Raw genomic sequence first — 60,277 nt, forward strand, 5'->3', positions numbered from 1 at the left:
GAGGTGGCATCGTGTTTGGCATGGACTTTGCGGGCACATGGGCCTGTTCCTGTGCTGGACTGCCCAATATTCCAAGTGCAACAGGCGCTTGATAATGTCAGCTAATTTGCTGACACAGCATTAAATGTGAATGGAGTCAATGGGGTTTGGGGAGGGGAGGGGAGGCATGATTTGCGTGATGGACTGGGCTGCACTTATGACTTTCTATAATCTCCTGCAACGTGGTCAGAGCTGTTGCCATACCTCCATGTGCACTATGTATGTGGGTGTATGTGTTCACATATGGAGTCATATAGGCCTGCAGCAGGGAAACAGGCACTTCAACCCAGTTCATTCATGCCAAATAAGATGTCCCATCTCAGCTTGTACTATTTGTCTGTGTTCGGCCTATATCTCTCTAATCCTTTCCAGTCCATGTACTTGTCCAAGTGTCTTTAATGTTGTCATAGTACCTGCCTCAGTTACTTCCTCAGGCAGTTCTTCTGAAGAGGTGCCCTCTGCTGGTGACTATTATAGTCTTGCCCATCTCACCTTAAACCTAAGGTAGACACAAAATGCTGGAGAAACTCAGTGTGTGAGGCAGCATCTATGTAGAGAAGGAATGGGTCACGTTTCGGGTTGAGATCATTCTTCAGACTGATGTCGGGGGGGGGGGGGGGGGGGGGGGGGGGGGGGGGGGGGGGGGGGGGGGGGGGGGGGGGATAAGGGCTAAGGGCTACCTGAAATTAGAGGTCAATGTTCATTAGGGGTAGTTTACACCCCAGCGGTATGAACATTGACTTCTATTAATTTCAGATCGCCCTTGCTTTCTCCCTCCTTCCCCTCCCCCTTCCCAGTTCTCCTTCAAGTCCTAATGTCTCTGCAAAATGACCCAGTCCCACGTGTAACCACGGGGACTCTCGGTAGGGTGGTTGTTTGCTGTTAGTTTCCATCAGGAGTGCAGCAGTGGGATATTCTCAAGCACTATTTGTTAGTAAATCTAAGATTTGACGTTTGATGACAAATACATAGTAGTCCTAGACTTGCTGGTATCGCAACACAAACTGGGACTTTATTTATGATTTTTATACTAATTTAACAATTACAAATTACTCATTGTCGTACCATAATTTCATCTAATATAAGCCTCACGATAGTGTAGATTTTTTAAATGCGTAAAAGCACAACTGAAGTAACCTCTAAAGTAATAGCAAACTTTCACATTTAAATAAAAGGTGGACAAAAAAGCTGGAGTAACTCAGCAGGTAAGGCAGCATCAATGGAGAGAAGGAGACGTTTCGGGTCGAGACCCTTCTTCAGACCCTGAAGGTCTACCTTCGATCTACCTTGACTACCTTGATGTCCCAGAGCCTGAAGGTCTATCTTGTCTACCTTAGATTTTTCCAGCATCTGCAGTTCTTTCTTAAACATTTAAATAAACATAATTTTACCCTTCATTTTTTTCCTTGGCTGTTTATTTGATTCTTGCTGACTGTTCTATTCGATCTATCAGCGCCGGAGTCCCGGGTTCGATACTGACTATGGGCGGTATAAGTATGGAGTTTGTACATTCTCCATGTGATTTGCGTGGGTTTTCTCTGGGATCTCCGGTTTCCTCCCACACTCCAGAGACATACAAATTGATAGGTTAATTGGCTTTGGTAAATATGGTAAATTGTCCCTCGTGTTAGTATGTGATAGTGTTATGGGGCTGTCCCACTGTACGAGCTAATTCTAGAGTTCTACCGAGTTTCCCCTGATTCGAACTCGGAGAATTACAGCAATAGCTGCTCGTAGGTACTCAGGGCTCTCGTGGACATTTTTCAACATGTTGAAAAATCTTCACGAGCCTTCACGAGATCACCGCGTTTCCTGAGTACCTGATGTTAGCGTTACGAGCCGCTAAGAGACGTCCCGCGCTCCGATGTACTGCAACGTACATTCTACGTGCTTACCACGAGTTTGATTTTTTTAAAACTCGGGAGAGCTCTTGAATTAGTTCGTACAGTGGGACAGGCCCTTTAGTGAGCGGGGATCGCTGGTCGGCAAGGACTCGGTGGGCTGAAGAGCCTGTTTCCGCGCTGTATCTCTAAACTAAACAAAAACTCAACACTTACTCACTCCTCAAATTTGCATTCTCTATGTGTCACTCTATATTGTAAAGACAAACTGTTTAGCCATTGGTATATCCTCCCCCTCCCTCTGTCAGTGTGCAAGGCAGTGTGGTACTGCTGTGATGTTTTTCAAGTAGACTCGATGACCTTTATGGTGCCTTCGCTGTCACAAAATATAACATGAGAAATTCCAACTGTGATCTTCTGTAATACGTGGTATTCGGAAGTGGCGGCGCTGTTAACAGCTGCGGCTCGCCTGCAGTCCGTCCGTCTTTACTTTTTTCTGTTGTTTTTTTTGTCTTGTTTTGGTTAAGTTTTAGTTTGTTGGGTTGTGTTTGAGGGGGGGTGAAACATGTTCTCTGTCTCTTCCTTCGGGGGAATGCGACTTTTTCGTGTCGTATCCCCCTTCTCTGCCTCCGTCTGTGCTGAGACCTAATGGCGGAGCTGGCGGCCTCCAGCCTGCGACTGACCCCGAGGCTCCGGAGGCAGAGCCAGCCAGGACTTACCAATGAGAGGCTGGCCGTCTTCGGGGCTGAGGCAGCGGTGGCCAAACTTGCTGGTGCGGCTTTCTGGCTTTCGGCGGTGGAGCAGCGGGTCTCGGATCTGAGACTGCGGGACCTGGAGCAGCAGCTTGGAGCTGGGGCGGCTGCCCGGAGCTGGGGCAGCGGCCCAGAGTGGAGACTGCGGGACCCGGAGCTGGGGCGGCGGCCTGGAGCGGAGACTGCGGGACCCGGAGCTGGGGCAGCGGCCCAGAGCGGAGACTGCGGGACCCGGAGCTGGGGCGGCGGCCTGGAGCTGGGGCAGCGTCCTGGGGCTGGGGCGGCTGCCCGGAGCTGATGCTGGGGCGGCTGCCCGGAGCTAATGCTGTGGCGGGCCATCTCAGAGTGGAGACGGCGTTCCGGCTTTCGGCGGCGGCGACATCACCACGGAGGTCTGCTGGACTGGGGAGCGGCATCTCCGGCCTGGATCGATCGCCTCAGCGCAGAGGGAGAACAAGGAGGGAAGAGATGGAGACTAAGACTTTGCCTCCATCACAGTGAGGATGTGCTTGGTGAACTCACTGTGGTGGATGTTTAATTTGTGTTTATTGTATGTTTTGTTTTTATTGGTTCTGTGTATGACTGCAGGCAACATAATTTCGTTCAGACGGAAAGGCCTGAATGACAATAAAGGAATCTAATCTAATCTAATCTAATCTAATATAGATTCAAGCATGCAGCTTTTTGCTTGGTCAATGGAAAAATAAAACAGAAGTGACATAGGAAGGGCTGTGGCTTCACGATCGTATGTTTCACGTTCGAGTACACGGTCAAAATGAAACCTCAGGAGTGGAAAATCTAAGCATTGGTACATTTCACTCCTAGTCGGAAATATCAAGACTAAATGCAGATTCATGTCCGTTTCTTGGCCACGGTGGCGCAGTGGTTGAGTTGCTGCCTTACAGCGCCAGAGATCCGGGTTCGATCCCGACTACGGGTGCTGTCTGTATGGCGTTTGTACATCCTCCCCGTGACCCCATGGGTTTTCTCCGAGATCTTCGGTTTCCTCCCACACTCCAAAGACGTTAAGGTATATGTAGGTTAATTGGCTTGCTGTATGTGTAAATTGTCCCTAGAGTGTTTAGGATGGCGTTAATGCGCGAGGATCGCTGGTCAGCGCGGCCTCAGACTCTAAACTAAGAAAAAACTAAACTTAACTACATATGAATAGAATTTCTGACATTAGCCATTCTGTTAGAGTCATCACGAGAGTCATAGAGTGTGGAAACTTGCCCACGGCGACCAACATGCCTCATCTACACTAGTCCAACCTGCCTGTGTTTGCCCCATATCCCTCCAAACCTGCCCTATTCATGTATCTGTCCCAATATTTTTTAAATGTTGTGACAGTACCTGTGTAAAAAGGTACCCCTCGAGTTCCTATTATATCCTCCCTCCCTTACCTAAAACCTATGTCCACTGGTTCTCGGTTCTTCTTTTACTCCATCAATTCCTCTCCTGATCTTAGCCATTCTGTTGAATCTACAAATGAAACCAAAGCACCCTTTGTTGTGGATTCTTGCTCATCAGAAACTGGGTGCATTCAGAAAGCGGAGTCCAAGTGAGGGTTCTTAAATTGTTCAGTTTTAGTTCACTGTCACGTGTAGCAAGGGACAGTGTAAAGCTTTTGTTGCCTGCTAGCCAGTCAGCGGAAAGACAATACATGATTACAATTGATCCATTTACAGTGTACGATATGGGAATAACGTTTGGTGCAAGATAGAGTTAGTGAAGTCCGATCAAAGATAGTACAATGATTATACTGGAGCATGTAATATCATCAAACTGAATACTTAATGTTGGATCAGGTTATGTGGGTTATGTGGGTAACCAGCCTTTACATTTGGTTACACCACAACATCCCAATGTAACTGGTCCTTACTCCAACTTTTCATGCACAGGAGTTGAATAAATCTAATTTGAGCCGATGATCTTCTTTCCTCCTGTTATGCTCAGAAAGAGAATCAAGATATAGCGCAGCAATAGGCCCTTTGGCCAGCTATCTCATTGCACTTTGTGATGCCAAATGAACCTCATCCCATCTGCCTGCACATGGCCTGTATACCTTATTCCCTACCTGTTTAAGTGCCTACCTAAATGTCTCTTAGATGTTGCTGCAATCTGCTTCGGCCACGTACCACCAACCACCTACCACCTCCAGAAAGATACTTATCCCAACTTCAGACATGGAGGCGTTAGGCAAAGATCATTCTTAGCTTCAGAATCAGAATCATAGTCAGAATCGCACTTTATTCATCAAGTATGTTTTGCAACATACGATGAATTTCATTGGCCAGGTCAGTCATACAATTAAAAGTAACAGATCACTCAAAAACACATTTTAACATGAACATCCACCACAGTGACTCCTACACATTCCTCACTGTGATGGAAGGCGAAATAAAGTTCAAGTCCTTCCCTTAGCTCTTCCTCGGTTGGTGGCCTCGAGCCCTCCGTTGACGGGACGGTCTTGACTCCCGCAGCCGGCGGCGTTGGGCCCTCCGTGTCGAGGCGATCTGTTCCTGCATCGGGCGGATGTCAGCTCCTCCATGCCGGGCGATCGAACCTCACGTTGGGGCTGGTTGAACCTGCCGTGACGTTGGAGCTCCCGACTCGGCCTCTCCCGAGACTGCGAGCCCTTGATGTTAAAGTCTGCGGTGGTCGTGGTGGGAGCGATCCCAGGCAAGGGATCAGCTCCGATGTTAAGTCCGCGCCCTGCAGTGGGGCTCACGACAGTCCGAGGAGGCTTCCAGCTCCAGCGATGGTCGGCTGCAGAGCCCGGAGAATGTGATCAGAAAATTGATCACATCTCCCGGAAGGTAAGAACCTGAAAAAAAGTTTCCCCCGATCCCCTCCACCCTCCCCCCACATAAAACAAACCGAAGAATATTGTAGATGACATATGCATGTGACCCTTAATATAGTTACCTCATCACTACTAACCACTCCCCATATCACAAGTATAATTACAACCTCCCCACCCACATATCGCTCTCTAGTTTCCGTGACAGACCACGTACAGCCAGTGCTCTCTGTAATGCCACAGTATGAATGTAATGAAGAAGTAAAGTCACAGTGTGTCGATAACTTTACATGGTGTCAAAACTCTTGCCCCTTGCGCCTCATGTTTATCGTTTTTTTTAAATTTAATTTTGCTCCAGTTTTCTGTTACCCGCTCCTTGTAACCAGGAAGCCACCTGCTGCTCCAAGGCGTATGTTAAACAACTTGGAGCAAACTGATAGCAAGCTCGGTTCCCAGTACCATCTCGACGATTTCCCTGTATCTGAATCTGGGTCCTCTCAGGGGGAGACCAGCATTTTTTCTGTGTTGGATGCACCTGCAGTGATATCAGACCCTTCAGTTCATGTAACTGTGAATAACTCGACCTTCACCGCTAAGTTAGACTCCGGAGCTGTTGCGAATGTTATGTCAACAATCCTCTTCAAAAAGATTAGGACTAATGAGCAAGTTACTTCTGATCGCTCCATTTTGCATGCGTATGGGGGAGGGGTGCTTGTTCCTGTGGGAAAGGCAACTCTGCGCTGCAAGATACTGGACACCTCTCGGCCCCTCACTTTCTATCTTCTCGATTCCAACTGCATTACCCTGTTGGGCAACCAAGCATGCCAGGACCTGGGCCTGGTCTCTTTCCACCGTGACATCCACAAGGTGCAAGCCCTAATGGACCCGTTGGCTGAATATCCTGACCGCTTTGATGACGAGCTGGGCAAGCTGCCCTACAACTACAAGATTGTCGTCGACCGCAAGGTCGAGCCAGTGGTCCGTGCGCCACACCGTGTCTCCTTCGCCATGAGGGACAAAGTAGAATCGACGCTGCACAGCATGGTAAAAATGGGCATCCTAAAGGCGGTCAGCGAACCCACCAAGTGGGTCTCCACCATGGTTGTTGCCGCGAAAAAGGACAAAAGCGAAATACGCATTTGCATCAACCCCAAAGACCTAAACCTTGCCATCAAACGCCCGCACTACCCCATGAGAACAGTAGAGGACGTCGCTGCACAGGTTGGTCCGGCCACAATCTTTTCTGTCCTCGATGCCAAGAGCTCCTTCTGGCAGATACCGCTTGACGAGCATTCCTCCAGCCTGACAACTTTCAGCACCCCCTTCGGCAGATTTAAGTTCCTCCGAATGCCATTCGGAATCAACTCTGCCAGCGAGGTGTTCCAACGGACAATGGAGCAACTGTTTGCCGGTCTACCGTGTGCCATCATCGTTGACGACATCCTGGTCTACGGTAAGGATGCCGCTGAGCACGATTTCAACCTCCGCCAAGTCCTAGACCGGGCCCGGAAGATCAACTTGAAACTCAACCCCAAGAAGTGCCGATTCCGCGTCCCCGAGGTCACATATGTTGGACACGTATTCACAGCCTCGGGGCTGAAACCCAACCCACAGAAAACGACTGCCATCTCCGAGATGTCATCACCCACTGATGTGCCCAGCCTGCAACGTTTCCTGGGCATGGTAAACTACCTGGGGAAGTTCATCCCCGACCTCAGCGAGCTGAGTGCACCCCTGAGGGATTTGATACAGAAGGACACGGCCTGGGCTTGGTTCCCTCAACACCAAAAAGCTTTCGACATCCTTAAGTCCAAGCTGATCAGTACCCCCACACTTAATTTTTTGACCTGCAACGTCCCATTATTATCACCTGCGACGCCTCTCAGTTCGGGCTCGGTGCCGCTTGCCTGCAGCTCCATGACGGCCTGCAACTGCCAGTCTCCTACGCGTCCCGTACCATGACCCCTGCCGAACAGCACTACGCACAGATCGAGAAGGAGCTACTGGCCGTGGTGTTTGCCTGCTCCAAATTCGAGGACTATATACTATGCAACACTTTTGCCATTGAAACAGATCACCAGCCGCTTGTCACCATCCTCAACAAGTCGATCCACGTTGTCTCATCCCGCCTGCAACGCATGATGCTGCAGCTCCAGCGTTTCACTTTCAACGTCGTTTTCCGAAAAGGCAAAGACACGCTATCCCGCGCCCTGCTAACATCCACCGATCGCCACCCCTATGAAATGTCTGACCTGATGGTGCTCAATGTCAATATTGTCCCTTCACAGCAGATGAAGTCCCTGGTCAAGCAGACTGCCGATGATCCTGCCCTGCAACAGCTTGCTGCCATCATCCGTCGTTCCGCTCTGCCGGCTGGCGCCGTCCCTACTTCCTGGTCCGTGATGAGCTTGTACTCCATGACGGTGTGATTGTGAAAGGACACAAGGTAGTAGTGCCTGCTGCTCTGCACGACCACTATTTTCAGGCCGCTCATAACGGTCATCCTGGGGCCGAAGCCACCTTGTCTCACGCCCAGAGCCAGTTCTAGCCCTCCTCAACCTTCGCAACATATCCCGTGACCCTGCCATGGGTTCCCCTGCTCAGCGGCTCATGTCTCGCACTACCAGACCTCCGATCCCGGTGGCCCAGCGCTCACTCGTCCCCTCTGTCCTCAAGCCCGCTGCTGTTCAGGAGCGCATCGCCTTTAAGCGCGATGTTCTGAAACGCTCCCATGACAAGTCCTGCCGCCTCCTGCCGCGCCTTTTCCCCGGTCAAGTTGTCCGCATGCAGACCCCCACCGGTCACTCCCGGCTCGCTACCGTAGTCGCCACTGCTGGGTCGCCTCGGTCCTATCTCATCGACCATGCAGGAACCATCTACCGCCGGTCCCACCAACATCTGCGGCTTGTCAACGAGCCGCGACCACCACCAGCAGATCCTTTTGCTCCCCCGCTGAAATTTCAGCCTCCAGGCGATGCCCGGCCCATCGCTCCTCGCATGCCACGGTCTCTACCCTCACAGCTCTATCCGTCCGCTCCTCCTCCGGTTCACCCTCCCTCACCTGCCCGCGCGCAGTCCTCTGCGGGTCCCGCATCCCCTCATGCCCTTCTGCCCTTGTCTTCTCCGTCCCCGCCCGGCTCACCTGTTCCAGTGCAGCCGTCTGCACCTGCCGCCGTACTGCCTCCACTTATTCCTGCAGGGAGGGGAGATGGCGAGATGCGAATCCGGTCGGGACGTGTTGTCAAGCCGCATGTCCGCTATGGCGATTTTGCTTAACCATTTCTACTCATTTGATTGTCAGTGCATGAGACGTGGTCGCCCTGTCACTACTTTGTTTGTCTTTCGTTTACAAGGGGAAGGATGTAGATGACATATGCATGTGACCTTTAATATAGTTACCTCATCAGTACTAACCACTCCCCATATCACAAGTATAATTACAACCTCCCCACCCACATATCGCTCTCTAGTTTCCGTGACAGACCACGTACAGCCAGTGCTCTCTGTAATGCCACAGTATGAATGTAATAAAGAAGTAAAGTCACAGTGTGTCGATAACATTTCTTTACAAATATTAAAACAAACTTTTAACAAACTAAAAAAGAACAAAAAGATGAAAAAAACGAACAGACTGCCGGCAGGGCAGCCATTGCCCCGGCGCCCCTGGTGGAGCTTTAAATCATTATTGATTCTACTCCTGCACGAAATGAGATATTGAATTTTAAATTACTACTAAAACAAAGATCTTTTATTGACAAACACCCAAAATACAGCCTTGAACCCCGATAATTATGGACCGAAGATGAGACCTTCAAAAATACTCGCCACTTCTTATATCTCAATCTACCTTGCAGCGAAGACAGACATGAATAGTCACGTTCACCATTTTGTTTTGTGGTCCTGCACGGTTGACCTCTTGTCAATAGTTGGAAAGGGAATTTGAGGATCAAAGTCTCATACTTAGCTCCTGAGATAGGGGCTAAAGCAGACACCACAAGACACCGAAAAGAAACCAAACATACTGTCTCTGTAAAATCCTCCAAGTTCACCAGGCAACTTGCTTCCGATCCAGCTCCAACGATTAAAATCTGTAGGAAGGAACTGCAGATGCTGGTTTACAACGAAGATAGACACAAAAGACCCGAAACGTCACCCATTCCTTCTCTCCAGAGATGCTGCCTGTCCCCGCTGAGTTGCTCCAGCATTTTGTGTCTATCCAAGGAACAAATGTTGCCTGTGCGTGAATTTTTTAAGATGGAATGACTATTGCACAACTATCAGTCAGATAAGAGGCCAAGGTCCAACGACGAGGTCCAATGTGCAGGTTTTGCCCTGGCATAAAAATATTAAGGAGAATCCAAAGAGATTCTCTGTACATTAAGGTAGCGAGAAAGAGAATAGGCCCCCCTCAGAAACCAAGTCAGGAGATGAGCAAGTTCTGGAAAGAGTATTTCTGTTTTTCTGGAGGTGAGGGAATTTGGGATAGTTAATGGAGATGTCTTCTGGTCTGTCTGTTGGCAAATCAAATTCCTTGTATGTTTACATACTTGGCTAATAAATTAATTACAGGATGAATGAAGGTAAATAATTCTCCCAGGCCCGATCTGATATATCCAAGGACACTGTGGGAAGGTAATCATTGTCAGACACTAACGAAGTGCCAGGTGACTGGAATGTGGCTAACGTGTGTCTCTATTGAAGAGACCGGTGGGCGGCACGGTGGCGCAGCGGTAGAGTTGCTGCCTTACAGCGCCAGAGAACCCCGTTTCGATCCTGACTACGGATGCTTGTCTGTACGGACTTTGTACCTCCTATGACCACATGGGTTTTCTCCAGGTGCTCCGGCTCCCTCCCACAATTCAAAGACGTACAGGTTTGCAGGTTAAATGGCTTCATGAAATTTTTAATTGTCCCTAGTGTGTGTAGGATAGTGTTAGTGTGCAGGGATCGCTGGTCAGCATGGACGTTGTGGGCCGATGGGGCCTGTTTCTGTGCTGTATCTCTAAACTTTAAACTAAACTAAAGGGCTGCCATAAAAGCCTGAGAACAATTGACCTGCGAGTCTAATATTTGTGGTAGGTAAGTAGGTAAAGGAGGTGCATCTGTCATAGATACGTAGACAATAGGTGCAGGAGTTGGCCATTCGACCCTTCGACCCGCCAGCACCGCCATTCAACGTGATCATGGCTGATCATCCACAATCAGTACCCCGTTCCTGCCTTCTCCCCATATCCCTTGATTCTGCTCGCCCTAAGGGCTCTATCTAACTCTCTTTTGAATGCATCCAGAGAACTGGCCTCCACCACCCTCTGAGGCAGTGAATTCCACGCTCACAACTCACGGTGTGAAAATGTTTTCCTGATCTCAGTTCTAAATGGCTTACCCCTTATTCTTAAACTGTGCCCCCTGGTTCTGGACTCCCCCAACATCAGGTACATGTTTCCTGCATCTAGCCTATCCAATCCCTTTATAATTTTATATGTTTCTATAAGATATCCTCTCATCCTTCCAAATTCCAGTAAATATAAGCCCAGTCGCTCCATTCATAATCATAATCATACCTTATTAGCCAAGTATGCTTTGCAACATATTGGGAATTTGAGTTGCCACACAGTCATACCAAAAAAGCAACAAGACACACAACTACATAAAAATATACCATAAACATCCACCACGACGGCTCCTTCACGTTCCTCACTGTGATGGAAGGCAATAAAGTCTTATCTTCTTTGCTCCTTTTCTCCCACGGTCGGGGCAGTCGAAGCTCCTGCGGCTTCGGTCTCTAACCAGGGACCCCGAGCTCCACGTTGTTAAAGTCCGCAGGCCCCACAGTTGGAGCTTCTGAGGTCGATCCCTGCAAAGAGATCTCCAGCTCACAATGTTAAGTCCGCAGGCGCCCGCTGGTGGAGCTCCTGAGGTCCCAGCAAATAGCCGCCAGCACCTCAATTTTAGGCCGCAGTGCAGACAGAGATACGACACGGAAAAAGTTGCATCTCCGTTGAGGAAAGATACAAAATGTTTTTCCCCACCCCCTCACACCACCTCCTACATAACATAAAATCAAAGATAAACTAAAACATCTTTTACAACAAACTGTAAAGACACAAATAAAGAAAAAGACGAGACAGATCGTTGGCAAGGCTGCCATCGTTCGGCACCCCCTGGTGGCTTTCATCAGTCTCAGTCTACCCTGGCCAGACCCCTGTTCTTCTTCAGATAAGGTGTTGCGTTTTGAGAAGCCAAACAAGGGCAGTGTTAGGAGTGTTGTTGAACAGGGTGATCTATAGTGAGTACAGATAAAAGTGGCATCCCAGGTAGACAGGATGGTCAAGTGGGCTTTTAGTACATTAGTCAGTTTATTGAGTATAGAAGTTGGGATGTTAAGTTGTCAGGATGTTGGTGAGAGTAAACCTAGAGCGCTGTTTTCAGTTTTGGACACCCTGCTACTGGAAACATAGAAAGTAGGTGCAGGAATAGGCCATTCGGCCCTTCGAGCCAACACTGCCATTCAATATGATCATGGCTGATCATCCAAAATCAGTACCCCGTTCCTGATTTTTCCCCATATCGGGTACGGGTACTGTCTGTATGGAATTTGTATGTTCTCCCTGTAACTGTCTGGGTTTTCTCCGGGTGCTCCAGTATTCTCCCACACTCCAAAGACGTACAGGTTTGAAGGATAATTGGCTTTGGGAAGTTGTAAAATAGTCCCTAGTGTGTGTAAAGAGTCTAGAGTGTTTTATTGTCACATGTCCCAGATCGAACAATGAGATTCTTACTTGCAATAGCACAACAGAATATGTAAGAGTGCACTTCTTCTTCTTATTTTCGTGTCCATCTTGTTACAAATATTGACCTCGCTGTCATCGTTCGTCCTGAAAAGGATGCGGGCTTCCGGCGACAATCAGTGGGAGCCATCACTTGTCGCAACAGATGATGGTGGTAGCAGAGCTAGCTCGGGATACTTCCAGTTTCCAGCCCCGCGACGTGGACGTTTCTGCTATGCGGCCACTCTTGTAGTCAAGAAAGAATGGCAGAAAATGCTAGAGTAACTATCGAGGGTCAGGCAGCATCTCTGGAGAGCATGGATAGGTGATGTTTCGGGTCTGGACCCTTCTTCTGACGGATTACAGGGAGAAGCGGGAAAGAAAGCTGGAAGAGAGATGGGACCGGACGAAACACGGCCGGCAACAGATAACCTATAGTGAGGAAGGTTCCCTGATAGGCAGATTTTTGGACAAAGGCTAGAGATAGAAACAGATGCGAGTCCAAAAGGGATGGGTGGTTGCAAACTAATCCTCAGAACAAAGAAGGGAGTAAGATCGTCCCGTCAACGGAAGGCTCGAGGCCCCCGACCGCAGGAGGACAAAAAGGGGAGAGATTGAACTTTTTTTCCCCTTCCATCATAGTGAGGAATGTGGAGGAGTCACTGTGGTGGATGTTATGTTAAAATGTATTTTGTGTGTTCTGTTGCTTTTTATTGGTATGCCTGTATGGCAAATGAAATTCCTTCTATGTTGCAAATCATACTTGGCTAATAAAGTATTATTATGATTATGGTTAGTTTCCTTCTTGTTTTTGGTGATGGATTAGAACATAGAACATAGTCAGTACTATACAGCAATGTTTGTGCCGAACATGATGCATAGCTGAACTGATCTCATTTGCCTACACATGATCCATATCCCTCTATTCCATGCACATCCATGTGCCTATCTTAATAGTATCTTAAATGCCACTATCGTATCTGCCTCCACCATAATCCCTGGCAATGCGATCAAGGTCCCCCCACCAATCTCTGTGTAAAAAACCTGTCCCGCACATCTCCATTAATCTTCCCCCCTCTCACCTTGCAGCTATGCCTTCCAGTGTTAGATATTTCAACCAGGGAACCTCTCTACCTTTCCACTATCTATCTGTCTACCCTATCTATGCCTCTCATAATGTTATATAAAGTCTGGTTAACCTCCTCTGCATCCTCTCCAAAGCTTCCACATCTTTCCTGTAAACTGGAACTGCACGCAATATTCCAAATGTGGCCGAAACAAGGTTGTATAGAGCAGCATTACGACTTACTGACTCTTGTACACAATGACCCTCGCAATGAAGGCAAGCATTCCATATGCTTCTTTCACCACCCTATCTACTTGTGTTGGGAACTTGGGACTCCAAGATCCCACTGCACATCAACGCTGATCTCCCGGTTGCCAAATACTTTAACTCCCCCTCCCATTCCCCCACTGACCTTTCTGTCCTGGGCCTCCTACATTGTCAGAGTGAGGCCCAGCGCAAAATGGAGGAACATCATCTCATATTTCGCTTGGGCAGCTTACACCCCAGCGGTATGAACATTGATTTCACTAACTTCAAGTAACCCTTGCTATCCCTCTCTCTCCTTCCCTCCCTCACCCTCGTTCTCTGACTAGTTTCACTGTCCCCCTGATTAATTTTACTGTTTGTATGCCTCGTTGTCAGCTTTGATCTGTCCTTTTCACACCTTACCCTTCCATATTAGGCTCCCTGTCATCTGACTAAGTCTGAAGAGGGTCTCGACCCGGAACGTCACCCATTCCTTCTCTCCAGAGATGCTGCCTGTCCCGCTGAGTTACGCCAGCTTTTTGTGTCTATCTTCAATGTTCTAGGCTGCTGAGCCAGTGATGGCCAGCGTCCAGTGACTGGATTTGCTGCACGTGGCTGGTGTTTCAGTTCAGTTCAGTTAATCACGTGTACGGAGTGAAAAGCTTTTGTTGCATGCTAACCAGTCAGCAGAAAGACAAGTTCGGCATGGTGTCGCAGCGGTAGAGCCGTTACATTGCTGGAGACCCAGGTTCGATCCTGACTACGGGTGCTTGTCTGTACGGAGTTTGTACGTTCTCCCCGTAACCTGCGTGGGTTTTCTCCGTGATCTTCAGTTTCCTCCCACACTCCAAAGATGTACAGGTTTATAGGGCTCGGTAAAATTGTTCCTAGTGTGTGCAGGGTGGTGTTAAGGTGCGAGGATCGCTGGTTGGTGCGGACTCGCTGGGCCAAACGGCCTGTTTCCACGCTGTATCTCTAAAACAATACATGATTGCAATCGAGCCATTTGGTGTATAGATACATAAGAAGGGAATAACGTTTAGTGCAAGGTAAAGCCAGCAAAGTCCGATCAAAGATAGTCCAAGGGTCACCAATGAGCTAGAAGTCAACTACTCTCTGGTTGTGGGAGGATGATTCAGTTGCCTGGCAACAGCTGAGCAACTCCAGGGTCCTCTGACTGGGCTACACTGCGCATGTGCCGGGCGTGTGCACTGCGCATGTGCAGTGACTACGGTGTCGGGCGTGTGCACTGCGCATGTGCATTGACTGCGGTGCCGGGCGTGTGCACTGCGCATGTGCGGTGACTGCGGTGTCGGGCGTGTGCATTGCGCATGTGCAGTGACTACGGTGCCGGGCGTATGCACTGCGCATGTGCGGTGACTACGGTGCCGGGCGTGTGCACTGCGCATGTGAAGGTGACCCGGAGCCCGGGGCCAAGTTACGCGCGTGCGCGGTCGGACCGGCCGGCCAAGATGGCGGCCTCCGTGTGGCGCCGAGTCCAGGCGGCAGCGGGCCGGCAGTTGCGGTTACCCCGCCCCCACAGCAGGAGTGCCGGCGGCTCGGTCGGGGCGGCACCGGTTGCGGATGGCAGCGAGGAGCCAGGTGACGGTTAAACCCCGCGGCGGGGGGGGGGAGTTGCTGGGACAGCGTCGGTCCGGGCCGCCTGCGGCCTCTAGATGGACCGGGAGGCGGTTGCTGGGAAACGGCCCGCGCTTGCCCGCCCGCCCGCTCTGCACAGCACAAAGGACACAAAGGAGTCTAACTCAGACCATTGGTGAACAATAAGACGGAAAGGCAGGCCGGGCGGCCGGGCATCGGTTTGGGAAAGGTCAAGTAATGCAGTCGCACTCACAATGCTCCAGTCCAATGAGTAAAGTCCCACCTGCCCAATATCAGTTCCTTGAGTTTAAGAAGGAACGGCAGATGCTGGAGAATCGAAGGTTACACAAAAAAGCTGGAGAAACTCAGCGGGTGCAGCAGCATCTATGGAGCGAAGGAAATAGGCAACGTTTCGGGCCGAAACGTTGCCTATTTCCTTCGCTCCATAGATGCTGCTGCACCCGCTGAGTTTCTCCAGCTTTTTTGTGTAACCTTCAGTTCCTTGAGATCTGGCAACATCCTTGTAAACGTTTCCTGAACTCTTCCCAGTTTCAAGTCGTCAAGTTAAGTTTATTTGTCACATACACATACGATATGTGCAGTGAAATGAAAGTGGCAATGCTCGCGGACTTTTGTGCAAAAGACAAACAACAAAACAACCAAACAAATTATAAACACAATCATAACACACATATTCTTTTACATAATAAATAATGGAAGGAAAAACGTTCAGTAGAGTTAGTCCCCGGTGGGATAGGCGTTTACAGTCCGAATTGCCTCTGGGAAGAAACTCCTTCTCAACCTCTCCGTTCTCACAGCATGGCAACGGAGGCGTTTGCCTGACCGTAGCAGCTGGAACAGTCCGTTGCAGGGGTGGAAGGGGTCTACCATGATTTTATTTGCTCTGGAGTTGCACCTCCTGTTGTATAGTTCCTGCAGGGGGGCGAGTGAAGTTCCCATAGTGTGTTCGGCCGAACGCACTACTCTCTGCAGAGCCTTCTTGTCCTTGGCAGAGCAATTCCCAAACCAGATGGTAATGTTCCCGGACAAGATGCTTTTCACCGCTGCTGCGTAGAAGCACTGGAGGATCCTCGGAGACACTCTGAATTTCCTCAATTGCCTGAGGTGGTAAAGGCGCTGCCTTGCCTTACTCACGAGTGCTGAGGCGTGTGATGCCCATGTCATATCCTCGGAGATGTGGACTCCCAGATATTTAAAACAGTTCACCCTATCCACAGGATCCCCATTTATTGTGTTCAGTTCTGAGCAGCATCTTATCGGAAAATTGTTGTCAAGTTGGAAAGGGTACAGAGAAGATTCACAAGGATGTTGCCAGGACTCGAGGATCTGGGGTATAAGGAGTGGTTGAACAGGCTGCTCTATTCCGCGGAGCGCAGGAAAATAAGGGGTGATCTTATAGAGGTGTATAAAATCATGAGAGGGATAGACCCGGTTGACACACTCTTGCCCAGAGTAGAGGAATCGAAAACCAGAGGACAAAGGTATAAGGCGAAGGGGAAAAGATTTACCAGGAATCAGAGGGGTAACCTTTTTTATACAAAGGGTGGTCGGTGTATGGAACGAACTACCAGGGGAGGTAATTGAGGCAGGGACTATCGCAATGTTTACGAAACAATTGGAGAGGCAAATGGATAGGACAGGTTTAGAGGGATATGGGCCAAACGCAGGCAGGTGGGACTAGTGTAGATTGGACATGTTGACCAGTGTGGGCAAGTTGGGCCGAAGGACCTGTTTCCACGCTATATCATTCCATGACTCCCTTAAAGTGGCAACACAACTGGATAGAGTGGTAAAGAAGATGTATGGTATTCTTCCCTTCATTGATTGGGAATTGAGTATAAGAGTCAGAAAGTCATGTTGCATCATTGTAGGACTTTCTGAAGAAGAATCCCGTCTCAATCAGTCTGAAGGGTGTCAACCGAAAAATGTCGCCAATCCATGTCTTGGAATCAGTGTGAAGAGGGGCCCGAACCCGAAATGTCACCTATCCACAAAATCAATCTGAAGTAGGGCCTCGGCCCGAAACATCACCTGCCCATGTTCTCCAGAAATGCTGATTGACTCATTGAGTTACCCCCGCACTTTGTGTCCTTTTGTGTAAACCAACATCTGCACTTCCTTTTTTCTACATTTTTACAGGACTTTGTGTAGAAGTATTATAAAAAACGCATTATAAAATGGCCTGATCACCACAGTACACTGAGGAAGCAAAGGCTTTGGAAGGTATGCCAAACAGCTTTCCTTGAATTCTGCCTGCATTAGAGGATATTAGCTATAAAGACAGGTTGGACAAACTAAAGGCCCTGTCCCACTTTCACGACCTCTGCTGAGTTTGCCCTTGACTCATACTCGCAGCATGGTCGTCACAAGGTCGTAGGTAGGTCGTAGCAGGCCGTGATGCTCGTCGTAGGTACTCGTGGCATCAAGTAGGTCGGGGCGTTTTTCCAGCATGATGAAAAATGTCCCAGAGTAAAAAAGGTTGTGATTTAGATCATGAAAGTGGGACGGGCCCTTTAGATTGTTTAGTTTGGAACATCAGAGGGTGACGAGGGCATTGCTTTAAGGTGAGAGGGACAAAGTTTAAGTGCAGGTAATTTTTTTAAATACAGAGTGGTGGTTGACTGAACTGTACACTGCAAGAGCCAGAAAGTGAGAGGGTAAGATCATCTCTGACCTCTCTCACACTGGCCACAAACTCTGAATCACTTCCCTCTGGAAGGCGACTCCGGACTATCAAAGCTGCCACGGCCACGAGCAGTAGCTCTACTCAATAACCAAAAGTCTGTAGCCTCCTTTTGCTCTGGTATTTTATTTAATTCTTCACATGTTTGAATTATAATGTTTTATTTTTAATTGTCTACTGTATATCGTGTTGTTACTTGCGAGCAAAGCACCAAGGCAAATTCCTTGTATGTATACATACTTGGCTAATAAAATGTATTCAATTCAATTCAAAGCAGGCTGTCAAGAATGGTGGTAGAGGCAGATACTTGGTATTTGATAGGCTTGTAGATAGGCACATGGATATGGAGGGATATGGATCACGTGCAGACAGAGGAGATTAGTTTAACCTGGCATCGTCTTCAGTAGGGGCATGGTAGGCACAGTGCATGTTCCTATGCTGTATTGTTCTTTGCCTAACTTATCAAAGCCCTAACTAAGGAAACCATTCAATAAAAGCCTGGTGACCCATGTTGCTCTGCCATTCAACATTATTTGACCTCCTCCTCCTCTCTGTACCAGTGTGTAGGAAGGAACTGCAGATGCTGGTTTAAACCGAAGATAGACACAAAAAGCAGGGTTAACTCAACGGGACAGGCAGCACCTCTGGTGAGAATGAATGGGTGATGTCACCCAATCCTTCTCTCCAGAGATGCTGCCTGTCCTGCTGAGTTACTCCTGCTTTTTGTGTCTATCCTCTCTGTACCAGCTCTACGCAGCAGGCACTCAACTCACCAAATCTTTTGAAGGTCTATCAACCTCCTTAAATATGTCCTGAACACACCTTATTGTTAATGGATTCTTGCAAGAGTCCATCTAAATGTTGATTTTCATAAGTTCATAAGTTATAGGAGCAGAATTAGGCCATTCGGCCCCATCAGTCTATGCCATTCAGTTATGGTTGATCTATCTCTCCCTCCTAACCCCATTCTCCTGCCGTCTCCCCATAACACCTGACATTTTGCATTGTGCAATTTATTCCACATGTTTTAATATTCATCCAAAATGTTGTTTTGTTTGCTTGATTTCATTTTGACCAGTTCTCAACTTTTTATTTTCAGACATACCTAACAAAGCTACCGCAAAGACCTTCTCAGCATTGCAAGCAGAAAGGCACGAACAGGCAGAACGCACTATTTTGATTAGCTGTCCTCCTAATGTCACTGAGAAGAAATTCTACAACTACTTAGCAAGTTATGGACCGATCAATAAATATTTCTTCTATGAAACTTTTGTAAGTGCGGTCCAGCAGAATCTAAATATTAAAAGCATATTGTTATCACTAGGTAAAATTGCTTCCTTGATACTACCTTTAGAATAGGGGTTACTGTAGAACCATAGTCATAGACTTGTACAGCAGGGAAACAGGCCCTTTGGCCAAACTCAGCCATGTAAACCAAGTTGTTTATCTGAGCTAGTTTTATTTGCCCATATCCCTCAAAATGTTTCCTATCCATGTACCTCTTTAAACATATTTTACATAGAACAGTGCAGCACAAGAACAGGCTCTTCGGCCCACAATGTCTGCCGAACATGATGCAAATATCTTCTATTATCTACCTGCACGTAATCCAAATCCCTCCATATCCAAATAGCCTTCCAAAAGTCTAATCAATGCTACTATCATATCTGCCTCAATCACCAACTCTGGAAGCGCGTTCCATGCAGTCGCCAACCTCACTGTGTTTAAAAAAAAAAGTTACCCTGCACATCTCCTTTAAACTTTGCCTCTCTCAACTATAAAGCTATGCCTCTAGTATTTTTTTTTTGTCCTGGGAAAAAGTTCTGACTGTCAACCCTATCTATGCCTCTCATAATTTTATATTCATCTATCACCTCTCCCCGTGACCTCCGGCGTTCCAAAGAAAGCAATCCAAGACTGTCCACACCTCACCTTGTAACTGATACTCCCGAATTCAGACATAATTCAAGTAAAACGTTTAAACTTAGTCATTGTACCTGCCTCGACATCTTCCTCTTGGAGCTTGTTCCATGTACTCACCCTCCCTTTGAAGAATTTCCTCTTCCATCTTTTATTCTAATCCAAATCATGGGTATAGATGACAAACAGCAATGGACCCAACACCGATCCCTGAGGCACACCAGTCTGAAAGATAACCTTTCACCAACCCTCTGTTTCCTACCATGAAACCAATTATGATGGCAGTTAGCTAGCTCTCCCATGATCACAAGGTGGTAAGTGATAGGACCAGAATTGGGCCATTTGGCCCATCAAGACTACTCCGCCATTCAATCATGGCTGATCTACCTCTTAATCCCCATTCTCTGGCCTTCTCTGCATAACCCCTGACACCCGTAGTAATCAAGAATCTATCTATCTCTTCTGTAAAAAATACCCATTGACGACCTCCACAGCCTTCTGTGGCAAAGAATTCCACAGATTCACATCTTCCTCAAAGAATGTCCTTTAATTCTGACGCTATGACCTCTAGTCCTCGACTCTCCCACTGGTGGAAACATCCTCTCCACATCCACTCTATCCAAACCTTTTACTATTATGTACGTTTCAATGTGATCCCCCCTTATTCTTCTAAACTCCAGCGAGTACAGTCCCAGTGCTGTCAAACGCTCGTTATATGTTAACCCACTCATGTAGATTGGATTTCACGCGCAACCTACCATGTGAACATTTAACAGGGGCCTTGCTGAAATCCATATAAAGAGCTTCTATAGACCTGCCCTCCTCAAACGTCTTGGCTACATTTCCAAAATATCTAATTAAATTTCTGAGGCATGATCACCCACAGACAAATTATGCTGTCAAGCCCAAATCAACCCTTGTTCTTCCAAATGCATGTGTTTCTTATCTCTCAGAACCCGTTTCAGTAAGTTTCCTACCACAAACGTTAGGCTTAGGAGATCTTTTATTCCCAGATTTTCTTTGTAGCCATAAGAACATAGAACGGTAAAGCAAAGGAACAGCCCCTTTGGCCCACAATGTCTGGATCAAACCTAATGCAGAGATAAATTAATCCCATTTGTTTGCACATGATCTACACCCTTGCATCCCCTCTCTCTCCATCCATCCCGACCTTAGTCGTCGTACTTGTTTAACTATCATCCTGCTGAGTTCCACTGTCTGTATTAACTTGTTATGACCTATCCCACAGCCAACAATGGACTGCTGTGGGCTCCACATTTCCTTGAATTACCCTTTTCACTTAATACACATAAAATCTCATTGGATTCTCCCTAATCTTATCTGCCAGAGCTATCTCAAGCCCTATTTATGCCCACGTGATTTCCTTCTTGTTTACTCCTCCAGGGATACACTTGATGAAAGGAAGAGGCAGAGACAGTAGGCTATGGGAGAGCTGGGAAGGGGAGGGGAAGGAGGGAGAAAGCAAGGACTACCTGAAACTGGAGAAGTCAATGTTCATACCGCTGGGGTGTAATCTACCCAAGCGAAATATGAAGTGTTGTTCCTCCAATTTGCGCTGAGCCTTACTCTGGCAATGGCGGAGGCCCAGGACAGAATGGTCGGATTCGGAATGGGAGGGGGAGTTGAAAGAGTAAGAGCCATTCTGTTCCAAATAGCAGGAGCACAAATATCAAGGAGTCAGGGATACTCTCAGATTGGCCAGTAAAACCAAATTCAGTCACCAAATGGTGGTGAAAGGACCCCATGTTTCTATGTCAGTGACTTAATCTGCTGATGATTGACTAAATCCAGACCATTAAGCTTATTTGTAACATCCCTGTTATCACTGTTCATAAAACAGTGTAGGTTTAGGTTTCCAAGACACAATCTGGGTGAGCCAAAGAGCCTTAGTAACATGTAATAAAAATGAACTGCAGATTTACACCAATGATGTAGGAACTCAGCAGGTCAGGCCGCATCTCTGGAGAAAACGCATAGATGACGTTTCGTTTTGAAACCCTTGCTCAGTCTCATTAAGGGTCCCAAACCGAAACGCCACATATATTTTCTCCAGGGATGCTGCCTGACCCGCTGAGTTACTCCAGCATTTTTGTGTCAACCTTTGCAATATGGTTAAAGTAAATGCTTTGAAATGTTACAAAGCTTGCCTTAAGCAAGGTTAGTTTAGCATTCCTGTGGTACTCGATTTATCAATGTTTTCTGATAAATTGCTCAGCTTATATTCATTTTTTCCTTAATGTTGCATAGGGCATTTATGCACTGGTGGAGTTCTCTGGTAAGGAAAGTATAGAAGCAGTCCAACGTGCTTCCACCATCCCAGGCCTCCAGCACGAATGTGCTGTTCCGTTCAAATCCAGATTTTTCAATTTGAGGAATAACCATCTTGGATCGCAGGCTGCCATTCATCCTTCCGTGCTTCGGCTTAAACAGTCTGTCATCTCTCTTAATGAACTCTTACAGAACATCTCTGGAGCCGCGAGTGTAAGTCGGTGTTTTATTTAAGTTGTAGTGGCAGTAACACTCTTGGAAAAGTAAATTCACCTGCTCAGTTTAGTTTAGTTTGGAGAAACATCATGGAAACAGGATCTTTGACATATTGAGTCCATGCCGACCATCCCACCACCTGTTCAATTTTAGTTTAGTTTAGAGGTACAGCGCAGAAACAGGCCCTTTGGCCCACTATGTCTGTACTGACCAGCAATTCACACACACACATTATCCTCCAATTTACTAGGGATAATTTACAATTTTATCAGTTCCAGTTAACCTACAAACTCTGGAGTGTGGGTGGAAACCAGAACACCTGGAGAAAACACATGCAGGTCACAGGGAGAACGTACAACTCCATAGCGACAGCGCCCATATTTAGGGTCAAACCCGGGTCTCGTGCTGTAAGGCAGCAACTCTATCGCTGCGCCACTGTGCCGTCCACTAATATGATGGAATTGGATATTTTGATTGTTGTTATGATATAGTTGATGAATTTTGAACTTGTTGCTTCTTCTTCTTGCGTATGGCGTGCACAGCCTAAAGTTGTAGGTCAACTTGTTCTATTTGATATATTTGTTTGTACACGTCGGGTTGATTGCATTAGTCGAAACAGGGTGGACCACGTGAAGGTTGCAATCTCCCACCCCAACTTGTTGCTTAGAGATCCAGAATTGAGTTATTTACTATGTTTTAATTTAAACCTCTCTGATTTAATGGCATGGATTAGTAATGATGAAAGTGCAAAGGAGATCTGGCACCACAATCTATTGCAGAAAATAATCAAACAGATTTTGTCTCCCAAACCTTTATACATTTCAGTTATAGGGGGGGGGGGGACAAGCTTAATTTATAGGAAGGGTGCTGGTTTAAATCAAAGATAGACACAAAATGCTGGAGTAACTCAGCATGTCAGGCAGCATCTCTGAAGAGAATGAATGGGTGACGTTTCAGTTCGAGATTTCAGTCTGAAGAAGGGTCTCGACCTGAAACATCACTCATTCCTTCTCTCCAGAGATGCTGCCTGTCCTGCTGAGTTACTCCAGCATTTTATGTGTATCATAAGCTTAATTGACAAGCCATTTCATGAGTTGTTTTAATTTGGGCATTAAATAAGGCATTGTGCTTGAGAGTTAGATAGTGACTGTTAACTGTGTTTTCTCTCTCAGATAGATGAACAATTATACATGGTCCTCGAGGAGATGCAGCTTACCGAAGAGAATACACGTCTTCGATTTCTCGTGTGTTCCCTAATAAAGGAAATCGCGGCAGCTTACTTTCCAGAATGTTCGATCAGACCCTTTGGGTCAACTGTAAATAATTTTGGCAAGATGGGCTGTGACCTAGACATGTTTCTGGATCTGGACGGCATTAGTGGAAGAAATAAAACTAAGGTAATTCAACACAGGAAATGGGATTTTCATGCAAGTCATTGAAAATCAAGTGAAATTAAATTTGTCTATGTCCTTGTTAGTTGTTAGTGATGAGCATAATATTTCAAACGATTGACACCGCTGATGTTATTCTTGACAGTAACAGCTGCTTGAGCCGTTTGGAGTAGGTACGGGAAATAAAACATTTGCTGTTTTTTAGTAGCTGATGGGAAATGGGGTATGGAAACATGGAAATATTATTACAATTACTTACTTACTGCCTGTTATGCCTCCTGGCAAGTAGGGCAGCAATGAAGGTCCACCACTCAGTAGTATTGATTCCTTCAGTTGCTGTTTCCATAACATATTTGTTTTACGAGACAGGGTTGTTAGCCCTGTGCTCAACCTCCAACCTGGAGAATCAGTGGATTGCTCTTCGTCTCGCCTCTACCCTTCGACCTGTCCAGCACGGGAGACCCTAACAGGAGACGAATCTCCTGCTGACATAGCTCTAGGGGTCACTTGCAATAGAAGCCCCCTTCCATTATTATCTGTAATCATAAATATCTTTGCGGCAAAACTAGCATATATAGATACAATTGAATTTTGATATTGCTTCCAATAAATGTTAAGGATTATTGAAATGTTGTTATAAATATTATACCATGCAACACATAATGTTTTATCCTTGGTGTTTCGTGGGTTTTTTTTTATGAGACAAATTGGTTCAGATGTAAAATTACTTGTAATTTAAGATCAAGTTGATGCTTACCTTTATCTTTTTGTGGAAATAATAAGATTGTCTTGGAGGGGAGGATACAGCTCACCCCCTCCATGACGCACTGGTCAACCTGAGCAGCACCTTCAGCACCAGACTGGTTCCACCAAGATGCAGCACAGAACGCCACAGGCGATCCTTCTTCCCTTTGGCTATCAAACCACAACCACTCCCCCTTCTGTCGTGGGGTAGACTAACTCCCTTTCCCACTCCCCAATCATTGCACAACCCCAATCCTGGACTTTCCACTCGTCACTTTAATGTTTCATGTATCTTGTGTTTTGTGTCTGTTGGCAGACCAGTTTCCCTCCTGGGATAAATAGACAAAAGACAATAGACAATAGGTGCAGGAGTAGGCCATTCGGCCATTCAATGTGATCATGGCTGATCATCCACAATCAGTACCCCGTTCCTGCCTTCTCCCCATTACCCTGACTCCACTATCTTTAAAAGCCCTATCTAGCACATCATAATGATACAAAATCATCATATGATATGAAATCTATCATATCGTATCATAAGGTCATAAATGATTGGAGTAGAATTAGGCCATTCGGCCCATCGTCTACTCTGCCATTCAATCATGGCCGATCTGTCTCTCCCTTCTAACCCCATTCTCCCCATAATCCCTGGCATCTGTACTAATTAAAAATCTATCTATCTCGGCCTTAAAAAATATCCACTGACTTGGCCTGCAGAGCCTTCTGTGGCAAAGAATTCCGCAGATTCACCACCCTCTGACTAAAGACTAAATCTCCCCTGGAGATTCCTTGTCACCATGTATCATATCGAAATTATAGATTGTACCGACAATAGGATGCGATCCATCCGGTGTGTGCTCAACTGAATCGATGATTCTTACGCAGGATAATAACAAGCAGTTCCATTTGCCAACTAGTGTTCTTCTTGTTTAGCCAGGCGGTGCCTTCTCCGTGGAGTACCAAACGAAAAGGGTGGCATCAGAGCGGGTGGCAACGCAAAGCATCCTTTCGGTGATAGGGGAGTGCATTGATCAATTTGCCCCAGGATGTACAGGAATGCAGAAGATACTCAATGCTAGGTGCCCGTTGGTGCGATTTTCTCATCAGCCTTCAGGATTTCAATGTGACCTCACTGCCAATAATAGGTGAGAAATACAAAAGACAAGGAATGGCATCATTGTTTTACTTCAGCTATCGGTATTACCATTTGAATGTTTGAATGTAACTGTAAGTAACTGTGCTTTTTTGCATGCAAAATAGGTGCAGGTTTGCATATTACAAATTAAGCTACATTTATCAACAATTTTGTTCCACCAATACACTCCTCCCTTTTGTTTTGAACTTGTGACAATCAATCTCTAATTTAATGAACTAATAACTAAAATAACTAACGGTGGCGCAGCGGTAGAGTTGCAGCCTTACAGCGCCAGAGACCTGGGTTCGATCCTGGCTACGGTTGCTGTCTGTACAGAGTTTGTACGTTCTCCCTGTGATCCCGTGGGTTTTTTTCTCTGGTTTCCTCCCCGCACTCCAAAAGTGTACAGGTTTGTAGGTTAATTGGCTCCAGTAATTGTAAATTGTCGCTAGTGTGTCGGATAGTGCTAGTGCATGAGGTGATTGCTGGTCGGTGTGGACTCGATGGGTCGAAGGGCTTGTTTCCATGCTGTCTCTAATTCCTAAACTAAAGAGAGTCAATTGTTACTCTGTTATTGTGATCACTGTAAGTAAATCATTATATGTGTCCTTTCTGAAAGCTATATCTGAAGTTAGAAAATGAATTTGTAATGATTACTGATTTATCATTGTAGCTCATGGATTGAAAATACTTAAAGTGGGAGTCAAACCAATTGCTATAATGTTGACCTTGACTTTGTGATGGCACTCTTACCTGTGTCAGATGGCTATATGTTCAAGACACAACTTCATTAGAAGTTCTCTTTGCTCTTGTGTAGTTGGAAGAAATGCCTTGATTAGAAGCAGTGATGCCTAAGCTAATATATTTCTTCCAGCTAACACCTGTTTTAGTTTTAGAGATACAGCACGGAAACAGGCCCTGCAGCTTCTAAAAGATCTTTTAGAAGTGTACAACATCATAAGGGAAATAGATATGGTGAATGCGTTGAGTCTTTTAGCGAGAACAGGGGAATAAGAACCAGAGGACATAGGTTTAAGGTGAGTGGGGCAAGATTTAATAAGCGCCTGAGAGGGGCAATCTCTTCACTCTGTGGTTGAATGGAGCGAGTTTCTATAGAAGGTAGTTGAGGCAGGTACTGTAAAAATATTTAAAGGACACTTGGACATGTATTGCTATTGAGGGAGACATTCTTGCTATTGAGGGAGTGCAGCGTAGGTTCACAAGGTTAATTCCCGGGATGGCAGGACTGTCATATGCTGAGAGAATGGAGCGGCTGGGCTTGCATACTCTGGTGTTTAGAAAGACGAGAGGGGATCTTATTGAAACATATAAGATTATTAAGGGTTTGGACACGCTAGGGGCAGGAAACATGTTCTCGATGTTGGGGGAGTTCAGAACCAGGAGCCACTGTTTAAGAATAAGGGGTAAGCCATTTAGAATTTTAATGAGGAAACACTTTTTAACACAGAGAGTTGTGTGTCTGTGGAATTCTCTGCCAGAGGGCGGTGGAGGCCAGTTCTCTGACTACTTTCAGGAGAGAGCTAGATAGGGCTCTGAAAGATAAGGGATATGGGGAGAAGGCAGGAACGGGGTACTGATTGTGGATGATCAGCCATGATCACATTGAATGGCGATGCTGGCTCGAAGGGCCGAATAGCCTACTTCTGCACCTATTGTCTATAGATGGATAGGATTAAAGGGATATGGGGCAAATTAGGGTAAATGGGGCTGGTTTTGTTTGTTTTACAAATATAGCGTGTGACCATCGATCACCTGTTCACACTAATTCTATGTTATCCCACTCCCTACTCACACACTGGGCTATTTAAAAGGTCAGTAAACCTACAAACCTGCATATCTCTGGAATGAAATTCTATATGCAGTTTTACCAATATTTTTTTTTCTTGAACTGGGTAGAAACAATGTGGAAATAGGCACTTCGGCCCACTGAGTCCGCACTGACCACCGATCACCCGTACACTAGTCTATCCTGCACAACAGGGACAATTTACAGAAGCCAATTAATCTACAAACCTGCCGCCTTTGGAACGTGGGAGGAAACCGGAGCACCCGGAGAAGACCAACATGGTCACAGGGAGAACGTATAAACTCTGTAAAGACAACATCCGGCTGTCAGGATCAAACTGAGGATTGACGACAGCGCCTCTATCGCTGCGATACTGTGCTGCCATGTGCATCTTGGCCAGCATGGGCGAGTAGGGCCGAAGGGCATGTTTATATGCTTCATGACTCCATCTCCGACTCCAAAGGCAGCAAAATCTGATGGAAATTTGTGGGACTATTAGGAGAATAAAATTGGATTTGTATAAATGGGTGCTTGATGGCTAAGGCTGGCAGACTCCGTTCATTGAAAGTCCTGTTTCCTTGTGGTGACTGATTTGGTGATATTCATGTTCGACCCAGTTCAAGAAAGAACTATTTTTAAATTAAAGTTTAAAACGGCATATAGGATTTCACTCCCAAAGATGTGCAGGTTTGCAAGTTAATTAGCCTCTCTAAATTACTCCCAGTGTGTAGGGAGTGGATGTGAAAGTGGGATAACATAGAACTAGTGTGAATGGGTGATTGATGGTAGGCATGGACTTACAGGGCTGAAGGGTCTGTTTCCATGCCGTATCTTTCAATCGATTCAATCAGTTAATATGCCAGAGGTTAAGGAGTATAAGGTCTATATGACTGAACTGAACTATAAACGATACGTTAACGGGATTGACTTGTTGATTATCTGTCCTTAATATGCTCACTGATCATTTAATTTTGAATTTTGTTTTAGAATTGCAATGAGAAGCACCGAGCTCCTTTATATTTATTCTACTCTTGACCCTCGGGTACGGGCCCTGGTGTTCGGCATTCGATGTTGGGCTCGTGTTCAGGGTATCACCAGTAGTGTACCTGGCGCTTGGATCACTAATTTCTCCTTGACCATGATGGTTCTTTTCCTGCTGCAGAGGAGAAATCCACCAATTATACCAACACTGGATCAGCTAAAAGCCCAAGCAGGTAATACAGACAAAGTGATTTCAACGGTCTCGACCCGAATCCTCACCCATTCCTTCTTTCCAGAGATGCTGCCTATCCTGCTGAGTTGCTCCAGCATTTTGTGCCTTAGTGATTTCATTATTCTTTAACGTTGCCTATTTCCTTCGCTCCATAGATGCTGCCTCACCCGCTGAGTTTCTCCAGAATTTTTGTCTGCCTTCATTATTCTTTAACAATGGTGTCATATCGAACATTGTGGCCTAGTTTGGTGCTGCCGTATGCTTGAATGAGCTTCTGAGGCAGCTGCCTATTCTATCCTGAGCCCTTATTCTTTACCTATCTAACATCAATATTCCCATATTTAAAATCTACTACAGATTCTGCTTAACTTACTACATACAGAAAACTCTCTGTGTAATGGACCACGGGTGGAATGGTGTCCGTTATTGCCAATTGTCCTCTATAATTGTAAAGTATTCTAATTGCAGGTACAATAGCATAGTTTAAGAAACATTTAGACAGGTACTTGGATAGCTTAGGTTTAGAGGGATATGGGCTAAATGCAGGCAGGTGGGACTAATGTAGATGGGACATGTTGGCCAGTATGGGCAAGTTGGGCCGATGTCCTGTTTCCACACTCTGACTCTTTGTGTCAGTATGATATTGACACTAAGTAGTAGAAAAAACAACTGCAGTTGCTGGTTAATACACAAAAGGCGACAATGTGCTGAGTTGATGCAACAGCAGGTCGCGTAGCATCTCTGGAGAACTATGTCTGCACCGACTAGCGATCTCCGTACACTATCACTATCCTACACCCCAGTGACAATTTACAGTTTTTACCAAAGCCCATTAAACTACAAACCAGTACGTCTTTGGAATGTGTAGGAAGGAACTGCAGATGTTGGTTTAAACCGAAGATGACACTAAATGCTGGAGTAACTCAGCAGGACAGGCAGCATCTCTGGAGAGAAGGAATGGGTGACGTTTGGGTCGAGACCCCCTGAAGAAGGGTTCTCATCCAAATCATTGAAATTGATGACAAACAGCAAAGGGCCCAGCACTGAACTCCGAGGCACAACGGTCGTCACAGGCCGAAAAGTGACCTCTACTTCCTTCCATAAGGTCCATTCAGCTATCCCTCCTTGAACCCCATTGGAACTAACCTTCCAGAGCAGCCTAAACCTGTCCCATGCCTCCTTCTTACTCTTGACCAAAGCCTCAATTTCCCTCGTCATCCAGGCTTCCCTCGGTTTGCCTGCCTTGGTCTTTAGTCTAACAGGGACATGCAAGTCTGAACTCTTGTCAGCACACTTTAAAAACATCCCACTCCACTGACATCCCTTTTCCTTACAACCTGCTCCAATCAATTTGAGCGAGTTCCTGTCTCGTACCCTTAAAGTTGGCCTTGGCCCAATATAGCATATTAACACTCCCTGTTGCTAATACCCCCTAAGCCAGGCAACACTCTGCACCCATTCCAATGCCTCCACATTCATCCTGTAATGGGGCGACCAGAACTGCACACAATACAAATGTTGCCTAACCTAAGTCCTATAGAGCTGCAATATGTCTTCCTGACATACTCAATGCCCTCTTTGTATAAGAGCCTGGAAGTCACGGTAACTTCCTTTGGCTTGATGCTCAATAGAGTAAGACATCCTTGCTTCCCTACTCAAAACCTCTTGCTATGAAGGCCACCATTTGCCATGTTTGCAGCTCCAAAGTGTTTGTTTTCTGTCACTGATACAAATGATCAGCAACATACTCTGTGTAGGAAGGAACTGCCTACCCATGCTGGTTGAAGGATGCTGGTTTCTCATTTGTCACTTGGGCAGCTTACAACCCAGTGGTAGAATATTGATTTCTCTAACTTCAAGTAACCCTTGCATTCTCTTTATGTCCTTCCCCCCGGCATTTATGTTGTACCAGCTACAAAGTCGTCTGTATTCGTTCTCACCTTGCTAACAGCAGTGCAGGCTCGAAGGGCCAAATGGCCTCCTCCTACACCTATTTTCTAGCAATGGCCTGTTTCCTTTATCATCGTTACTTTATGCATATCTTTCATTCGTTTCTCTAATCACTCTCACCATCTATATCTCTCGTTTCCCTTTCCCCTGTCTGAAGATGTGTCTTGATCTGAAACATCACCTATTCCTTTTCTCCAGAGATGCTGTCTGACCCGCTGTATTACTCCAGTTATTTTGTGTCTATCTTCAGTAACATATTTTAATCTGCCACCATTTAATTTAAACTGCTTTTCTATATTTCCTACAGACGTGGATAACTTCCCAATGATCCATTTGATGTTGCATCCACCTTATATTTGCTCATTCACTTGTCCAAATCATCCTTTAAGCCTCTTTGCATACTCCTCACCACACTATCCAATTCTATGTTTTGGCACACTTCGGAAATAGAAGCATATCATAGCACCGCTATTAAAGGGTCAGGACCCCATTATTCTCCGCATCTGCCGTTTCTTGTGTCCACAATATTTTACCCTATTTTCCCTCTTCTCCCCTCACCAGAAAAAAAATCTACCACCTTTTAATTTGATTATGTAGAACTTTACTTAATTTAGATTCTTATTACTTTTAATAGAAGGGCTAGAACTACCTTTTCATTCCTCCTTTGATCTCTTAAGAATCTTTCAGCCTTTTTCTGCTAACCCATTGCAATTGTTCTTTGGTGTGAAGGACCTTGAAAATGGTAGAATTTCTCGTGCAAGAGACCATCCAGACCATTGGACCTGTATCAATATTAGAGCTTTAAGCAGAGTTTCTGATTACAATAGACAATAGGTGCAGGAGTAGGCCATTCGGCCCTTCAAGCCAGCACCGATTAGTCTCTCCTGTACTTTCGCTATATTCTTTGATAATTGCAAAGCTGATGATGACATTGATTTGTTCTTTTTTTTTAGCAGAGAAAGATGTGCATATTATTGAAAGTCATGACTGCACCTTTGCTTCTGATTATAAAATGAAGTCTTCCCAAAATACCGAGACTCTGGGTAAGTAAAGATGATCAGCCATGATCATATTGAATGGCGTTGCAGGCTCATAGGGCCGAATGGCCTACTCCTGCACCTATTTTCTATGTTTCTATAATAATCATAGAGTTGTAGAGCACAGAAACAGGCCCTTCGGCCCAACACGTCCATGCTGACAAAGATGCTTTCCTGAGCTAATCCCTCTTGCCTGCATTTGGCCCACATCCCTCTAAAACATTCCTCTCCAAATGTCTTCTAAACTAAATATCAAGCTCTGCTACTTTCTCTGGTAGACAGCTCCATAAATCCACTATCCTCTTTGTGGAAAAAGTTCCCATTAGGTTCTCTTTAAATTGCCTCTTCTCACTTTTAATCCCTGCCCTCCAGTTTTAGATTCCACTGCCCTGGGGGAAAAGACTGCAACTATCCACTTTATCTACAAGGTTTACAAGGTTAATTCCCAGGATGGCGGGACTGTCATATGCTGAGAGAATGGAGCAGCTGGGCTTGTACACTCTGGAGTTTAGAAGGGTGAGAGGGGATCTCATTGAAACATATAAGATTGTTAAGGGCTTGGGACACACTAGAGGCAGGAAACATGTTCCCGATGTTGGGGGAACCAGAACCAGGGGCCACAGTTTAAGAATAAGGAGTAAGCCATTTAGAACGGAGACGAGGAAACATTTTTTCTCACAGAGAGTGGTGAATGTGGAATTCTCTGCCTCAGAGGGCTGTGGAGGCGGGTTCTCTGGATGCTTTCAAGAGAGTGCTAGATAGGGCTCTTAAAAATAGTGGAGTCGGGGGATATGGGGAGAAGGCAGGAACGGGGTACTGATTGGGGATGATCAGCCATGATCACATTGAATGGCGGTGCTGGCTCGAAGGGCCAAATGGCCTACTCCTGCACCAATTGTCTATTGTCTATTGTCTATGCCTTTTTAAGATTTTCTAAACCTCTCTGATGTGACTCCTCGGCTCCAGGAAGAACAGCACCAGCATTACCAGTCTGTCATTTTTAACTCAAGCCCCCCAGTCCCAGCATCATCATTGTGAATCTTTTCTGCACCCTCTCTAGCTTAATCTCATTGGTAATGGCATAGTTAGATTTTAGATCGGTGCATGGAAGTGCAGGGAATAGAGGGATATAGCTTGTGTACAGGCAGATGAGAGTTTAACTAGGCATCATGTTCGGCACAAACAAACATGTGGGCCGAAGGGCCTGTTCCTGTGCTGTAGTGATTTATGTTCTTGTACAGTAGCCAGAGCTACACACAAGTGTGGTCTCACCGACATCCTGTACAACTGTAATATGACACCCCGACTCTTGTAGTCTTCTTCTTTTGTGTCCATCTTCCATGTTTCAAATGTTGACCTCGCTGTCATCGTCCGTCCTGAAAAGGAGGCAAGTTTCCGGCGACAATCAGTGGGAGCCATCACTTGTTGCAATAGATGATGGTGGTAGCAGAATTAGCTCGGGATACTTCCAGTTTCCAGCCCCGCGACGTGGACCCTTCTGCTATGGGGCCACTCTTGTAGTCAAGAAAGAATGACAGAAAATGCTGGAGTAACTATAGAGGGTCAGGCAGCATCTCTGGAGAGCATGGATAGGTGATGTTTCGGGTCTGGACCCTTCTTCTGGCGGATTGCAGGGAGAAGCGGGAAAGAAAGCTGGAAGAGAGATGGGGCCGGACGAAACACGGCCGGCAACAGATAACCTATAGTGAGGGAGGTTCCCTGATAGGCAGATTGTTGGACAAAGGCTAGAGATTAAACAGATGCGAGTCCAAAAGGGATGCGAGCTGTGAATCTAGTTGAAGGACTTTTGGTGGGAGGGGTTGCGGAGAAACTAGTGCAAGGTCAACGAGGTTCAATGGAAGGTAGTGGGACAAGGGGGAAGTAATTACGTATGGGGGGGGGGGGGGGGGGGGGGGGGGAAGAGAGAGGAGGGAGAGAGAGGTGAGGTGTGTAGAGTTTACCTAAAATAGAATTCAATGTTCATGCAGTTGGGTTGTAAGTTACCCAAGTGAAATATGAGGTGTTGTTCTTCCAGTTTGCACGTGGCCTCACTTTGTCAATGGCCGTGCCTCAGGACAGGAAGGCCAGAGTGGGAATGTGAAAGGGAGTTAAAATGGTTAGCAATTGGGAGATCCCTTAGGCCTTGACAGACTGAGCATGTGTTTGGCAAAACGGTCCCTGTGCCTGGTGAATGAGGTTGGAGAAGGTGCATGTGAACCTCTGTCTCACCTGGAAGGACTGCTGGGGTTGTTGGATTGTGATGATAAAGGAGAATGTTTAGGGACAGGTGTTGCATCTCCTGCCCTCGCAGGGGAAAGTCCACGGGGTGCGGGAAGGGAAGAGTAGACGAAAGAGTTGTGGAGGGAGTGATCTCTGCGGAAGGCGGAAAGTGGGTGGAGATGGGAGGTTGTGACCAGTGGTGAGATCATGTTCGAGGCGACGGAAATATTGGAGGATTATGTGTTCAATGCGATGGCTGGTGGGGTGAATGGTGAGGGCCAAGGTGAACTCTCCTTGCTGTATCCAGAGGGAGGGAGAACAGGAGCAGAACTACAGGACAAAGAGGAGATGGGTGAGAGACCCATCCATGACCCCGTTCACAAGAGGACATCGTGGATGTCCTTGAATGGAAAGCCACATCTTGGGAGCAGATGCGTCTTTGCAAGAGGCAGGGTGGGATGAAGTGTAGCCCAGATGACTGTGATAGACCTGTCCTTCTTATGTGATTTTTTTCGGCGACTGCCGGCATCCGTCATAGTTGCAGCAGGTCGTCGAAAATTTTCAACATGTTGAAAATCCAGCGGTGACCAGAAAAAGGTACGACTCTTTGGGCGACTACTCACAACCAAACAGGCATCACCCCGCCACAAATAACGTAAGTGGGACAGGCCCTTGTCGGTAGGCTTGTAGCAAATATCAGGCGATTGTCTATCCCCTGTGATGGAGACAAAGATCAAGAAAGGGGAGAGAGGTTGCAGGGAAAGTTGAATTTGAGGACACGGTAGAAGTTAGTGAAGTTAATTAAATCAGTGAGCTTAGCACAGGTGCATGAGGCAGCTCCAATACAGTCATCGATGTAACGGAGAAAGAGTTGGTGCCAGTGTATATCTGGAACATGGATTGTTCAACATGACCAACAAAAAGGCAGGCATAGCTGGGGCCCCTGCATAGCTACACCTTTAAAGGGCCTGTCCCACTGTACGAGGTAATTCAAGAGCTCTCCCGAGTTAAAAAAAAAATCAAACTCGTGGTAAGTATGTAGAATGTATGTAGCGGGTACGTAGGACCTCGTGGATGTCTCGTAGCGGCTCGTAATGTTAACGGCAGGTACTCGTGAAACGCGGTAAGCTCATGAAGTTTTTTCAGCACAATGAAAAATGTCCACAAGAGCCCCCGAGTACCTAAGAACGGTTATTACCGTAATTCTCCGAGTTTGAATCGGGGAAACTCGGGAGAATTACCTCGTACAGTGGGACAGGCCCTTAACTTGGGGAAAGTGAGAGGAGTAAGTGTCTCACACCGCTGCCTTGTACTGAACATCCAGTCTGATCAAGTCAAGTGAGCGATATTCCTTCTTCGATGTTCCTACCTCATTCACATGTGTTACCACTATTCTCTTATCTCCCAATGTTTCTCAGTTCACTGGGCCTGTCATTTAGTGCCCTGGTTTAACTTCATAAAATGCAATGATTTGCACTTGCCTGAGTTAAATTCTACTTGACATTCCTTGGCCCACTTTCCCAGTAGATCTAAATCTTGTTTTAACCTTCCAACTGCATTCACCTTTCAACGTCACCAATTTTGGTGCCATACAGTCCTTTTTATAAGGGATTTTTGTTAAAGGATTCGGAGCATTCCCACAGTAATCGGTCACCACTGTGTATTTAAGAATACAGGCTTCAAGTTACACTACGTGAGGACAAGCAGTTGCTTTGATTGACACTTGTACAGTGATACGCTATTAAACAATGTGACAACACCCTTTAGTATTTTTAGCTTGCAGTAAATTTTTAGCTGTTAAAAATAACTTTGTACACTCGGCGGGTTAGGCAACGCCTTTGGAATGAGAAACAGAGTTAAGGTTTAAGGTCGATGTTCTTTCACACTGAACTCCAGGCAGGCAGCTGGGCTCAGTTAGAGTGGGACAGGGTTATCTCACCCTGTCACAATGGCACCCCAAAGCCCTGGACCTCTCATTCTGCTCTCGGTCTCTGAATCTGAGAATCAGCAGCAGGGGCAGAGGTTAATGTCGTTCCCCAGCTGCGTTGGACAAGGTGGTGCCAAGTAGCCTTCTTGGACTGAGCTGAACTCTGTGTAGTAAGGGAGGTTCCAGTGGATGGGGCTCCAGTGTTCTGACCCGGCACCCAGGCAGTGATATCAATGGGGGGGGGGGGGGGCAATCTGTGATAACGGACTCCTTCCCCCCCCCCCATGGCCTGTTATAACCAATGCTATCTGTACTACGTCATTCTGCTTTGTGCATCAAATAACTTTCAAATTATATTTCTTTGCAGAGGATCTCCTCCAAGAATTCTTTGAATTTTATGGTTCCTTTGCTTTTAATAAAATGTCCATCAATATCAGAAAGGTTAGTTGCTTGACAACTTTGTAGATGTTATTTTTTAATTTGTTTCTTGTATAAGGGGATCCTTGTGATCGTTTTTGTAAATTGATAACTCAGCTTTGTTATAATAGAACGTTTAACAAGATTTGTGTAACATCAAACTAATCATTGCTGTGAAACATGGAGAAAAGGAGCAGCACTGTGGCGCAGCAGTAGAGTTGCTGCTTGACAGCCCCAGAGACCCGGGTTGGATCCTGTATATACGGAGTTTGTACGTTCTCTCCGTGACTGCGCGTGTTTTCCCCGGTGCTCCAGGTTCCTCCCACGCTCCGAAGACGTACAGGTTTGTAGGTTAATTTGGCTTTGCTAAAAATTGTAAATTGTCCCTAGTGTGTAGGATAGTGCCAGTGTACAGGGATCACTCTACACTCTACACCTCCATCCCCCACCAGGATGATCTCAAAGCCCTCCGGTTCTTCCTCGACCAGAGAAGCAACCTATAACCAGCCACTGACACTCTCCTCCGTCTAGCGGAGCTGGCCCTTACCCTCAATAACTTCACGTTCGACTCCTCCCATTTCCTCCAAATACAAGGCGTAGCTATGGACACACGCATGGGCCCCAGCTATGCCTGCCTATTTGTCGGTTACGTCGAGCAATCCTTGTTCAATACATACCAGGGCCCCATCCCCGACCTCTACCTCCGCTACATCGACGACTGCTTTGGTGCCACCTCCTGCACCCGCACACAACTGACTGACTTCATCCACTTCACCACTAACTTCCATCCAGCACTCAAATACACCTGGACCATTTCCGACACTTCCCTACCATTCCTTGACCTCACTATCTCCATTGCAGGTGATAGACGTCTGACCGACATCCACTATAAACCCACTGACTCCCATGGCTATCTGGACTACACTTCTTCCCACCCTGCTTCCTGTAAGGACTCCATCCCCTACTCCCAATTCCTCCGTCTACGCCGCATCTGCTCCACGGATGAGGCGTTCCACACCAGGACATCTGAAATGTCCTCATTATTCAGGGAACGGGGGTTCCCCTCCTCCACCATAGATGAGGCTCGCACCAGGGTCTCTTCCATACCCCGCAACACTGCTCTCTCTCCCCATCCCCCCACTCGCAACAAGGGCAGAGTCCCCCTAGTCCTCACCTTTCACCCCACCAGCCGTCACATACAAAAAGTAATCCTCCGTCAGTTTCGCCACCTCCAACGTGACCCCACCACTCGCCACATCTTCCCATCTCCCTCCATATCTGCCTTCTGCAAAGACTGCTCCCTCCATAACTCCCTTGTCAATTCTTCCCTTCCCTCTCGTACCACCCCCTCCCCGGGCACTTTCCCTTGCAACCGCAAGAGATGCAACACTTGTCCCTTTACCTCGCCCCTCGACTCCGTTCAAGGACCCAAGCAATCGTTCCAGGTGCGTCAGAGGTTTACCTGCATCTCCTCCAACCTCATCTATTGCATCCGCTGCTCTAGATATCAGCAGATCTATATCGGTGAGACCAAGCGGAGGTTGGGCGATCGTTTCGCCGAACACCTCCACTCGGTCCGCAATAACCAAGCTGACCTCCCGGTGGCTCAGCACTTCAACTCCCCCTCCCACTCCGTCTCCGACCTCTCTGTCCTGGGTCTCCTCCATGGCCACAGCGAGCAGCACCGGTAATTGGAGGAACAGCACCTCATATTCCGTTTGGGGAGTCTGCATCCTGGGGGCATGAACATCGAATTCTCCCAATTTTGTTAGTCCTTGCTGTCTCCTCCCCTTCCTCAGTCCCCCTGCTGTCTCCTCCCATCCCCCAGCCTTCGGGCTCCTCCTTTTTCCTTTCTTGTCCTCGCCCCCCCCGCCCTCGATCAGTCTGAAGAAGGGTTTTGGCCCGAAACGTTGCCTATTTCCTCCGCTCCATAGATGCTGCTGCACCCGCTGAGTTTCTCTAGCTTTTTTGTGTACCTACAGGGATCACTGGTCGGCACGGTCTTGGTGGGCTGAAGGGCCTGTTTCCTTGCTGTATATCTAAACTAATAAACTACAAATCTAAAACTAAAGAGGTGACCTTTAGTGGGACCATCATTTAAAGCAGACCTGAACGCTTGTTAAACTGTTTCATTTTGTCAACCTGCCAATTTAATTATTAGATTTTAAGGCGAGATAAATACTTTATTTTCTCTGATCGGTATTCATTGCAATGTATCTTGTTTCATGCATTAAAAGAATAACATTTGAATGAACACTGCTTCTAGCAAAGTATATTTTGAATGTGCAAGCAACTTTCTAATTTTCAAATATTTGAAATATGTAACTGCAAATGATTTTGTAAAATGAAACTGGTGTGATGGAGTTCTGCATTTTAGACATTGCCTGTTCAGAAGCTACACGTGGATTTGCTCAAGGAATGCTGGCAATGATATTGGAAGGTTTTTATTTCCATTAACTATTTGGAGTGAACAATGGGTTCTTTGGATGTTGTGTAAAAGTTTAATATTGCAAAAGCTTGCAATTTAATTTTTCAAAATACCTATCAGTTCATCTCAGTCAATAGTCCAATTTATTTGTATTACAATTTTTTAACATTAGACTCCAGCACTCACTGTGGCAATTATCTTATTTGTGACCTTGGTGTCACATCTAACTGCTAGAGCCATGAACAGCCATGATCATATTCAAAGGGTGGAATGACCTACTCCTGCACCTATTTTCTATGTTTCTAGTACATTGGATTGTTTGATGTTAAGTAACTTTTTCCCGATTTTAAAATCTATGTAAATAAACGTAGATTAAAAGGCGTCCTGCTACTGCATATGAGCAAGAACTTTGGAACAGAATCTAATTAGGACTTTATTCTGTGGAGCGTAGGAGACCGAGGGGGTAATCCTTCAGAGGTGCATAAAATCTTGAGGAGCACAGTCTTTTCTCCAGGGTTGGGGAGCAAGAACTGGAGAAAATAGGTTTAAGATAAGAGGGGAAAAAATTTCATAGGAACCTGAGGGGAAACATTTTCACACAGAGGGCAGTACATGTATGGAACAAGCTACCAGAAGATGTGGTTTGGACAGGTACATGGATGGGAAAGTTAGAAGGAATATGTGTTAAATGTGTGCATCTTGGTAGGTAGGCATGGGCGATTGGGCTTGTTTCCATGCTATATGACTATGACAATTATATCGGGGCCAATTATATATTTATTGATGAGTTAGTTCTGGAATTTTTGAAGTTTTTGATGCTTTCCTCTGCACTCAACTGTTCCTATACTCAGCTGATCTTCTGCACAAGGCTGCAGGAGATCGTAGATTATATAGGAGCTGGATGATCTAAACTCCACAATAGAATGATTTTTTTTAATTTGCTTCTGTGACAATATTAAATCCAGGTTGTGCTATGAATTCATTTTCTTTTTGTCGTCTTTTCTTCCAGGGTAAAGAACAAAACAAGCCTGAGCCATCACCGCTGCACATCCAGAATCCATTTGAACAAGCGCTAAATGTTAGCAAGAACGTTAATCAAACCCAACTGGATAGGTTTGTGCGAGCAGCTCGGGAGAGCGCCTGGATCTTGCAGCAGGAAGGCCTCAAACACCCAAAGGCCAACCCTTGGGGATTTTCTGCTCTGCTTCTTCCTAACTCTCAAACCTCGATGGGAAAGAGCAAAAAGAGGAGGAGACAGCCAGCTAGCGAGAGGATTAAAAACTTGTTGGATTCACTGAAGGCAAACAAGCAATCCACTGACAATTTAAGCAGGCCGAATGGCCATCAAAAAAGTATTCCCATTGTACGATAGCAACCCCTTGTATAAATAAACAGAGTTGTGTCTGAGGAAACACTATTCACTTGAGATATGTGATATCTTGGTGCTCAAGACTCTTTAAATTTGTACATTTGTCTGGAGTGCTTCAGGAATTGTTGAACAAAGCAGTTAGGTTCCACGCAAGGCGGCACGGTGGCGTAGCGGTAGAGTTGCTGCCGTACAGCGCTTGCAGCGCTAGAGACCCGGGTTCGATCCTGACTACGGGTGCTTGTCTGTCCAGAGTTTGTACATTCTCCCCGTGACCGCATGAGTTTTCTCAGATCTTCGGTTTCCTCCCACACTCCAAAGACGTACAGGTATGTAGGTTAATTGGCTTGGTACAAGTGTAAATTGTCCCTAGTGTTAGTGTGTGGGGATTGCTGGTCAGCGCGGACTCGATGGGCCGAAGGGCCTGTTTCTCTACAATTAAATAAAACTAAAGAAAGACTGAGTTTCTAAACTTCTGGGCTGGATTTGTTCTGATGCCAAATAGTGCATTAACTGGATTTCACGCCAGCTAGTAATTTGGAGACAAACTTTGGAACAGTATTGGCTTGAAATCCAAAATGTGACCTAGAAGGACCATTCCTGCATATTTCTGCTTAATTGTCCAAAATTAAGTTCACTGCATGTGACCAGATATTTTTTAGAAAGTGCTGAATCTATAAATGTTTCTGATTTGTAATTTTAAATGAATTGCTGGATGGTGATTTAATAATAGTTACAACATTTTTAAACACTTTGCATTGTTTGTTTCGGCTGGTATCTGTATTCATGAAAATGTGACCTATTTATCATTTGTAGAATTCCCAGTCATCTGGATTTAGTCATTTTCTTTTCCCCGCTCACATTAAACATATACCCTCTGGATCTTGATTCATAGAGTTATACAACGTGGAAACAGGCCTTTTGGCTTGACTTGCCCACGCCAACCAAGATGCCCCATCTAAACTAGTCCCACCTGCTGCGTTTGGCCCACATCTACCTGTCAATGGTGATAGTACCTGCATCAACTACCTCCTCCGACAGCTTGTTCAATACACCCATCACCCTTTGTGTAAAACAAAAGTTACCCTTCTGGATCCCGTTAAATCTCTCCCCCATCACCTTAATCCTATGTCTTCTTGTTCTGGATTCCCCTACACTGGACAAAATACTGCTTTTCCACGCTCTATTCCTCTCATGATTTTGCACAGCTCCATAAGATCACCCCACATCCTTCTTCGCTCCAAAGAATAAAGCCTTAGTTTGCTCAACTTTTCCCTGTAGCTCAGTCCCTCAAGTCCTGGCAACATCCTGTTAGTTCTTCTCTGTGCCATTTACAACAAGCTTAACAAAATCTTTTGTCTAACATGGTGACCAAAACTGAACACAATAAATACTCTGAATGTGGCCTCACCAATGCCTTATATAACTGTAACATGGACCTCCCAACGTCTATACTCAATACTCTGACTGAAGGCCAATGTGCTAAAAGCCTTCTTGATCACCCTATCTACCTGTGACATGACTTTCAATGAACCATGCACCTGCACTCCCTGATCCTTCTGCTCCACAGCACTCCCCAAAGCCCGGCCATTCACCGTGTTAATCCTGCCCATGTTAAGACTTCCAAAACGCAACATTCCTGAATTAAATTCCATTATCCATTCTTCAGTCCACTTGCCCAACCGATCAAGATCCTGCTGCAATCTTCGACTTCCATCTTCACCTTCAGTTGGAAGCTGCTCAAGTGAAATATGAGGTGCTTTTACACTGTTTAACACTTTAACTCCCCTACCATTCCCATACTGACCTTTCTGTCCTGGGCCTCCTACACTAAGAGTGAGGCCATAATGCAAATTGGAGGAACATGACCTCAGAATTCGCTTTCAGTGCAGTGCCTCAGTAGCAGGCCCTGTTTACTGCTATCTCCCCTGGCCGTTCATCCCTAACAAAAGTATCCAAAAGGGTGTTCCTGTTGTTGATGAGAATGTCCTCAGGGGATTTCTGCATTCTCTGCCTACACCCTTTCTTGGTGGTCACCCATCTACTTTCTGCCTCCAACCCTGGGTGTGACCACCTCACTATAACTCCAACATATGACCTCCACACTCATAGAATAGAATAGTTTCTTTATTGTCATTGTAACATGAACCATGTACAACAAAATTTAAAAATGTCAGCCAGTTAGTGCACCATTCAAACATTTCTAAAAGCTAACGATACATACAAGGTAAAATATTAAAAGATAAACAACTAAAATAAATATCACGAAAATAGCACGCATAAACACCCAACCCTCCATCCTTCTGTCGATTTCACAGTGTACCACAGTCCCTTAGTATGTCTCACCCCTGCGTTCCTTGGCGGCTACATTTAGTGCTTTTATAGCAGTGGGGTAAAAACTCATGGATGATCCAGTTCCAAAACTATCTATAAGGAGCTGCAGCTAGATGTATCTCTCACAGGTATAGTCCTCAGGGAGACTTCCAGTCTCCCTGCAGTTCTTGAGGAGGAGCATACCACTGATCCACTGATACCACTATCTCAAGGAAGAAAAACCATGAAAGATAAAACCAGACTGCACGATATCCCTGGCGCCACACTGACAAAGACCTCGCAATCCCGCCTGAAGCAAAGATACTAGAGGGACTCCTCTAGTATCTTTGGTCTGAAGCATCGAAACCCTGGAACTAGTGGTGTCTCTCACACAACTATGTTTCCGCAATGGCCATAACATCATCGACCCAAGCACCCCTTCAGACTCCAAGTTCATCTGCTTTCCCCACAATACTCCTTTGCATTGAAATAAACACTCTTCAGACCACCAGCGTTAATATATACTTTCATCTCTGAATAATGAACACTATATGAAAGTTTTCATCATATGAATACTTTCATATCTTCACTTGAAGATAGAAACATGAAATACTGGAGTAACTCAGCGGGCCAGGCAGCATCTCTGGAGAGAAGGAATGGGTGATGTTTCCGGTCGAGACCTACAGACAGAGGGAATCAGTGATAAGGAAGTGAAATAAATTAAAGTAGATGAAGTTGAAGGAAAATGTTGAACAGACCATTGTTAGCTAGGAGAAGGTGACAACAAAGCAGCGGGGTGGCGTGGTGGTAGAATTGCTGCCTTGCAGCGCTTGCAGCGCCGGAGACCCGGGTTCAATCCTGACTACGGGTGCTGTCTCATAAGTTCAAATAGAACAAGTTGTCCTACAACTTTAGGTTGTGCACGCCATACGCAAGAAGAATTAGAAGAAGATGAAGGTGCTGTCTGTATGGAGTTTGTACGATCTCCCCGTGACCTGCGCGGGTTTTCTCCGAGATCTTTGGTTTCCTCCCACACTCTAAAGACGTACATGTTTGTAGGTTAATTGGCTTGGTGTAAATGTAAAATTGTCACTAAAACTGTAGGGTAGTTTTAATGTGCGGGGATTGCTGGCCGGGGCGGACTCTGGGCCGAAGGGCCTGTTTCCGTGCCGTATCTCTGAACTAAACTAAACTTAACTAACCTCAGCTAACTTTAATCTTCTATGGACAATGTCTTTAGTTGCACTACGTATTTTGTTTTTTACATTATTTTTATTACCTATTATTACAATTATTAATTTATTATATTATTGATTATAACATTGGGGCAGCACAGTGGCACAGCTGGTGTAGTTGCTGCCACACTGCGCCAGAGACCTGGGTTCAATGATGACCTTGGATGCTGTCTGTGTGGAGTTTGCATGTTCCCCCAGAGGCTGCGCGGGTTTCCTCCAGGTGATCCGGTTTCCTCCCACATCCCAAAGATATGTGGTCTGTAAATTGCCACTAACGTATAGGAAGCGGATGAAAAAGTAGGATAACATAGAACATATCAACGGGTGATCGATGGCCATCATGGACCTGGTGGGCTAGAGGATTTGTTTCCACGCCATATCTCCAAACTAAAGTATATATTTTTCTTAGGTAGACAAAAATGCTGGAGAAACTCAGTGGGTGAGGCAGCATCTATGGAGTGAAGGAAATAGGCAACGTTTCAGGTTGAAACCCTTCATATATTTATATTTGTGTTATATATTTATTTTTGTGTTATATTTATGGGCCGATTAAGGTGCAACTGGTAAGAATTTAATTGCTCTGTTGCCGGTATATACAACAAGGAAACACCCTTGATTCGTGGCTTGACAGATATTCATAAATTTGAATAATGACAAGAAGGCAGATTATTATCTGAATGGTGTCAGATTAGGAAACGGGGAGGTGCAATGAGACCTGGATGTCCTTGTACATCAGTCACTGAAAGTAAGCATGCAGGTACAGCAGGCAGTGAAGAAAGCGAATGACCTGTTGGCCTTCATTGTGAGAGGATTTGAGTATAGGAGCAAGGAGGTCCTACCTCAGTTGTACAGAGCCCTGGTGAGACCACACCTGGAGTATTGTGTTGCAGCTTTGGTCTCCCAATTTGAGGAAGGACACTCTTGGTGTTGAGAGAGTGCAGCGTAGGTTCACCAGGTTAATTTCCGGGATGGCAGGGCTGACATACGATGAAAGAATGGGTTGACTGGGCTTATATTCACTGGAATTTAGGATAAGCGATCTTATAGAAACATATAAAATTCTTAAGGGATTGGAAAGGCTAGATGCAAGAAAATTGTTCCCAATGTTGGGGGAGTCCAGAACCAGGTTCACAGAAAAACATTTTCACCCAGACAGTTGTGAATCTGTGGATTTTCTCTTCCACAGAAAGCAGTGGAGGCCAATTCACAGGATATTTTGAATAAGTAATAATAAGTTTAAGTTTATTGGCCAAGTATGTACACATACAAGGAATTTGCCTTGGTGCTCTGCTCGCAAGTAACAACACAGCATACAGTAACAATTAAGAATGACACATAAAACATTAAACATTAATAATAAAACACAATAGATTATGTGCAATAGACCTGTTGGCTCCCCCAACGCAATATTCCACCACTCACCCATTCCCCCAATGCATCCCGTTCCCCCAACGCAATATTCCACCACTCACGCATAGCCCCTCATCTGTGCAGGCGCGGCTCATTTCCCCTCAACTCCCAGCTCTCCCTCCCCCTCCTCTTCACCCTCCCTCTCCTTTCCCCTCTTCTCCTCCCCCCCCCCAATCCCTCCCTCACCTCACCCTCCCTCGGCAACACAATTTTGGAGTTAAACCTAATTATTTTATTTATTTATTTATTAGAAGTGTACAAAAATATAACGTGGCATGTGACATAATACAGTTATTGTACAGCTTCAATTTTGATTTTTAGCTATAGCTACGAGAAAAGAAGAGAGAAAAAGCAAGAGAGAAAAAGTGGAGTGTGCAAGGATAGAACCCCTAGACTACCAAAGTGGCGTAGTCAAAGATTGAGTAAGTAAAATAAATAATGAAGACGTAGAGAAATAAATAGACAAAAACAGAAAGAGAAGCAAAAGGTGGTGATATACCTGCCTCGCAACCCTCCCCACCCATTAGCCAAGCCGTAATTAGATTCATTAGATTAACTCCAAAATTGTGTTGCACCATACTATCCTTGTACTAAATCAATGAATGGTGTCCATGTCTTCGAAAATTGCTTTGGTTTTTCTGCTAAGACAAGTCTAATATCTTCAAGATGTAGCGTCTCAGACATGTTTGTAAACCACATTTTAAGAGTAGGGACAGATGTATGTTTCCAAAATTTGAGTATGAGTTTTTTCGCCGTTATCAGGCCATAATGAAGGAAACGTCTTTGAAATGTTGATAGCTCAGAGCAGGCATCTGACGTTCCTAGAATAATCAATTCCGTGTCGGGCTCCAATTTTGCTTTTAGTGTTTTTGAGAGAATTTGAAAAATTCCTCTCCAAAAATTATGTAATTTTATGCAAGAGGCGAAGGAATGTGTTATAGTTGCTGCTTGAAGGAGACCTTTGTCACAAATAGGAGATACATTTGGAAAGATCTTATTCAATTTAGGCTTTGAATAGTAGAGTCTGTACAGTATTTTAAATTGAATTAACGTATGTCTAACGTTAATCGGACAATTGTGTATATATAAAATGTTTTCTTCCCATCTGTCTTTTAGAATTTTTAGGCCTAGTTCCTCTTCCCAGTCTCTTCTAACTGTTTCTGACAATGGGATTTCTATATTTAGAAGGTTGTTATACAAATATGATGTTAAGTTGTTTGACTACGAATTTCTATTCATACCTTCGTCTAGTATATCTGGCAGCAAAGTTTGGTAGTCTTGGGTATATGTTTTCAGATAGTCTTGAATTTGAAGATATCTGAAATATTGATTACCTTTCAGGTGATATTTCGACTGTAATTCTTGAAATGAGAGAAGAGTTCCCATCTCGTAAAGATCTCCAAGTTTTTTGATTCCTAGTCTTTCCCAATATGTAAACGTTTTATCTATAAAAGATGGCTTGAACAAAGGGTTATTGGCTATTGGTGAAAGAAGAGATACATTTCTTAGTTTAAAAGTTGATTTTACTTGTCTCCAGATTCGTAGAGTGCTGTGAATAATTGGATTTTATCATGTAGTGTGTTCTTCAAATTTGTTGGAGAGAGAAGAATCACGCCTATATTAAAAGGCGAACAATCCTCTCTCTCCATTATTAACCAGTCTACCTGTTGGCCTGAATTAGTCAGCCAGCAGATTACATTTTTAATATTCGTTGCCCAGTAATAGAATAAGAAGTTGAGGAGAGCCAATCCACCCATTTCTTTTAGTTTACATAGATGCCGTTTATGAATTCTATGTTTTATAATCCCAAATAAAGTTTGTAATCAGAGAATCAAGTTTTTTGAAAATGTTTTTAGGAAGATATATTGGTATTGATTGGAATAAATACAGATTTACAGTTTAAACGTGGAATGAAATAAAATACCAGAGCAAAAGGAGACTACAGACTTTAGGTTATTGAGTAGAGCTACTATTCAAGATTCAAGATTCAAGAGAGTTTATTGACATGTGTCCTAGATAGGACAATGAAATTCTTGCATTGAAATTCTTTCCACTGCTCGTGGAAAAAAGCTGTTTTTATGTCTGGTTGTGGCGGCTTTGACAGTCCGGAGTCGCCTTCCAGAAAAAAGTGCTTCAAAGAGTTTGTGGCCAGTGTGAGAGGGGTCAGAGATTATCTTACCCGCTCGCTTCCTGGCCCTTGCAGTGTACAGTTCGTCAATGGAGGGAAGGTTGCAGCCATTAACCTTCTCAGCTGATCGGACGATTCGCTGCAGCTTTTGGATGTCATGCTTGGTAGTTGAGCCAAACCAGACCATGATGGAGAAGGTGAGGACAGACTCTACGATGGCCGTATAGAATTGGACCATCATTGCCTGTGGCAGATTGGGCTTCCTCAGCTGCCGCAGGAAGTACATCCTCTGTTGTGCCTTTTTGACTGTGGAGTCGATGGTGGCCCCCTACTTAAGGTCCTTGGAGATGATGGTTCCCAAGAACTTAAAAGACTCCACAGATGTGATTGTGGTGTTGTTGACGGTGAGTGGGGTGAGGGGAGGGGGAGCTCTCCTTAAGTCCTGAGTAACCACTGTTATCTTCTTCAATGGGGTTGTTCCACGACAGATCATAACAAATTTTAATTTCTGTCATCAATGTTAATAGTGTTTTAAATTATTTATCATTATTTTATATTAAATATATATTAGAAAGAAACATCCTTAATTTGAACGTTTTTCGTTTACGGCTAGCCAACATGATATTTCAATAACCTTTTAATTTTTATTTTAACTATTATTTTGTATTGAATTACACTATTATTGATATTATTTTATTTTTTAAACCCCTTCTTATACAGTAGACCCAAAATTTTGAAGCAATGTGGACTAAGCATGATATTCACCTCCACCCACACTCCAAAGACGTACAGGATTGGCTAGGTATTAGTGTACATTATTTGCTGGTCGGTGCGGAATGGGTGGGCCGAAGGGCCTGTTTTTTCGCGATGTATCTCTAAACTAAACTAAACTGAACATTCGCAGAGGTTTAAATTTAGCACATTATTCCAAATCCATGCCCAACTGTTACATTAAAAAATGTTATTGCCATTACAATTGCACCCATATATGGTTTGACCTGGTGCGTGCAGAAATATAGCAGCAACAACACTCGAACAAAGCCCGTTAATGCAGACATATCAAGCAACATCCATCCTATCTTAAAAAGTATCCGAAGTCTATGTGATCTAAATCCTCACATACAGCACAGCCAAGCATATTCCAGAATATCTCTTCGGAAACAGGTCAGAAGTTGACTTTAGCTCTGGTTACCAAGTCAGTTCCCGCTCCTAGATGATTGCTCACTTTCCCTCATTCCCGATAGCCATGAGTCATACAGTGTAGAAACAGACCCTTTGACCTAACTTGCCTAAGCCAGCCAACATGCTATGTCTACACTAGCCCCATTTGCCTGCTTTTGGTGCATATCCTTCTAAACCTATACGATCCATGTAACTGACCAAATGTGTTTTACAAGTTGTGATAGTACCTGCCTCAACTACCTCCTCTGGCAGCTTGTTCCATATACCCACCACCCTTTGTGTGAAAATGTTGCCCCTTGAGTTCCTATTAAATCTTTCCCCCCTCACCTTAAACTTATGTCCTCTGGTTCTTGATTCCCCTACTCTGGATAAAAGACTATGGGCATGTATCCTACCTAATCCTCTCATGATCTTATACACCTCTGTAAAGGGCTAGTGGAGTCAAGGGATATAGGGAGAAGGCAGACATGGGTTATTGACAGGGGACGATCAGCCATGATCATATTGAATGGCGGTGCTGGCTCGAAGGGCCGAATGGCTTCCTCTTGCACCTAGTTTCTATGTTTCTATGTTAGATCATCCCTCGTCCTCCTGCACACCATGAATATAGTCCTAGCCTGCTCATCCTCTCCCTATAGCCCTCGAATCCTGGCAACATCCTTGTAAATTTCTGCACTGAAGATAGACACAAAATGTCTATCTTCCCCCCCCCCCATTTTTTGTAATCTGGATTTTAAAACCCGGTGAATTCTCCGCTTTCCGCGAGACAGTGGGGGTGGGACCGCTGATCGAAGGCGCCGATTGGATGAGAGAAACGTCGGTCAGCAGGCAATCGGGGCGGGACATGATGATTCAGCACGATCATTGGAGGAGGGAGTTGTCAGAGGCGGATGTAGGGGGCGAGGTGGCTGAGGATAGTGCGCGGTGATTGGAGGAGGGAGACGTTTCACGGACCTGCGCCTCATCCGCAACCAGGATCGATCCCGGCTCTCCGGCCCTGTCCCGTCCTCACCCTAGTGCCCCCCCCCCCCCCCCCCCCCCCCCCCCCCCCCCCCCACCGGTGGTGGCTAGAGACGTCGGGAGTCTGATGAGACTGGGGTCCCCAGGCCCACAGCCAGCGTTAGTACGACCCTGTGCATCGACCCTATCTATTCCCCTCATGACCTCGTAGAGATAAGATTATCCTTCATCCTCCTGTGCTCCAAGGAATAAAGTCCTAGTCTGTCAAGCCTTTCCTTATAACTCAGGCCCCGAGTCCTGGCAACATCACCGTGAACCTTCTCTGCATTCTTTCCAGCTAAACAACAACCATCAGCTTAACAACAGGGTGACAAAACTGAACACGATACTCTAAATACAGCCTCAACATACTCTTGTACAGCTGTAACATGACGTCTATTCTCAATAGCCTGACTGATGAAGGCTAATGTACCAAAATCCTTCTTCACCACTCTAGCTACCCGTGACACCACTTTCAAGGAACTATGTACCTGCACTCCCAGATCCCTCTGCTCTACAACACTCCTCAGAGCCTTGCCATTCACTGTGAAGGTCCTCACCTGGTTTGACTTCCCAAAATGCCCTTTGCTTTCTACTCCTGCCACAGAAAATAGGTGCAGTAGTAGGCCATTCGGCCTTTCGAGCCAGCACTGACATTCAATATGATCATGGTTGATCATACAAAATCAGTACCCCTTTCCTGCTTTCTCCCCATATCCCTTGATTCCATTAGCCCTAAGAGCTATACCTAACTCTCCCTTGAAAACATTCAGTGAATTGGCCTCCACTGCCTTCTGTGGCAGAGAATTCCACAGATTCACAACTCACTGGGTGAAAACGTTTTTCCACATCTCAGTCCTAAATGGCCTATCCCTTATTCTTAAACTGTGACCCCTGGTTCTGGATCTTCCCAACATGGGGAACATTTTTCCTGCATCTAGCCTGTCCAATCCCTTAAGAATTGTACATGTTTCTGTAAGATCCCATCTCATCCTTCTAAATTCCAGTGAATACAAGCCCAGTCGATCCATTCTTTCATCATACGTCAGGGAATTAACCTGGTGAACCTACGCTGCACTCCCTCAATAGCAAGAATGTCCTTTCTCAAATTAGGATTAGCTGCAAATTCAAACTAAAATGTACCAGTTAAGAGTTAACACCTAGTATGTGTTAACATAGTGTTTGTAGCATTGCTCATTATACCCCATGAGTAATGTGGAATGCTCAGTCACAAGGTTATCGCAGTATGAAGCAGTTAACTGTAGTGTTTCTATTAATACACCATGTAAAATGAGGCTAAGCTCCACCGTAAGGTAGATTACAACTGTATGGCATTTATTGGGCTAATTTAATTACTACTGTCTACCACTAGAGGACAGAAGAGGACTTTACATATAAAGGGAACTTTACAGATCATACATAAGCCATTTAGTTTAGTGTAGTTTAGAGATACAGCGGGGAAACAGGCCCTTCGGCCACCGAGCCCGCACCGACCAGTGTTCCCCGCACATTAACACTATCACACACACACACACACACACACACACACACAACAATTTAAAAAAACATTTACACCAAACCTGTATGTCTTTGCAGCGTGGAAGGAAACCGAAGATCTCGGAGAAAACAAACGCGGTCATGGGGAGAAAGTACAAACTCCATACAGACAAGCACCCGCAGTCAGGATCGAACCCGGGTCTCTGGCGCTGGAAGGCAGTAGCTCTACCGCTGCGCCACCGCGTCGCCCACCGTTTTGGTGCAAAAAATCTCTGAAATCTGTGGTCAAATCACAAGACTCACTTTTATTGCAAATTATATAAAATAAAATCTATCCCTGTAGCCCTAATGATCTGGAACTCTGCTTCTAACATGTTTATGTGCCATTGAAAAATATGTGCACCAGATTGAAGAAGGGTCTCGACCCGAAACGTCACCCATTCTTTCTCTCCATTGATGCTGCCTGTCCCGCTGAGTTACTCCAGCTTTTTGTGTCGACCACCAGATTATTGTTGGGCTGTATATAGGATGGCTCTTCATTGAGCAAACAATCTAGGAAAGGTCAGGGAAGGTCCATCCCTTTGGAACTGAATCTTTAAAGGCGCAATTGATCTGAATTCCTCTTGGTGATCTGTTTATCATTGAAAAGTATATTTTGCAATTGAGAAGTTTCAGATTGTAATTATTGTTGGAGATTTTAAATATTGAAAATAGTTGGTTCATTAGGTTAAGCAAAATTAGGCCATTCGGCCCATCAAGTCTGCCCCGCTATCCAATCATGGTTGATCTATCTCTCCTAACCCCATTCTCCTGCCTTCTCCCCATAACATCTGACACCCGTACTAATCAAATGTTATGTTTGGTTAATGTTAATGTTACGTTAATGTTAATCACCAATGTCAATGTTAACCTGTCAAAATGGTTAATGTTATAGTTTGTCCCTTTTAATCTTCCTTCTTAATCCCATCCTTTCTCTCTCTAAAGCACTTGGGATCCAGAGCTTGCTTGCTAATTGGATGCAAAAGTGGCTTGAAGGTAGGAGGCCTGAAACAAATGGTGTGCCGCAGAGATTGGTGGTGGGTCCACTGTTACTTGTTATTTGTATTAGACTCAGATGTGATTGTGGGGTGTGTGGTAAGTAAGTTTGCAGATTGTAGAAGAAAAAAATTAAAATAATAATTTACTTAATTTTGATCGGAAATTAAATAAGGTAACGAAAAGATTTGCGGACGAGGCAATTGGCATCGCTCGTTGACCAGGTGCAGAAGAAGATCAAGGGAATTAGGCAAAACAAGTTTCAGATGCATTATCCCTTCTAGAATTGCTTCCTCTTGTCTGGGAATGCATAGCGTTGGTGGATATAGCACGACAAATTAGGAAAGAACTGCAGATACTGGTTTAAATCGAAGGTAGACACAAAATGCTGGAGTAACTCTGGAGAGATGGAATGTGTGATGTTTCGCACACAGTGGTATAATTATAAGGAAAAATGATGTTGACAGCAACTTCAACATTGTTGTGCGGAAAATTAGAGATGAAGTTGCATGCAGCAAAATATGGATCTCAATAGACGAGACAACCGATGCTGTGGGGAGATATGTTGCCAATGTGGTCATCGGTACACTGGAGGCAGGTCAACCTTCAAAGGAGTATTTATTGACATTGGAAGTATTGGAGAAGTCAAACAGCTCAACTATTGCTCAGTCGTTTACATCTTCACTTGCTGTACTTTGGCCAGAAGGTATAAACCACAAGAATGTTCTTCTGTTTGTGACTGATGCAACTCCGTACATGAAAAAAGCTGCTCGTGCTCTTAAAGTTTTATTCCCCAAAATGTTGCACTTGACATGCTTAGCTCAAGGACTTCATAGAATTGCCAAGCACATACGTAGCTTGTTTCCAAATGTCGATCGCCTAGTTTCCAATGTCAAGAAAATCTTCCTCAAAGCACCGTCACGTGTGCAGTTCTTCAAGGAAATGACACATGAGATTCCGCTACCTCCTCAGCCCGTTTTGACTAGGTGGGGCACATGGCTCTCTGCTGTATTCTACTATGCTGCAAATATTGAAAAGATAAAATAAATCGTCAACTGTTTCGAAGAAGAAGAATCTGCTGCAGTCAGAATCATCAGTGAAACCATGCAGAAAAGGTCCCTCCACCACGATCTTGTGTTTATTGCTTCCAATTTTGCAAACTTCCCACAAGCTATCACTTCCCTTGAGAAACATGGTGAAAAATTAGTGAATAACTTGCAGGTTTTCAACAAAGTAACTGACGATATTCGTAAAGTTCCTGGCGATGTAGGTAAAGACATACAAGGAAAATGTGAGAGAGTGATTTTAGCTAACAAAGATCTTGAAGAAATACAAAACATAGCTAAAGTTCTCAAAGGTAGTTGTAATGCACAAGATATCGACATGAATATAGAGTTTGTAGCTTGTTTCGGGTATGCACCAGTGACCTCAGCTGAGGTGGAAAGAAGTTTTTCACAACTGAAGCATATTCTGTCTGACAGACGGCATAGTTTAACATCAGATAATTTGAAAAAAATGCTAGTAATTATGTGTAACCAGGCAACTTTGGTCATTTAATGTAGTATTATATTATCATTTTTAACCATATTCTGGTGGTGAAAATACATGCCTTTTGATGCTTATTTTTGCCAATAAATGCGTTTTTCGTGCCTTTTTTGTAATTTTATTATGCCTTTTTGCCTGCTATTTCATAGTTTTTAGTGCCTAAACATCCTGGCTCTAATTATGACTAATAAAATAATGAATACCCATGTAGTAGATAGTAATAACAGGAAAACATATAGCCAAGGTCAAAGTATATTTTCGTATAGTTGTATGTAATTAAAAAAATTGTTTACTGCACTATAACTGTCGGCTAATTCTGCTGCAGAGGGAGAGAACTGGTGAGTAGTTAATGTTGCCTTCTCTCCATTATATCATGCAATAAAGCCTCTTGAGGCAAACCTCAAAGTCTCAGTTTTTCCTTTAATTTTCCTCTCAGTCAATTTCCTTGACAGAATCGATTCTAAAATTGGCCTGGATTAGCCCACCTGGATTGGCGTGGCCTTTCCTGTCGGAGACCGCCCAGAGCTTCTGTCACCACTGAAGTACCATCGCGGGGCTGGCGATGTCTTACCCGGGTCGCTGTGTGGAGCTGGGACTGCCGACTTTAACATCGTGGAGCTGTGGTCTGCAGAGGTTCCAGCGGCGCTGACTTTAAACACCGTGGAGCCTGGGAGCCTGGGATCTTTCGCTGAGATCGCCAGTGCAGCCTGTGGACTTCAGTAGTCGCGGTCTCCGGTAGCAAGCGGCCGTTTCGGAACTCCTAGCCGCTGAGAGCCTTCTTCCGACGCCAGAGTTCCATCATCCCGATGAGAGGGCCTGAAACATCGGGCCATCGTAACGGCGACTGCGGAGGCCTCAATAGGCCCTGACCATGGGTGAACATGGCGGAAGTGGACTGAACTTTGCTGCCTTCCCTCACAGTGGGAAACGTTGATCCATGCTGTGGGGAGATGTTTTATATGTTTAATGTTAAATTCTATAATGTTGTGTTTATTTTGTTGGTGTGCTGCAATGGCAACTCAAATTTCACTGCATCGAAATTGGTGTATGTGACAATAAATGTCCCTTGTCCTTTGTAATACAGAGGATGGTGAAGTGAGAATCTTTAACAACTACCCCACTGTTTCCCTGGTGTGTGTGTGGTGAAATGTCATTAGAATGGTCTCGACCCAAAACACCACCTATTCCTTTTCTCCAGAGATGCTGCCTGAACCGCTGAGTTACTCCAGACATTTTGTGTCTGTTCACAGTTTTAATGTAGTCTTTAAAAAAAATCCTGTTTAAGAAAGAACTACAGACGCTGGAAAAATCAAAGGTAGATAAAAAATGCTGGAGAAACTCAGTGGGTGAGGACAATTCCTTCTCTCCATAGATGTTGCCTCACCCGCTGAGTTTTTGGGTGAGGCAGCATCCTGTTGGATTCACCTTTTTTTTTTCTCTAATGGTATGTTGGGATCCAACAGTGTTCTGGTCCAACAAGAGAAAGCAGAAACTTGAACCTGAAGCAAAAGCATAAACTGCTGGAGGGAACTCAGTGGGTCAGGCAGCATCTTTGAAGGCAAAATGTTTTGGTGGATCAAGCAACAGCTCCACTGATGCTGAATAATCCTGACTTCCGGAGTAGCAAAACTGTGGCTTGGCTTAGGGTCTTCACTCCTACGAACTGTAAAGTTGCTCGTGTGACACATGGGACGTGTTAAATGGGTTACTGTAGGAAGGAACGTCAGATGCTGTTTTTAACTGAAAATAGACACAATATGCTGGAGTAACTCAGCGGGACAGGCAGTATCTCTGGAGAGAAGGAATGGGTGACGTTTCGGGTAAAGACCCTTCAGACTGGATTTTGGAAGCCATGGGACGCCAACGGTAGGTATAAAAAGCAACAATTTTTTTCATCGCGAGTATTTGTTTAGTCGTGGACATTTTTTGCAGGGATGAAAAAACGTCACGAGTTACCGGATGTCCCGAGTACCTACCGTTAGCATTACGAGCCTCTATGAGACATCTACAAACTCCTACGGACCCGCTACGGACATTCTCCGAGTTCGAATCAGGGGAAAACTCGGGAGAACTCTTGAATTACCTTGTACAGTGGGACAGGGGCTTTGGTGGGTTGCTGATGCTGAGCCAGTAATCTGTGTGGGTGTGTGTGGTCTCATGGCTTCCAAACCACCAGGCTCAGCAGCTGTTGAAACCTTAGCAATCGTAGATAGATGCAAAAAGCTGGAGTAAATCAGCAGGTCGGGCAGCTTCCCTGGAGAAAAGGAATAGGTGACGTTTCACCGTCTATATCTCTCGTTTCCCTCTCCCCTGACTCTCAGTCTGACTGAAGAAAGGTCTCCCCCTGAAACGTCACCTATTCCTTTTCTCAAGAGATCTGCAGGGGTTCTGCAGGGTGGCACGGTGGCGCAGCGGTAGAGTTGCTGCCTTACAGCACCTGCGGCGCCAGAGACCCGGGTTCGATCCCGTCTACGGGTGCTCTCTGTACGGAGTTTGTATGTTATCCACTTGACCGCGTGGGTTTTCTCTGAGATCATTGGTTTCCTCCCACACTCCAAAGACATACAGGTTTGTAGGTTCATTGTCTTGGTATAAGTGTAAATTGTCCCTAGTGTGTGGGTAGGACAGTGTTAATGTGCGGGAGATCGCTTGTCGGTGCGGACTCGGTGGGCCGAAGGGCCTGTTTCTGCGCCGTATCTCAAAACTAAACTAAACTAAACTAAAAGATGCTGTCAGTCCCTCTGAGTTATTCCAGCTATTGTGTGCCTAAGTTCGGTTTAAACCAGCATCTGCAGTTCCTTCCAACACAACCATTAGCAATGACTGTCTTGGTAGAAAACAGCTGTCCTGCTTATTCTGCCACGCCCCATATGCTTAGGATTTCACCAAGAGCTTTCTTCTTTCAGATAACAATCTGATGCTTTAATTCCTTCTCTCAAAAAACTTTACAAACATATGTGCTGTAATCCTGAAGGGTTTCGGCCCGAAACGTTACCTATCTCCTTCGCTCCATAGATGCTGCTGCACCCGCTGAGTTTCTCCAGCATTTGTGTGTACCTTGTGCTGTAATCCTCCTGCGGGCACCACTTTTCATTTCTGTCCATTAGTTGATGTTATCAGTGCGAACAGCTTCCCACCAATCTTATGGAGCAAGTCGTTTATTGTTGTTATCCTGGTGCCTGCAACACAGGGACTCAGATCTCGCATTCACGTTGAGAACTCCACTGTGTCTTGGCTTTAATTCCCTGTTACCTAGGAGCTGTTCGGCCAAATATTCCCTCTGAAAGCAGAACAAAAGAAAAGACCACAAGCCTATCTAATCGCCGCGTAACTCACTTCCGACAGAAAGTTCCACGAATTGTTCCTGCTATTGTGCAAATCCCAAGACTGTTTCCGACAACTTCACCTTCTGCTGGGAAAATCAAACACAAGTTTTTGTTGTTTAAAGAAGTGGATTATCTTGACAAATCAACGTGCTTGCAAAACAGTGGAAATTGTGACAGCTATTTATTTGGCTTCAAAATCAACGGAGTGATTTAGGTAATAAAAGACTTATGGTTTGTTGAAAGAATTTATAGACCCACATTTAAAAAAAAGATTATGCGCTAAAGGTTATAAATGTTTATTTTTTGTTTGGTTTATTTCTTTCTAGTGACAAATTTCTTCCGGTTGTATGGGACTCCTACAATGGTGGGAAAAACAGAGTAAATGATGGGGGTCTGGAGAGAAATAAATGTTGTGGCCCAAATATGCTTAAGCAGACAGAAATGCAAATAAAATCAGTGATCAAACAGTACAATCTTTATTTCACCAGGCGGATGTGGTAATACTCTTTACAGTATGCAAATTACAAACTATACAGAGTTCTCATCCCCACACAAAGGGGCAGTGATCTAATTACATATATATACTCCAATAATCGACAATTCAGCAATACGTTATCCATAAAGCTTAGCACAGCCTTCATAAGATTGACAGATCCTTAAGATGGACAGCATCAGAAGATTGACAGAAGAGTGACAGGTTCTTCTGACAGAGGAAGAAGGTTATATTTCTGCAGAACAAGCATTTTGTTTTTTTTCTACTTATGACGTACTTCATAATCTTAGTCTGAGTTCTCTCTCAATGTTTACATTGTAGAGGAGACATTCGTGAAACTTGTGCTTGTTATCGCGCTTATGTTATTGGAAAGACGATCATCAACAGTCTGCTAGCTTTGTTATTGTACTGAAAGCAAAGGTTAATGCATATCGCTGGCCTTGCAATGTAATAGAAGAAGGTTAAAGCTTGTCTTAGTTTCACTGGACTCCATTTTGTATTTTTAAATCATTATTAACTTCCACATAAGGGCCTGTCCTACAGGCGATTTTTTTCGGCAACTGCCGGCGACTGTCAAAGTCGTAGCAGGTCGCTGAAAAAGTGGCGACTGGACTCCCCCCATGACAATGTCTATGACAAGCTATGATAACCTACCACCTAGTCGATGTCAAGCTACGGCAAGGTACCGACAACCGGCGACTCTTTGGACGTCCACCTATGACCACACCTACGACAACCTATGACCACACAGGCGACAACCTACGACAACCAAAGTCAACCTACATCCACCGCGACAAGCAACGACCCTGTCGGTGACAACTGGAGTCAACTGAAGACAATTCAGTCGCCGGTAGTTGACGTAGGTTGACGTAGGTGGTCTCCAATGGAATTCACCAAAGTCAGCACCCGGCGCCAACCAACGTCACCTGGCGACAACCTGCATCACCCCGGTGACAATCTACGACAGCACCTAGGGCAGGAGAAGCTATGTAAAGCCCACAGTCGCCGAAAATGTTTGAACATTTCAAAATCCAGCAGTGACCAGAAAAACATTACGACTCTTTAGGCGACTTGTGGAGACGACTCACGACCATGCAGGTGTCACCCCGCGACCATGTGGCAACACCCTAGTTGCCTGTAGGGACCGGGACAATAATGTCATGAATAGAGATTAAGGAAAATATCATCATCTATTTTGCTTCAAGTGAGTTTATTGTCATGTCTCCCTGTATAGGACAATGAAGTTCTTGCTTTGCTTCAGCACAACAGAACATAGTAGGCATTTAATACAAAACAGATAAGTGTGTCCATATACCATGATATAAATATATACACACATGAATAAATAAACTGATGAAGTGCAAATAACAGATAATAGGATATTAATAATCAGAGTTTTGTCCGAGCCAGGTTTAATAGCCTGATGGCTGTGGGGAAGTAGCTATTCCTGAACCTGGTTGTTGCAGTCTTCAGGCTCCTGTACCTTCTGCCTGAAGGTAGCAGGGAGATGAGTGTGTGGCCAGGATGGTGTGGGTCTTTCATGATACTGCCAGCCTTTTTGAGGCAGCGACTGCGGTAATTCCCCTCGATGGAAGGAAGGTCAGAGCCGATGATGGACTGGGCAGTGTTTACTACTTTAATACAGTGTTTACAGGGTGAAGATGGCGCCTGCCTGCGGCGACTTTAGCGGAGCTCCGGAACATAAATAGGCTTGAGCAGCTTACAACCCAGCAGTGTGATGATTGATTTCTCTCACTTCAAGTAACCCTTGCTTTCTCTCTCTCTCCATCCCTCCCCCATCCTAGTTCTCCGCCTAGTTTCACTGTCCTCCTGATTAATTTTACTGATTGTATGCCTCGTTGTCACCTTCCCATCAGCCAACAATGAACCATTGTACATTTCCTTGATCAACGTCTGCTTTGATCTGTCCTCTTCACACCTTATGTCTTCTTCGTACACTTCTTCACTGTGGATTGTCACCGTTTCGTGGTGGAGAAGCGTGTGTGGTCCTGAGATCCTGAGAGCGATGCCGTCTGGAGCTATGCTTCTGGTAGGGTCACCCCCATGGCGGTAAGGTCGAGGGGGAGGTCTCTGACAAAGAGCAATCCAACCAAGCCCTCAACGGTGGAACAGATGGAGGATGATGGCTGACTTTAGTGGAGCGTCACAACGGCTGGGAAGGCGGATGAAGGCTGCAGCAGAAAAGGGTCCCCGGTTGTCTTGGATTCCATGTCACTGGATCCTGACCCAGATCTGTCAAGGACTGGGCGGTGGCTGTCTGTGCACCAGTCTCCCCACGTTAAACAAAGTCACGCACAGGCGTCCTCCATGAGAGGGCAGTCATACTCATTTCGAGTGACCGCCGATGACCCTTCCATATCTCCTTTCCCTTTCCCCTGACTCTCAGTCTGAAGGGTCTCGACCCAAAACATCACCCATTCCTTCTCTCCAGAGATGCTGCCTGTCCTGCTCAGTTTCCCCTCCTGAGAAACGGTAATGGGCCCAGCACTGAACCCTGAGCCACACCACTAGTCACAGGCCTCCAGACCGAAAAGCAACCTTCCAACACCCTCTACATCCTTCCGTGAAGCCAATTTTCCATCTATTCAGCTATCTCTCTTTGGATCCCATGCAATCTAACCTTCCAGAGCAGCCTACCACGTGAAACCTTGTCGAATGCTTTGCTGAAATCCACACATATACAACATCTACAGCTCTGCCCTCATCAGCCTAATTACTCCAGGATTTTGTGTCTTTTAAATGTTGTTATAGTACCTCTCAATAACCTCCACTGGCAGCTCGTTCCATTAACCCAAAGTAGCCTCTCACATTTCTATTACATTTTTTCCTCCTCACCTTAAACCTATGTCCTCTGGTTCTTAATTCCCCTGGAAATAAAGTCCTAGCCTGTCCAACCACTCCATGTAGCTCAAGTTCTCAAGTCCTGGCAACATTCTTAATGAGTCTCCTCTGCACTCTTTCCAACTTCACAACATCCTTCCTACAGCAGGGTGACCAAAGTTGAACACAATACTCCAAATGTGGCCATAATAATGTCTTGTACAACTGTAATATTGCACCCCAAATTTTATATTCGGGACCCTGACTGATGAAGGCCAATCCACCAAAAGCCTTCATGCCGACTCTATCTACTCGTCATGGTGTTCTCAAGGAACTATGTACCTGTACGCCTAGATCCCTCTAACCTGCGACACTCCCCATGGCCTTGCCATTCAC

At 45.3% G+C, this 60,277-nt stretch overlaps 1 protein-coding gene across 2 annotated transcripts; it reads left to right on the forward strand.

Annotated features, from left to right (window-relative positions):
- The first annotated feature begins 14,945 nt into the window (after positions 1–14,945).
- mtpap (mitochondrial poly(A) polymerase) lies at positions 14,946–40,629 on the forward strand. 2 transcript variants are annotated; one of them, XM_055664999.1, is made up of 9 exons: positions 14,946–15,116; positions 18,917–19,089; positions 22,006–22,239; positions 23,415–23,639; positions 25,311–25,522; positions 28,307–28,533; positions 31,439–31,525; positions 36,034–36,107; positions 39,521–40,629. In XM_055664999.1, the coding sequence occupies exons 1-9, from the start codon at positions 14,987–14,989 to the stop codon at positions 39,881–39,883; spliced, it is 1,725 nt and encodes a 574-aa protein (XP_055520974.1). In that variant the 5' UTR covers positions 14,946–14,986; the 3' UTR covers positions 39,884–40,629. The 2 variants fall into 2 exon arrangements, with proteins under 2 accessions (XP_055520974.1, XP_055520969.1); XM_055664994.1 differs by having other exon boundaries at positions 14,947–15,116; positions 31,436–31,525.
- Positions 40,630–60,277: the final 19,648 nt, after the last annotated feature.

This window comes from Leucoraja erinacea, chromosome 2 (genome assembly GCF_028641065.1).
Source record: "Leucoraja erinacea ecotype New England chromosome 2, Leri_hhj_1, whole genome shotgun sequence".
NCBI classification, from domain to species: Eukaryota; Metazoa; Chordata; class Chondrichthyes; order Rajiformes; family Rajidae; genus Leucoraja; species Leucoraja erinaceus.

Bases quoted from the DNA above. Each gene is read 5' to 3' on its own strand.
- mtpap (XM_055664994.1), top strand. From the start codon at position 14,987: ATGGCGGCCTCCGTGTGGCGCCGAGTCCAGGCGGCAGCGGGCCGGCAG. The intron at 25,523-28,306 runs GTGAGAAATACA...ATTTTGTTTTAG, and splicing joins GACCTCACTGCCAATAATAG to AATTGCAATGAGAAGCACCG. The intron at 31,526-36,033 runs GTAAGTAAAGAT...ATTTCTTTGCAG, and splicing joins CCAAAATACCGAGACTCTGG to AGGATCTCCTCCAAGAATTC.